The sequence below is a fragment of the Mytilus californianus genome, unplaced genomic scaffold (assembly GCF_021869535.1).
Source record: "Mytilus californianus isolate M0D057914Y unplaced genomic scaffold, xbMytCali1.0.p SCAF_11, whole genome shotgun sequence".
NCBI classification, from domain to species: domain Eukaryota; kingdom Metazoa; phylum Mollusca; class Bivalvia; order Mytilida; family Mytilidae; genus Mytilus; species Mytilus californianus.
Genome location: NW_026262593.1, coordinates 28433493 through 28505581, shown reverse-complemented (window position 1 = coordinate 28505581; position 72089 = coordinate 28433493). Strand labels below are relative to the sequence as shown.

General features: G+C 32.6%; 1 protein-coding gene across 9 annotated transcripts; it reads right to left on the bottom strand.

Moving 5' to 3' along the window:
* Positions 1-21976: 21976 nt before the first annotated feature.
* On the bottom strand, positions 21977-68407 carry LOC127719846 (phosphatidylinositol 4,5-bisphosphate 3-kinase catalytic subunit alpha isoform-like). Of its 9 annotated transcripts, none has more exons than XM_052226154.1 (20): positions 68281-68407; positions 48412-48793; positions 42442-42654; positions 40835-41085; positions 40012-40129; positions 39479-39597; positions 38684-38863; positions 38130-38265; positions 36657-36796; positions 35778-35887; positions 35023-35269; positions 34011-34114; positions 33241-33400; positions 32435-32550; positions 31715-31836; positions 30456-30534; positions 28783-28950; positions 27882-27999; positions 26837-26988; positions 21977-25950 (listed from the first exon to the last, which is right to left on the bottom strand). In XM_052226154.1, exons 2-20 carry the CDS (start codon positions 48755-48757, stop codon positions 25686-25688), a joined length of 3144 nt encoding a protein of 1047 aa, XP_052082114.1. In that variant the 5' UTR covers positions 48758-48793; positions 68281-68407; the 3' UTR covers positions 21977-25685. The 9 variants fall into 9 exon arrangements, with proteins under 9 accessions (XP_052082114.1, XP_052082117.1, XP_052082115.1 ...); XM_052226157.1 differs by lacking the exon at positions 68281-68407 and adding an exon at positions 59612-59698; XM_052226155.1 differs by lacking the exon at positions 68281-68407 and adding an exon at positions 59530-59668.
* Between the last annotated feature and the right edge of the window lie 3682 nt (positions 68408-72089).

The following is a 72089-nucleotide window of genomic DNA, read 5'->3' as shown; positions in this document are numbered from 1 at the left end:
CAGAACAGGCCAGAACAAAACCGGAAAGCACCGAATAGAACAGAACGAACAAACCAAAATAGAACAGAACAGAACAGTGAGATACTGCTCACTAGCGATACCTCCACTCTAAGTAGATGAACAGGAAGTTGAAGAGCAGTCTTTGTGAAAACGCATCACACGGTAAAGCATGTTCACATAAATGTGATAATAAATTTCAGGGTCCTCTCTACTGTAGGTCTTAGGTGAGATGCGACGGATTCTTTTTACGTGGACATTATGTGTTAGAATATATAAGTATTCGATAAACATGAAGTTGATGAGCGATGTATTTAAAAACGCATCAAATGGTATAGCATATTCTCATGAAGCCTAAAAATAAATTCAAGGAAGCTCTTTGTTATAGTTCTCTAGAAAATGTGATGAAAATTTCATACATGGCAATTATGTGTTAGAATATAAGTTTTTGGTAAACATGAAGTTGATAAGCCACATCACATGGTAAAGCATATTCACATGAAGCCTATTAACAATAGTATTCGATACACAGGAAGTTGATATGCGATGAATCTGAAACGTATAGAATGTGCAAAAATAGATAGAAAGAACTAATGCGTTTTTTTATTTAAAATAACTACTGCTGTAACGTCTTTTCATACTTTCTCAATTGATCATTAGGTGAACTCAAATAACTAATAGTGTGTGATAAGATTTTGTGAGGGAATTCGATGTCCATGTTTCATTTATACACAGTTCATGAAAATACCACTGAACTAATCAGAATGAGATTATTTTCAATCACTCTAGAAATACTTTTTTTATGTTTCTGTGTATTATTTGCTTAAATGGATTCGCACATGAAACAAATAATTTTGAAATACTGAAAGTTTTGAAAATCTATGAGTTAGAGATCTTAGAAGTAACCAAAAATAAACAGTCGGTTTTGTGATAGGTCGAATTATTGATACTGTGCGAGTTTGAGGTTTGGCAGCATGGTCATACTTAAACGTATAGACATAGAGATGTGTAAACCATATAGAAGGATACAGGAATAGAAAATATTCCTTATAGACATAGTTACCAAATATTTATAAATGCTGTCAAAAAAGATTTTAGGACTAGATTGTGAATGGGTTACCGTCAGTGATAAGAAGCGTCTTGTTGCTTTGTTGCAGCTTGCAAGACAACGTGGATAAGGTGCATTGATTCGATTGGATCGAATGGACTTTTTACCCAATTCAATGAAGGATATATTGCAGATAAAAACATGCAAGAGGACGTGTAGATTTAAGACATTTCCTTAACAGAATCAGAAGAATATACACCTGTCGTAGTAAAGGATTATACTGACAAGCTGAGGAGAGTTTATGAGGAATTATGTTAGATAAAATTTACCATATCAGATGTGGAGTATGGGAAGCTGAAGATGTATTAGAACATATAGAATACGCAGCTAATGATGCAGAAAAAAACTCAAACCAGGATTGTAATGTTGTACGCCGGACGTGCGTTATGTCTACACATGACTTATCAGTGACAATCGAATACAAAAAGTTAAAAGGCAAAATAAAGTACGAAGTTGAAAGTAAAATAACAAAAACTCCCTGGGAAATTCATATAGATGATATTTTCACAGTTGTTGATGAAACAGTTGTTTGACATTTACGATATCTTTGATTCAAGGGACAGTGAATGTGAATGATGTGGGATCATGGACTTCTAAAATACTACTTATTAAGGACCGCTACCAACACATAAGGAACAGATGTCTGCAAAAGATAAAGTAACTAGAGTCTATTTAGTAAGACAAAGACCACTGTACTACACATGCTATCTGTTATCTACTGATGGAGAATGTTTGCATATCTGTAATATTAAAAAAGAATAGCATATAGAAAGGGATTTATCAGACAAAGTAAATGATCACCCATTTACAGTACAATTAAGATTTTAACTAGGCATGAGATCGTCCAACATATAAAGATGATTGTTATCTACAAGAGAAAGAAAACTTTTATGTTGTTTGTGGGTCGAAAGATTCCTATGTTAGAAAACAAGTAGTTCCAAAAGAGAGCAAATGGTTTTCTCCATCACTAAAGGACCATACCTCCCATGACATACTACTAGTATTTGTATGTCATGTCATATATGTAGTACACAGCATGATACAATTTTGAGGTACCACTTAGCAGAGATTGAAGTGTAATGCATCAAAGTGACAATGAATTGCTAAAATTAGATCGGCTGCAAGAGCATAATTAAACCCAAAGCTTAAATCCTTGACTTTAGGAAGATGGAATTTAAGAGGACATTAGAAGATTTTTGTGGTACATCTGATTTCTCACCAGAACTCACCAGCACAATGACACCCAAGTACCTTTCACAAAATTGGTTCATACATCACAGACATGAGAGACACAACCAATTTGAGGAATTTATTGAATGACTTGGAATGTCACACAGTGTGTCGACAATTGAGATTATATTCCTCATTGGAAGCTGGTTTTAAGGCATATCAAGAAGCATGAAGAATTATATGAATTTTAAAAAAAATATGGCGTCAGCATTTTGTCATTACAATGAAACCACTGTATCTGCCAACAAACTGGTTTATTGACAATACACAGGAAATGTCTTTCCATAATTTCTATTAATTTCTTAATTAGATCATTAGTTGAACTCAATAACTAATAGTGTCATTATGTATTGTGAGGGAACTCGATGTCCATTTTTCATTTAAATACTCTTTATGACAATACCAAGATTTTTTTCCAATACTTTTAGAAATGATTTTCTTATTATCAGTGTATGTTTTGCTCACAAGTGAACGTTTTAATAGAGTGAATTAACTGTATAAAGTCAACAATTTTCCATTTCTTTAGATACGCAAATGGGAGATAGAATAACTAGGTCGTTATTGCAATAGAATATTAAGGATCTCTTCTCCCTATCCAATTTACCATTATCACTTATTATGATGAAGACTGGTCAACGTTATTGATTCATAAGAAATTCGATTGGATTATGTTATCATAGCTTCAACTCTAACCTGTTGATTTTTTTCCTGCGTGTATTATTAGAGGTGACAGTAGCTAACCGATTTTTCAATTTCGTAAATCTATTAAGATGATTAGTCAAGTTAAAAACGATAACTGAAGGAATCGTCTAAACTTTAAATTGATCGATACCGAGTGCTTCGACAGCATGAGCGGTCCATGCTTTGGATGTATTGTTCGACATGCGAATCCGCACTCAGTCAAAATGTCACAATCGGAAATTGGACACAATCGGTAAATTTACAGATAAGACGATTACTATAATTCTAAAGATAAAAAAAACCGCAAAAACACGACGCTAGTGAAGAGAGACAATTGAAAATCGTATCGGTCAACCATTACGTGATGTTGACCGTGAAACTTATGTAGTGTCAATTTCTTGACATGAATTGGGTTCGAACCCACGACCTCCCGCACTCGAAGCGAGCACGCTACCACGAGACCCTTTAGGTGGTTTTGAGAGACTGGATATCATCAATATATCTGAAACTAAAATAAAAAAAATGCCATATGTTTTTTCTTTTGTCTTTGAGAAGGGTCTATGTGAATACAGACGAATACAAGACGATAAAAAAGGGTGCATAGGTAGTTCCAATTGAAAAACCGACTGTCTAATTTGTCAGAAAGTTAATATCAAAATTAGTGTTTATTAAGGTAGAGATGGTTACTCTTAATCAAAATTCATTCAAGAAATATGAAAATTACAATTGTTGGGTCAATTATTAATTATCGTCTGTATTTGCTAGTTTTGTCTTACTTTTGTACTAAATGTTCAAGTTTAAATAAAAATAACTTGATGAAATTTTTTAATACTTTTTAATATATCATAATTTGGCATCTTTTGCTTCTCTTTAACTTTTTGGAAAATGACTAATTTGAAACATTTTAAATTTTAATGATATTCTGTAATAACTATAAATATTTGATGGTCTAAATTGCCTAGTTTGTACGTTTCATGTAATTTTTAGAAATTTCTTCCACTTTTAATGGAGAATTTCTTCTGAACATAAACGTATGTCTAATAACTTGCCAAAACTTGATCCAAACAATCAAATTTTGGCAGATATCTATTTGCGCCAAAAATGAAATCATTTGGACAACAGCTTATTTCCATATATTTATATCTACTAAATGATTGACTTTCCTTGAATCATTTACTGATGTCAGTTCCATTTTTCTTGTATTCTTTTTATTCTTTTGCAAGACCAAAATTCTGTATTTTCCTGCACATAGCCTCATCAAGATGGAATCTACAAGACTTAATGCCGACGTTTGGAAATATGTCTCTTACTGTTTTATGCTTTCGTTCTTCAAAATAAAGATAAATGGTGTTGATGTTCAAGGACAGGTTAAATTTCTTGCAACTTTTGTCAATTAAGGAAAACATTTTCTTGTAACAAGCCTCTGATTTTGACGGTAATAAACAACATACTGATGGAATATAACTTCCATTCGTAAGGCCATGCATAGTATAGAGTTGTTTAGAATATTCTGGACAACATTTATAAATACCATCAGCAAAAAATTCCTTTGAAACTGTACCCAGAAATTCTCATCCAAATAAGCTTATCCCACTAATATAATTATAGTACATGTTACAAAAATTTTGTCCGCAGTAAAAGAGCGTCTTCAGAAATACTGTGCAACTTTTTACTTGCGTAGAGGTATTAACCATATGTGGATTCTAAAAACTCCAAAGAACTAATAGATAATTTTAAATCTCGATCTTTCTATGAAATTAATTCTATCAAAACTTTTGATTGTTCAACCATGTATACCACCATTCTAGAAAAATCTTCTAAAACAAATAATCCACAATTCTTTCATATATAAAAATGGTAGCATACGCTATAAATTTATTGCTTTCTATATCATACAGCATAAAAGGTAAAACATGCTACACAGAGTAACAAGTGATCAGTATGCTAGAGTTTCTTATTGACAACATATTTGTTGAATTTCGAGGTAGACTTTTTCAACAAATTGTGGGCATTCCTATGGGAACAAACCTCTCCTTGCCGACCTCTTCTTATTTTCATATGAGTCGTAGTTCCTTCAGACACTTGTCAAAGAAAAAAACATCAAAGAAGTTAGATTATTCAATTTAACATTCAGATATATTGATGATGTTCTTTCAATTAACAATCCAAACTTTCCTGATTGGGTTCCATTAATATCCTCCAAAACTATGAATTAAATAAACAACAGACACGGCTTCCTCCGCCTCTTTTTTTTTAGACTTATATCTCGAATTTGACACAAGCGGTCATCTCAATACCAGAATCTCTGACAAACGAGATTGAAATTATAAATTTCCCCACCTTAACAGCAATATACCAACTTCACCTGCATATGGGATATACATTTTCCAAGTCATCCGGTATTTAAGAGCTTGGAGCTGCTACTCAGACTTTATAAAACGTCATCAATTTCTGAGCAGAAAGGTGACGAACCAGGGTCACGTCAAGGAACGTTTTCTAAGAAAAGTTCATTGGAAGATACAAAGACCTTGTTGATAAATATTCCGTATCAACTTCACAAATGATACTTGATGGTCTTGAAGTATAGATTCTAGGTAGTTAGTCACCCTTCGGTGTTAACATGTATATCTATTATATAGCCATTTTTATGAATTTACTGTTTGCAAAAGTATGAATTATTCTAAATACTAAGGATTTTCTTATCCCAGGCATATAAGCTTAGCCGTATTTGGCACAACATTTTGGAACTTTTGGTCCTCAATGCTCTTCAACTTTGTACTTGTTTTGGCTTTCGAACTTTTTTGATCTGAGCGTCACTGATGGGTCTTATGTAGACGAAACGCGCGTCTGGCGTATTAAATTATAAGCCTGGTACCTTTTGATAGCTATTATTTGTGTGTGTCTCTGTCCTGTATGTTCTCCTATTTGTTTGTATTGTAGTCCTGTCATGTAATCTTGTCATTTTAATGTTATATTTAATATAGCCATAAAAGCGGGAGGTTTGGCTAGCCACAAAACCAGGTTCAACCCACCATTTTTTTCTTTAAATGTCCTGTACCAAGTCAGGAAAATGGCCATTGTTATATTATAGTTCGTTTCTGTGTGTGTTGCATTTTAGTGTTGTGTTTCTGTTGTGTCGTACGTTGTTCTCCTCTTATATTTGATGTGTTTCCCTCAGTTTTAGTTTATAACCCGGATTTGTTTTTTTCTCAATCGATTTATGAATTTCGAATAGCGGTATACTACTGTTGCCTTTATTTAACAATTCAATGAAGTTGTATATAGTAAACATCTTAATTTAGACTATTTTAGCTTTCTCTGGCTAAACAACGGTCGTCTCAAATGTTTTTTCAAATGTGACCACAAAGAAATTGAAAAAGTTTGCAAGATACAGTTATCTTACAATCATTGTTATCGGTGACCTATAAACTTATGTAATGTTAAATTACTTTGACGATAATTTTACTGGATTCCTTCACGAGTAACAAAAAAAATTAAAAGTGTCCATAGTACACGGATGCCCCACTCGCACTATCATTTTCTATGTTCATTTGACCGTGAAATTGGGGTCAAAACTCTAATTTGGCATTAAAATTAGAAAGACCATATCATATGGAACATGTGCATTAAGTTTCAAGTTGATTGGACTTCAACTTCATTAAAAACTACCTTGACCAAAAACTTTAATCTGAAGCGGGACAGACGGACGAACGAACGGACGCACAGACCGAAAAACATAATTCCCCTAGGTGGGGCATAAAAATTTTAATTTAGTTTGACTATATAAGCAGGACTGACGTTAAACTGGTGTTAAAATTTTGAAAAACGTAAACGTGAATCTGCATTATCGGACTCGGCAACACAATGATTCAGTCGTGAAAAAGTAAAAAAATAGCATACGATGTACTAAATTTTCAACTTAAAAATCATGATAAACCGTATGGTTTATCAATGCAATTTTAAAACATCATTACAGAAATGTTATGTCCATACGTCGTTGGTCTCCTCTAGTGTTTTTCGAAAGTTTCGTTGAATTTAGCGTAAATTATTTCGAACAATTATGTATTCTTTAAGGTTTCCAACAGGTTCAGTAAATTGCCATTTTTCTTACTTCTCAAGAAACTTCTTCATGGAACGTCTAAGGCAAGAATGCGGTCGAAATAGTAGCATTATCTTTATGTAATGTTTGTTCCATTTCTTAAGGTAAGAAAATTTAATTCTCTTATGAGTCAGATAAAAATTATCAAACTCCGTCGTCTTCAGAACTGTTAGCTGGAAATGGCGCCGATCAAACCAAATTATGTAGTCGAACACAATGTTTTGGAATAAAAATTGTGATTCTCTGTTTCAATACGACTTGAAGAAGCTATACAGATAAGCAAGATCAGATGACACAATCAAAGATGTACAAACGAGTATCATCACTTGATCAATGAAAGTGAAAAATTATGAACTGCTGTTTAATAACAGTAATACAATTAACGGTACCAATTTCACTGCACCAGATTCTCATTTGACAATGAAATGACTACTACAATCACAATATTTCCAATACTTAACATTTTTACCTAATAATAAACACTGGCATTAAGGTTAATTTTGTCAGATATTAGTTGGATGAAACAGAATATAAATCTTAAAAGTAATCCTGATCCGTAAAATTTAAAAGGAATGTATGACATGCATGTGTATACCACATTCAAAAATGTGAAGAAATACTGATAGAAAAAGCAATTTATAGCAAGAAGTAAAATAACGAAAATACCAAACTCCAAGAAGTGTCCTTCATACTGCTAAACAGCAAATATAGATTATCTAATTTTCCTCACCCGTACCTTTTCAAGTTCGGTAAGCTTATTCAGAGGATATTATTTTCTAGATATTTTAAAATGGGTTAAAATAAAAATATCTACTAAAACACCCGTGAAAAGTTGGGTTATATCAATACAAAGCACAAAAACAACTATAATTTGCTTTGTAACAAACACACTTAAGACACAAAGTACCGATCTACTTATAAGATTATTCGCAGATACTGAAAATGAGTTCAAAGCCAATAACAACTGATAAAAAACCATGTACTAGTATCATACATATTTTCACCACACATTTGTTTCCTCACATGATCCATATTTTAATCAGATTGGCTATACCATTCTATGTGTCATAGGTCCGCTTCGAAGATATTGACAAAGATATTGCCTACACATGTAAAATGGGCATAGAGCATGAAATGAAAGAAATATTTCTTAATTATATCATAGCGTCATATAATTATACATATTGACGTGTGGAAGAACATGGTTAATTGGTTAATAAATTAGTTAAAATTGGCTTTTAACTATCTTTCAACATCTTCTCTTAGATCGGTACTTTGTGTATTTGCTTTTTGTTAGTTTTTTGTGTTCTTACCGATCTAACATGTCAAGCCTTTCCAAATGATGTTTTAAAGTTTGTTCTTATATTGTGATGTTTCCTCAGTGTCCCAGATGAAGGTAGAGGGTAAGGTGCCATGCACCTAACATTTCTAACTGCAACATTCTTTACATGACTGTCCTAAATCAGAAGCCTGTAATTCATGTATTATCATTGACAACTGTTTTGTTTCTGGTAAATTTAAAGGAACAGATACATATAGGTTACCTTGTGGTTGTCAGTATGTTTTCGCGTACAATATTTCGGGTACAACAAATAAAGCATGTATTGTGGAAAGCAAATTGAAGTAATTTTCGATCTCGTCAAACCAGCAGTTTGGTATACCTAGAATATAACGCCAATACGTAAGGTTTCTTGACGAAGATGCGGCTTTTTTTTTTTATCTTAGCTTCAAGATAACACAGTAACTCTTTCAACAAAGATTATTGCAAATGAGACAACTACTTAATATATACCCACCATAAACCAGAGGACATGGATGTTAGTAACTATCAAAAAGAGCAAAATCCCAAACCGTAAATTTATATGTATGGCGAAATTTGAAACAATTCACACGAGCAACCGTAAGGCCTAATTTATGCTATAACAAACATTATGACAGAGTCAACCTACGACAACAACTGATTTACAGGTTTCTACCTTGGGACAGACACATAAAGAATGTGACGGGGTTAAACATGTATGTGAGCGCTCAACTCTACCCTTACCTGAGTCAGTGTTGTAACAGCACAAGTTAAAAACAAATTGAAAAAAAAACAGTTGAAAAGGGCTTGATACATCAGATCGTCACAAAACATCGCAAACAAAAAGACTAAAAACACCGATCTAAAAAAACTAATTAGAGATACCAGGATAAATATTTTGTACGCCGGACGTGCGTTTCGTCTACAAAAGGCTCATCAGTGACGCTCAAATCAAAGTAGTTAACAGACCAAAAAAAGTACGAAGTTGAAGAGCATAGAAGACCCAAAACAACAAACGGATTTCCCCAAAACAGAGAAGGTAGTCTATTTCTGGTGGGAAAAAATCCTTCGTCTTTCGAACAATTAAAATTTTTGACAATAGTTAGTCTAAGAGAATTGCAGCTACTGAAAGCCAGCCATTTCAAAGCGACTAAACTATCAATGTAAAAGTTAATTTAAAAAAAATATTACCTCTGGGCTTATTAATAAAAGCATCTGGGTACATGTCATGTGTATAGTTTCAAATATCTGTCTACAAATTCCCAAAAAAATGTTTTTCGCCGACCATTTAACATGACCGGCAATGCTAAAAATATAACAGTGGGAGGTACTTTATTCATTTAAAGACAGCAAAGTATCTATGCATTATCTAAGACGCCACTAATTCGGCAATCAAATACAGAATTAGAGTCTATTTCATCAAATTAGCAAAAGGTTAAAAACAAATTAAAACAACACGTAATAAATTTCATGCATTCGAAGCGCTTTTCTGGATTTTCTGAATTGTAGTATAGAAGAAAGACCGAACACACAAATCAAAACTGTATTGGCTTAACAAGTATAATTCTATAATTAGTGTTAAAGTTAAAGATACCCTCCCTGCCTTTATAAATTATATAATAAATAAAGCTTCCCTCTATGTCTCTTACTTTCTCCTCTCTCTCACACATTGTCTCTTTCCTCTCTCATATGTTCTGTCTTCTCTCTCAAACACACTGCTCTCTCTCGTGGGGCTCTCGCTCCTTTCACACTTTCTCTCATACACACACACTCGCTTCTTCCTCTATCACAAACACTCTCGGTTCACTCTATCACACATACTGTCATTGCTGTCATACAGTCACACTCTCACTGTCTCCTCCCTGTCTCTCCCACACACTGTCTCTCTCTCTCTCTCCCTCTCCCTTTCCCTCTCTCTCTCTCTCTCACACACACACTCCTTCCCTCCCTTTTCCTCTCTCCTACACACTCTCTCTCTACCCCTCTTACACACACACTCTCTCTCTCCCACACACTCACACTCTTTCTCACATTCACTCTCTCTCTCTCTCTCTCTCTCTCTCTCTCACTGTCACACTCACACACACTCATACACACTCTCTCTGTGTCACACATACACACTCTCTCTGTGTCACACACACACACACTCCCTGTCACACACACACACACTCTCCCTGTCACACTCACTTTCTCTCTCTCCTCACCTAGCACCCTCCACCCTACGATTAACCCTTACCCTTGTCATTTACCCCTATACTACAACAACCACCCCTACCCCTATACTACAACAACCACCCCTACCCCTATACAACAAAAACCCCTACCATCCACCTGAGAAATATGACAGAGAATCCAAAAAGGCTACAGTACAGGAGTTCTACTCCGTCAGGGCTGTGGACGCCACTGTCTACCATTGCCTGGGAAAGATTGGTACTCGTCCCTTCAGATTACCTTCATTAGGTAAGAGTACAACGATGTAACAGAATATAAATGCTTTTTATTGCAATTAAAATGTTATATTTTGCGATCTTTAACATTTTTACAATTTGCAATATATACGTGTAATGAAGAACCAACTTTTCTTTTGTTTTCATTTCCATATCAGTTGTTTAATGTTTTCATACTTCTTAAGTTCAGTTAGCTATAAAATTTCTTCTATTTTTTATCTACAAAAAATATTTAACGAGATGAAATAAAGGGTGCTAACTCTGATGATCCTTTATGTTTCATTATTAATATATAACATAACAAATATACGGCTAATTTAAAGATTATCTCAAAATCAGTTCACTGGTAATCATAGTAATTTCTGATGTGTAAAACTATCAACATTATCTTAAATTTTAATTTGTATAATAAGGATTTTTCTAATGAATTTAAGGAGGCAATCATCCATTTGTTTCTTTATTTGACCCTCAACAACTCTGTAGAATAATATCAGCCCTTTTGTTTCCTATTATCTTTGGGTGATAAGTTCATTTTTTTTCATCATATGTGTGATGCTTCCATCATCTCTTGGTTTGCGTTCTTTATTGTTGAATTTTACTGCCCTTCGTTGTATTCTTTCTATTTGTTCGGTCTTTTATTTTAGCATTTGTTTCATATGAAGGTTCCATTATAGATCTTACAATGAGACACATGCCTTTTCCTGCATTTTTTGGGGCAGTGCTGAAGGTCACGTCTGATGAATCCTAGGGTTGAACTGTCTTTTTACTGATGTTTGCTTTGTGTGTGTCAACATTTTTTATTTTTCAAAAACTTTTGATTTTTCAACACTGTATGTCACCATTCCCCATGTGAAATTGAAAAATCGTCTAAAAGAAATAATCCAAAATGCTTTTCAATATAAAAATTCGTAAGGGTTCCGCGGAACCCAGTGTCTCGCCTACTTTTTCTGTTAATCGCTGGCTCAACAAAAATGAGGAAGTAAATCAATAAAAATATTCCTCTTGATACTACCTTTTATTTGTAAGAAGCTTCTGTCCACGTTTGGTAAAAATCCAGGATAGTTTATGAATCTTATAAATGTTTAAAAACTTTAACTGTAGACTGAATGTAATGTTAACTGGAAAAAAACTAAATTTCCTTCTAGATACTAGCATTTGATCATAAACAAGATTCTGTCCAAGTTTGGTACAAATCCAAAATAGTATAAGAGAGTTATTAAAATTTTAAAAACTTTAACCACAGAGTGAATATGTTGTTTCCTGGCAGAAAATCTAAGTCCATTTAAAAGTAAAATACGGAAAAATCGGATTTATTTTTTTTACAAAATTTCCTTCTAGATACTAGCTTTTGATCATAAACAAGCTTCTGTCCAAGTTTGGTACAAATCCAAAATAGTATAAGAAAGTTATTAAAATTTTAAAAACTTTAACCACAGAGTGAATGTGTTGTTTCCCCAGCAGAAAATCTAAGTCCATTTAAAAGTAAAATAAGAAAAAATGGATTAATTGTTTTACAAAATTTACTTCTAGATACTATCTTATGATCATAAACAAGCTTCTGTCCAAGTTTGGTACAAACCCAGGATAGTTTAAGAAAGTTATTAAAATTTCAAAAACTTTAACCACAGAGTGAATATTTGTGGACGCCGCCGCCGCCGACGACGACGACGGAATGAAGGATTGCTATGTCTCGCTTTTTCGACTAAAGCTTGACAAAAATGGTAACATACGCTACAAATTTATTGCTTTGTGATACCAAACGGCATATTTTGTTAATAGTGAACAAAGAGGAAAAACATATACTACACAGAGGAACAAGTGATCAATATGCTGGAGTTTCTTATTGACAACATATTTGTTGAACTTGGGGATAGCATTTTTCAACATATTGTTCGACATTTTAATTGCTTCTCCTTGTCGACCTCTTCTTATTTTCGTATGAGTCGGAGTTCCTTCAGACACTTATCAAAAACAAGAAGATCAAAGAAGTCAGATCATTTAATTTCACTTTCAGATATATTGATGATGTTCTTTCCATTATCAATCCAAACTTCTTATTGGCTTCCATTGATATAATTATCCTCCAGAACTAGAAAGTAAAGAAACAACAGACAAGGATTCCTCCGCCTCATTTTTAGACTTATACCTCGAATTTGACATAAGCGGTCATCTCAGTACCAGAATATATGACAAATGAGACGATTTTGATTTTGAATTTAAATGTCCCCCACCTTAGCAGCAATAAACCAACTTCACCTGCATATGGGATATACATTTCTCAACTCATTCGGTATTCAAGAACTTGCAGCTGCTACTCCGACTTTATAAAACGTCACCAGTGTGTGAGCAGAAAGTTGATGAACCAGGGTTATGTCAAAGAACGTGTCATCCTTATTCTAAAAAAGTTCATCGGAAGGTACCAAGAACTTGTTGATAAATATTCCGTATCAACTTCACAAATAATACATGATGGTCTTGAAGTATAGATTCTAGGTACTGACGTTGTTTATCATCCTAATTACGTGTTATAGTGTTATTAGGTCTTTCCACCTTTCCGTGGAAAGACCTATTGGTTTTCTTCTGATTATTATTTTTTTTCTTCCGCCTAATTTTTTTCTTGCGGTGTATTTTTGTTTCAAAAGATGTCGCTTAGTTTTTTGGTATATGATATCATACAGTCTATACGCTTTTGAAACTGACCCTGTTTAACCGAACACTTTTCTTTGTAAGAGTTATCTCCCCAAACACTGTTTTTCTTGTTATGAGATCTCCTCCGCAACCGTAAAAGAAAGCGACAAATTTATTTTTCCAAATTGCTCGTTATATCCTCAAGATGTTAGGTTTTATTTTGACCGAAGCCGTATAGAGATTCCATATGAGAGTTATTTCCCCTTTTGTATTTGATATAAGTGAAATGTATTTTTAACTGGAAAACCATAAGTGATAGAGGCCTAGGGTCTTTTGATATGAGGTCCTTGGTCCAAAAAAATGAAAATGAGGTCAAGGTCAAAGGTCAAGGTCATGTTCAAAATTTTGATTTTGGTTTGTTATCTCTTATTTTTGGAAATCATATAAGATATCGACAAAATATTTTCACACAATTGTTAGTTGCGACATGTCGTAACACGTAAATTTTAGTTGAAAGGGAACGTAGACATTTGATGCCAGTTTTCCCCCTTTTATATCTAATATTAGTCGTATGGTAATAGAATTCATTAACAATATAAAGTAGAGGCCTAGAGTCTTTTGATTTGTGGTCCTTGGTTTATGACCTTGAAATTGAGCTCAAGGTCATAGGTAAATTTAACGTTCTAGATTTTGACCTTTGCTTTTACCTCATATGTATACATGATAAAGCCAAGGGACTTTTTGCATTAGGTTGCAAGCAATGTGACATTGAAAAAGTCAACCGGAAGTGACCTTTTGTAAACCGGAAGTAGCTATTTTTTGTACTAAGTTAATGTAAAAGTATATAGAACCATATATTTTTGGAATCAGTGTCAAGTAAACTATCAAACAATACCGGAAGTAACATCTTTTAAACCGGAAGTAAAAAATTATCTCCCTTATTTATATCTTTTTGTATAAAAAACATATATTTTTGGAATCAGCGTACAATAAGCTGTCATTTGACGCGGAAATTGACATTTAAAACAAAATTTTAATATTTTCATATCAAAATAGATCCTTACTGGTGGAAAGACCTTCAATTGTTCTCTGAACAATTGGTTTTTAATTTTTATTTGTCTTTGTATATTTTTAACCTTTACCGTTTAATCCATTTTTGGTAATATAATTTTGGCGTGTGTCGGTATTTATACATCCCGCCATTGTGTTATTGTGCTATGGTAATTTTTGTATTCTTGTCTTTCATTTTTGCTTATGTACTTTGTCAGTAGATTGTATATATGCCATTTTTTTCTCTGTTGAAATAGTTATCTGTTTTATAGTCATTAAGATTATAACATAACTGCTGTACCCCAATTTTTGACATTTTTACCTACTAGTATTATGTCTGTTTGTTTTGCTCACACATTGTTGTCAATATAAAGGAATTCTATGCGACTTTCATACAAGTGAGAAGTTTAGCTAGCTATAAAACCAGGTTTAATCCACCATTTTCTTCATAAAGAAATGCCTGTAACAAGTCAGGAATATGACAGTTGTTTTCTTTGAGCTTTTGATTTTGCCATTTGATAAAGGATTTTTCGTTTTGAATTTTCATTGGAGTTCGTTATTTTTGTTATTTTACTTTTCATTTTAAGTCATCAGACATTTGGACTTCAAGCTACTGGCTATTGCTTAACTCTTCAACTATGCGTCAGCTGTGTTGCTATAATTTGCTGGATATGATGTTCAATGACATGATATGACATTAATTGGCTTTGAAATTCCTTCCTCGTTTTGTAACCCGTTTATATACTTGAAATCCTTTAATTTGTTGAAAAGTGTTGGAGATTCATTTCTCTGCATAGTCGTCTGCGAATAGCCGGGTTTGTGATTTTTAGCTGGTAGGTCGTTGATTTTCCCTTAATTTATTTCACACATTGGTCATTTTCAAAAAAGTCTTTCAATCTTTAATTAAAATCATAGTAACGTAATTTCATGAGTGTAATTCTTGGTTCTAGCAATATTATGATTTAAAGTTTTACCATTTTCATAACTAGATTGAAACTCCGCGAACGTCATTTTTTGAGAATGTCCATTTTAACTGTATAGCTGAAAATTTGGCAAAACAATAATATAACAAAACCTTTGTAAACATGCTTTTGTAAAACAGCGCTAATAGCCTACATTACGAATTTCAAATATGTGTATTATAATGTTTGATTGAACATTGTTATAGTTTGGACGTCACATGAATAAAAAAAACTTTACAGGCGATATGTATGTGGTCAAGATTTCACACCAAAGATAACTATAACTGGCGGACTAATTCATGTCAAGTCTATATCCCTATACGACAGCTCTTAGTTAGTTCGGCTGTTCAATTTACAAATTTGATACATATTAACCAAATCCGATCTGATGGATTACTTGAAGATTCAGTTAGTTGAAACTAGAACGACTGTCATGAAAAAGTGGTGAGGCGGGTCTGGCTTCGCCCCAATAAAACCTCATTGGTTCAATCCAGCGATAGTAAACAACTCCCTTAAATATCATTAAAACAATATTAGTGGTACAAACAAATGTAAATGTAAATGTTAAAGTCTTATTTAAAAGTGCTTATAAATCGCCAGAATACAGACGTTAACACCGATTATCATAGAGCTTGGTCCATCAGACAAACAGTCACCACCGTATGTTGATTAATAACAAATTATTATCATGTGAATCTTTTGAATCCCCATGTATTCGTGTAACTTTTCATTAATTTCTCCTCGGATTTCGGATTCCTCCGCGGATTTCGTATCGGGATACCCAGTGTGCTATTTTCCATCATAGACTTCAAAAATGATGATTTAATCTATGTCCTTAATGCTCTTCAACTTCGTACTTTATTTGGCCTTTTTAACTTTGTTTTTATTCGAGCGTCACTGATGAGTCTTTAGTAGACGAAACGCGCGTCTGGCGCAAATACAAAATTTCAATCCTGGTATCTATGATGAGTTTATTCTTTTCTCGAACCTTTTTACAAAGTCGTGTCCCGTCTTGTATTGTGTCACAAACTTTACCGTTTTAGTCACATCCTTTATTGCAATCTGTATGCTGTATGCTGTATGCTGTATGATGTATGCTGTATGCTGTATGCTGTATGAAATTATCAACATTGGAACCAATGTTTGTATTTTACCTTAGTAGTAATTATTAAGGTGGTACCCAACACCTTGACTAATATTAATTTGGCTCGTTTAATTTTCATAAAATTTTGACAAAATGTTTACTTTGACCCTTTGACAAAAATATAAAAATTTCAAATAATTGGAACCAATCACTTTATCAGAAAAATTTCACTGGTTATATAGCAGTTTGACAAACACTAATTTTGATCATTGAGAAGCTTAATATTTCCTTAACAATACAACGTAATTAAAACGTTTAGCTGATTTTTACAGAGTTATCTCCCTGTACTGTTAGGTACCACCTTAAGTGGTTGACTGGGATATAGAAATATAGTCACCCCTTGGACTTCTCCCGTCCATCAGTAACATTCTTGCTAAAGTGAATCCACATTAAACCTGATGCATCGTGTGGAGAAATCGCCAGACGCTCTGCACTTTAAAAAACTTTTGAAAAGTTTAATTTCGGTCTCTTATCCTACATACCCTAATTTTCCTGTGGCGCAGTTGAAATCTAGTCCTCATTCCGGTCAATCATCTGTACAGAATTTACCTATTGTATGAATCGATTATTTGTTCTCAGTCTTAGAATTGCATGAACTATTTGCCATTGGAACTGTTAAGCAAACAACAATCAATCTATAATAGAAAGCTCCACCTTTATAGTTTTTATATCTTAATTGCATATCCGCCTATCCAGCTTTCATATTCTATCATCCATTTGGGTGAGGGAAGAATTGACTTTTACCTTTTGATGTACATTGTATAAATCTGCTTTTATCGATGCTTTTTTCTTCGATTATCAATTTTATCCTGAGTAATGCAATAGTTGCTTCTGGCGACGGAACTGCTTACTCCCACTAGAGTAACTCTTGGAATAGTTTTATTGGGATTGGCATAACTCAATCATATGTTTATAGATGTGATGTTTGATGCTTTGTAGTTTGTTGTTTGTCTTTTCGTCCTTTTTATTTTGGCCACAGTGTTGTTTTCGACTTGAACATTTTGATTGTTCTCATTCATTTGAGTTTTATGCTCCCTGATAATGAATTTCTGGAGAATACAGTCTACGCTTTGTTCGTGCGTCCGGAATATTTTGAATTTCAAATACAAATGTCTTTCTTCTCTGACTAGTGCTGTTAGAACTGTCAAGTATCTCGTAATCATTTTATGTTAAAAGTGTATGAACTATATCGGAGGTATTTCAAATACCTTGGAAGTCTTGAACAAGCTACGTTTCTTTGAGAATCTATTTGACTTCGTTGACAGATTATGATTGTAATTTCTCTCTACTCGGTATACTACATTGCATCAAAATCTATCAAACAGAAATCCTCAAATTTTTCAACTTATGAGTTTGAATGTCCCTTTGGTAACTTTTCGTCTCTCTTTTATATAGTGATGTTATCTATACATTTCAATTTTTGATAAAAATTGAGAAATTACATTAATTCTATGATGTAAGCTTTTTAGCTCACCTGGCCCAGAGGTCCAAGTGAGCTTTTCTCATCACTTGGCATCCGTCGTCCGTCGTCGTTAACTTTTACAAAAATGTTCTCCTCCTCATGACCGACATGGCTAGAAATTGAACATAGGAGTAAAATGAAAATTTCGTCTATTATCTTGAAAACCACTATGAATAGAGTAATCTGACGGGGCAGAATTGTTCAGAATGATGAGATTTACCAATTATCCTTTACAAATTCAAAACTGTCAGACGACTTTTTATAGGAGTTATTGCTCTTAATCAAAGAATTTTACCAATATTTTTCATTTTTTGCCTAATATTTTGAAAATAATAATAGATAGAGAGAAACTTTAAACAGCAAAAATGATCAGCAAGACAAGATCTAAAATATGTCAACATGGTCTTAATCGTCAGACGACACCTTATTGGAGTTATTGCCCTTTAATGACGATTTTAATATTTTTTTGCGTATTTGCCTAATATCTCAAAAATTGTAATAGATAGATGGAAACTTAAATAAACGAAAATGATCAGCAAGACAAGATCTATAAATCAGTTCACTTTGTTGAAATCGTCTGACGACCCTTTATTGCTCTTAAATCGCAATTTTTTTTACACTTTTTTTGTTTTGGGCAAAAGAAGAAAGAGAAAAACTTTCAACAGAAAAGAAATAGCAGCAATACAAGATCAACAAAAAAGAGATTTTTGTCATGAACTCTATTCTTGTCCACAATGTTGGGGAGTGTCCATTGTTGAAGATGCACATAGACCTAGGTGCACGACACAGGCTCTTCAGCGCCTCTAGTTGTTGTCTCGTCTGCGACGAAAGCCGCAAAATGTGATACATTTCCGGTTTAATAAAAGCTTTATATTTCAGAAGGTAAAAGACCTGGATGCTTCATACCTTGTATGTAGATGTCTTATTTTACGAAGTTTCGTCTGTCATATGTCAATCGTTTTTAACCTAATATTTGGTTTAGCGACTGCTTGACATTGTTTTAGTTTTTGTTGTGAAATACTCTTTTATTATGAGTAATATCATAACTATATTTGGTAAATGGGTTCCTTGCAAGGTCTACATGTCTGTCAGACAAGGGTGACCTGACCTCCGACCTTATTTCTTTTTTAGCCATGGCATGGTCAGTTTATTTTCGACTTGTAAGCTTGAATGTCCCTTTGATATCTTTTTAATGGATCAGTGATAAAGGTGTACATGTCTGACTGGCAGGATTCATATGACCTTGACCTCATTTCCATGGTCCATTGGCCAATGTAGTTTTAATGGTTTTGTCCGTTTATCAGATTCTATGGTTAACTTTTGTTTTGGTGTATAGCATGATTGTAAGGTATACTGGCAGGTTCATCTGACCTTGACTACATGTACATTGATCATTGATAATGTTAGGTTTATGTCTTATCTGTAGTAAAACCTTCATATTACAGACTTTCAACATAAATTCAATCATGATAAGTAAAGCAAGCAAGACATTTTAGCATGTGCACTCTTGTAATTACTTTATATTTGTTCCTTTTTGAAGATTAAGTATTCAATTTAGGATTTCTCATGGTAATCTTCTGTATCATACACAAACTTATTACAAACTAGATAACGTTTCCTTTCAAATTGTTAATTTCCTCTAATTGGTGGTATTCTGTTGTATTGTTTGCTATAAATGTACATTTCTTAGTTGGTTCTATGTTTAAATAATTGCAGGGATGTCTCATATTTCAATGAAGGCAAGAATTTCAAAAATAAAAAGTTTAACAACAGGAATATACTTATCAGAAATAAGTAAAACCATTTCTAAATATCGTAAATATTGGGATTTATTGAGTAAGTAGTAGTCCACCTGAAGGAATCTAATGAGAAGCATTTCACATCAGAGTTAACACAGTGACTCAAAGTAATAAAGAGTTTAATAAAGGTTAGGGATTTATTAAGTAAGTAGTAGTCCACCTGCAGGAATCTAATGAGAAGCCTTTCACATCAGGGTTAACACTCAAAGTCATAAAGAGTTGAACAAAGGTTAGGGATTTATTGAGTAAGTAGTAGTCCACCTGCAGGAATCTAATGAGAAGCCTTTCACATCAGGGTTAACACTCAAAGTAATAAAGAGTTGAACAAGGGTTAGGGATTTATTGAGGAAGTAGTAGTCCACCTGTAGGAATCTAATGAGAAGCCTTTCACATCAGGGTTAACACTCAAAGTAATAAAGAGTTGAACAAAGGTTAGGGATTTATTGAGGAAGTAGTAGTCCACCTGTAGGAATCTAATGAGAATCATTTCACATTAGGGTTAACACTCAAAGTAATTAAGTGTTGAACAAATGTTAGGGATTTATTGAGGAAGCAGTAGTCCACATGTAGGAATCTAATGAGAAGTCTTTCACATCAGGGTTAACACTCAAAGTAATAAAGAGTTGAACAAAGGTTAGGGATTTATTGAAGAAGCAGTAGTCCACCTGTAGGAATCTAATGAGAAGCCTTTCACATCAGGGTTAACACTCAAAGTAATAAAGAGTTGAACAAAGGTTAGGGATTTATTGAGGAAGTAGAAGTCCACCTGTAGGAATCTAATGAGAAGCCTTTCACATCAGGGTTAACACTCAAAGTAATAAAGAGTTGAACAAAGGTTAGGGAATTATTGAGGAAGTAGTAGTGCACCTGTAGGAATCTAATGAGAAGCCTTTCACATCGAGTTAACACTCAAAGTAATAAAGAGTTGAAAGAAGGTTAGGGATTTGTTGAGGAAGTAGTAGTCCACCTGCAGGAATCTAATGAGAAGCATTTCACATCAGGGTTAACACTCAAAGTAATAAAGAGTTGAACGAAGGTTAGGGATTTGTTGATTAAGCAGTAGTCCACCTGTAGGAATCTTATGAGAAGCCTTTCACATCAGGATTTACACTCAAAGTAATAAAGAGTTGAACGAAGGTTAGGGATTTGTTGATTAAGCAGTAGTCCACCTGTAGGAATCTAATGAGAAGCATTTCACATCAGGGTTAACACTCAAAGTAATAAAGAGTAAAACAAAGGTTAGGGATTTGTTGATTAAGCAGTAGTCCATCTGTAGGAATCTAATGAGAAGCCTTACACATCAGAGTTAACACAGTGACTCAAAGTAATAAAGATTTTTTTTACAGTATATTATACTGGTCCACAATATTTTTGGATTTAAACAGTTACAGCAATTGTAAAATGAATGTGATACCTCACAAGATAATAGACTGCAGGAAAATACAATCAAACCTGCTATAAAGGTCACCTCTTTTAATCGAAAACCTGTCTTAGTCACCTCCTTCTTTTCCTGCTGTAGCAATATTTGGGCAGTTTGAACCTCAAATAAAGGTCACCTCTCTTGTGAGGTCGGGTTTCTCAGGTTTGATTGTATGTCATTCTATGAGACAATCAGTTTTAACTTACTCTTAAAAGTCTCAGGCTTGGTAAGGAATACTAACTGTAAGCAAAGCAAGCATAGGCAGATCCAGGGGGGCCCTGGGGGGCCCGGGCCCCCCCTTTTGTGGGAAAAATTTGGTTGATTATATAGGGAATCACTGAAGCATGACTGGAGCTGGCCCCCCTTTATCAAAAGTTCTGGATCCGCCACTGGCAAGAGAGGAAGAGATCATTGGCATGAATATGGACACAAATTATGAAAATAATGTTAGGGTGATTTATAAGATTAAAGGTACCAATTTTACTGCACCAGTTGTACATTTTGACAATTGTAGTCTCTTAAGTGATGCTCAAGGGCAAAATATTTGAAAGTCCAAAACATAATATAAACATTGAAAAAGTAAAAACTCCCCAAAAAACCAAATTTAAATCCAAACCTGGACTTAAAATGGCAAAAGAAAATAATTACAGAAATGTTTGTATTTTTTATGTATAAAATGTGTGGTTATCATACAAATCTATGAGAAATATAAATACATGTATATCAACAATAATATTCTTAACATTCATTTTACAATAACAATGAAGATGTATTTCATTACTTATTTGAATGTCAGAAATGTAACACAAATTAAACAACCTGAGAATACAACAGTAGAAAATCTGCAGTGGAGATGAATGTCTTAATGTTATGACAGGTTATTCTGACACTTAGAGAGAGCCATATTAATGTGTTGCAAAAATGTATCAAATTCTACAAAACTTTGCTGCATAAATGAACCAGCATTTACATTAAGTGACTATATTAGAAATATGGTAGAGTATCTGATTTTGAAAATGGTTCTCTTGTACCTATATACATAGCTGAGTATAAATTTTGAATTCAATTTTTAAAAAAGCTAACATTTACCAAGAATACCCATGAAACTATTCTGGGAAAACAAATTTGCATGGGATATCCCATAATTTGCAAGTTACAACAAAGTACACTAACACTATGATTTCAGATACTGTAAAACAATTTACCTCTGTAGATACTTGTTTCCGTGTTAAAGGGTCTCCTTTTCTGCAACTTATTTTTGCAATTTTCTAGCTATGATGATGTATTCAAATAAAAGAAGATCTAAGTCTGACACAATCTTTCCTTTAAAAAAGTTGCAGGTCAAAAAGGTTTTGAACAATTTGTTATAGAAAGTTTTCATAACCTATAAACAAATATAATCATCATTTGATATCTTGACCAAAGGATTTATCATATTTATGTGAAACTTTCAAAGTCACTGAAGAATGTGTGAATGGATGGATTGGTGTTTTACATCCAGTGGCAAATATTACATACATATCAGGACAAAAAAGTGAAGTATAAAAAGGGGGTAGAGAGCATCACATAATCCTAAAAGGAAATGCAGGGATGCTAATGCAAAAACATATTAAACATCTATAAAAGGTTACATGGACGACAATCTTGATCATAGGTGAGACAAACATAAAATGCCCGATTTCCACAGGTAGGACATTTAAATAGAAATTTAGAATTTCTAAAACATTAATTGAAGCCAAGAATATAAAAACATTCAGAAATTTAACAACATTACTTTAAAAAATATTAAATTTGTGTATATTTATATCAAACATTTAACAATAGTATATATATTTGTTTCAAAAAGCACCAAAATGCCTCAAATATCTGTTCACCAGAAGACAACCTTTCAAAATTCCATTAATTTTTACACATGATTCTTAAAACAGTGTTTTTCACAATTGTATGTTATAGCAGCTATTTATATTCCAATATTTCATCACATTTATAATGCTAAACAAGGGACATGCTGTAATTAGTTATGATACAAAAAGTCTTTTTCGTATTGCTCAATATGGCTTAAATTTGTTCATCAATTCACTAAAAGACTGGTTATGATTTTATTTCTTCAAAAAGCATATTGTTCAACAAAATTTAAGCGACACTGTTTTTATACTTTACTATCACTGAATCATAATAATGGTAGCTGGCTTGAAAAAAAACTTTAATAAATTAATTTCTATTCTTTTTTCTTAAAAATATTTGATTTATGGCAACATAAGATTATCCAAATTTCAGTTGTAAAGCAAGCTTATAACCTTAGCAAAAAGTGTTGGAGATAATGCTGAAAAATAGCACAAACCATTAAAATGTACTTGAGAATACCTTTTCTGATATAGATAAACAATTTCATCTTCGCTAGCTAAGAGATACGATCCAGTCCCGTCCTCTCCACCCTTGGCAGATTATAGAATTTTGGATCCAAGAGGTAATGATTTCCATTTATAACTGGCTGCATCCAATAAAAAAGTGCCTTTAAGATGATCACGTGTAAATGTAGAAAATGTAAATAAACATGTGCTGATTGTGCAACAAGTCTTTACCCCCAAAACATAGGACGATATTTTGTGACAATTTTAGAGTTCTTAATCAACAATCTGGGTATGTTTCTAGTGGAAATGTTGGAATGTCAATGTATATTTTCGGTTCCTGCTTCACGAAACACTAGACACAACCATTTTTACACCTCCACACTGAAGAGAGTTGCTGCCATTAGTCAAGAACGACGTAGTCGGAATGGGTGTGACTTTTATCTATCGTTAGATGGTACAGCATTGTAATCACAAATGTTGGCTTAATCTGCCAAGGGTGGAGAGGCGGGGACTGGATTGTAACCCTTGGCTAGTGAAGATGGGACAATTTGAAAATTCAAAAGAGCCAACCTTTTACTGACTAATGCCAAAATATTTAATTCATATTGACATACAGGACACGATTTAAATATTTTCTCAAAATCTAAATCTTTTTTAATTGGTAAATACATTTAAAGCCTACCTCGGATTTTTAAGCATAGTTTTCAGGAGAGATGATTCATTAAATATTTTGGACCATTTTTTGGTCTAAGAAACTGTTCTCCCTTTTATCATATAAAAGAAACAAAGTACATGTATGCATTGAATTCATTTAGAATCCATTAGTTTTAAAGAGAATGATACTAGCAATTATATATATTAATTGAGTACATATTTTTGAGGGAAGGAGAAATAATCATTTGGTGAATTATTCTCACATTTCCTGAAACTGGGCTACACATCTTTTCAGTATATTTGCAATATCTCAAACAACAGTCTATTCATTATTAAAAAAAAAAACAAGAGAAAACATTCTTCAGTGAAAATTCACCACATTTCTCCCCGAAGTTTATAACATCCATGTGGTCCTATTTTGAGTATTTAGTGTTTTAAATTGTTAACTCTATTTATAATTCTTTTCTTGGTTATTATAAAAGTTTTAAAAAGTGAATCAGAAAGAACTCCACACACTTGTAGATGGAATTTGGAAAAAAGTACTGTACCAGAAATGATCTTACCTCCTATACATTTCTAGGAAAATCATTGGTTAAGAACAACCGCATGGGGACCCTGTATATTTCACATGGGGTTAGTAGGCATGGTTTATTTTAGTACACATTTAGTAGTGGTGTTAAGTCCCTTTATAAAACTTCTTCGCTCGAACCCCATATGGAATTTACTGACCCCATATATATCGTATTAGGTCACTAGCACACTGTGTAACTAATAATATCCCACTGAGGTAGAAGAAAAAAGCACTGTGGAACAAAAATACTTAATAAAAAGGCCTGGAAGGAACAATGATAAAATGTAATAATATCACTTAAGCAGCTTGTTTTTATCTAAGACAAATTGACATAAAACATACTTTTTTCTGTTTTTACGACTTGCTCTTGTGCTTCCCCTTATTGTTTAATTTTTCACTGAAAATTTTCACATAACAGAAATTGACAACTTAAATGGGCAAAAATATGATTTCATCAAACTTGATTAAAAAAGAATAATAATTAAGGATTTTAGACAATATGGAAACATAGGCAAATATCCTTTCTGTCAAAAAAGGAGCACTTTTTCTCATGAAAAACATCTTAAACAAAAGTATAATCATATCAACATTTATGGTCCCTTGTATGTATGCACAGTATTTTCTATTTGAGTACAACCATCAGCTGAGAAATCGTTGTTATAGAAATGTGAAGAATTCTAACTCCAACAGCAGTTTCTACGCTCAACAAAGTTCCTTGGTGTGGTGTCTATTTATAGACTCTTTTCTATTGCACGTTTCCTCTAAACTCTTCTGTCATTGGCTCATCTGTTTTTCATATAATGGAACAACCAATCAGTTTTGACCGTCCAGGCATCGGAATAAGCACTATTGAACTTTGCTATGAAATATTTTAAGGCTTTTTCATCATCTTTCTCTTCCACCGCTAATGTTTTTCGTAGGTAACTAATATCATCCAGAGATTGTAACTCTGGAATACCACACGACAACATCATTGTCATAAGATTTATGAATAAATATGCATTTTTACGGATAATTAAATAGGCTTCACAGCACAGCTGCTGAAATCTGAAAAAAAAGAAATAAATATTTACAATTAAACAAGACCTATAGGACACCATGACCTTTCCACACTATCATATTTCGATGTTAATGGAATTGCAAACCTTAATTTGGCATGTACTTTGAACATTTCCCATTAAAATGAATATGCATACTAGGTTTAAATTTGATGAAGCAAGTACATTTTGACCATGCATTTTAAATTATATGCAATCTTTTATTTCCTAGCTCAAGTTAGTGGTCATCCTTTTGGTAGCTGGAGGTGCAAGTTTTTATTGTATGTTTTACTTTTTACGACAAATGGTCTATATATCCAAAGTGGGAGATTTGTGTGCATGTAAAACTGGTTTAACCTAATCACTTTGTGTGTCTGTACAGATTCTGGCTATCTGGACCATGTATTGATCGTTGTAGTTAGTCTGTTAGTGGGTTTTTTGGAGGAGTTAGGTGTTTATGTAGTCTATTGTACTGTTGTTGATTCCCGATATCTTTTTAATGTATTAGGATTTTCTAACATTGGTAGCTAGTGGTTAATTCTTTTGCACATACAACGAAACTGACAGAAATAAATTAAAAAAAAAAGTGAATACGAAAACGTCAACAAATAGAATCAAAAATTCATATTTCTTCTTTCTTCTTGTAACAATTAAATAATTTTCCTTGGGTGTGCAAGAGTAGCTTTTTCACATCCTCATCCCTACAACTTAATGTTTCAATACCCTACAACTTATTTGTGTGACACCTATCTTGTCTCCATTTTGCAATAGTAAAAAAAATGGCAAAATTTCTGAATTTACAGTAACCACAATTATGACTTCTGTAGACAGAAAAGATCAAAAAGTAAGTTCAAAGATAATACAGGCCAATCATTTAAATATTAACTTAAACTTACTTTTTAAATTCTTTGTGCTTGAGTGGTTGGTCTGATCCTCTAGCGATCACTCTTATAAAGTCCATTGTCAACACAAATGGTACTCTTTCTCGAGTTATTCCAAATTTCTTTTTCCTATGATCCAAAAAGTGTCCAAAATCTATATGGAATACCTGTTAAGTTAAACAAGCTATTTTGTATAAAAACATTCATTTTGAGGCTGATGTACGATTGAGACAAGCATCAAGACCTAATATATTTTATATTGTCATACCAAATCTTTTTTTCATTCCTCAGGTTTTACTGCATAGTTTTTTTTAAAGAAGTTTTTTTTTTATAAAAACAAAACATTTCTCTCTATATCTGTTCGAAAATACAGGGAATATTATGCCCTGCCTATGCAATTTTTTTTAGGTGGACCCTTCCAGAAAGGCCAAGAAGCATGGTATATTCACCCTTCTATCCATGCAAAGTTCTACAACTTATTCCATATTTGCTACTTTTGAAAAAATAAGACAACATTAATGTTAAAACTATAACTTATAAGATTTCATTACCAGAAAACAATAAGTATCTTACAAAATGATGAAAGCGGAACTCTGCATCAAATTTCAGCATCAGCACACTTATAGATTAAGGGGAGACCAAACAAAATGAGAAGTTAAAAATAGGAGAACTCATACTTATTTTTCTTTTGGCAAAATCAAAACAATGAAAAGGTATCACCTTAACACAATTTTTTTTCCTTTTCTTAATATGCAAAATGAAATATATATATGTTCAGTTTCAAAAATTTTAGCTTTAAATTAAGTTCAAAAGTGAACATTATAAACTATTCTATAAATTGATTTATTTAGTTGGTAACAACTTTCATGGTTGGAGCGAATTGCTATTTTAGGGAAATTAATTTTGTGGTTCTGCCATTTACTCTTATCAATGTAACTGATTTTCATTTTGCTTTCCACAAAGTATTTAAATTATGGTTTCCCTCAATCATAAAGATACACAAAAACCTGGTATTCCAAGTATATTAATGAATCCAAATTGTATGTGCTTTTATATGTACCTGTCCATTTTTCCTGACCATTATATTTCCACTATGTCTGTCTTTAATACCCAATATAAAGGTTGCAACACAGTAACCAGCACATGATCTTGTGAAGTTTGATATAGCTTGTTCTTCTCTGAAAAATAATCATGGAGTTAGATATAGCTTGTTCTTCTCTGAAGAAATAATCATGGAGTTAGATATAGCTTGTTCTTATCTGAAAAGATAATCATGGAGTTAGATATAGCTTGTTCTTTTCTGAAAAAATAATGGTGAAGTTAGATATAGCTTATTCTTCTCTGAAAAAATAATCGTGAAGTAAAATATAGCTTGTTCTCCTTTGAAAAAATAATTGTGAGGTTTATAGATATAGCTTGTTCTTCTCTGAAAAGATAATTGTGAAGTTTATAGATACAGCTTGTTCTTCTCGGAAATAATAATTGCATGAAGTTAGATATAGCTTGCTCTTCTCTGAAGAAATAATGAAATTGACCCACTGAAATTGATATTAGACACATTTACTCACAAAGTTATCATTCCAGGACTTATCACTTTAATTCTGAGTGGACCAGTCCTAGTTTTTACTTCTAAATAACATGTAATTAATGGAGTTATTTTTTTTATGGTCTTTGGTTTGATGTGACAAAGCACTGAACTCATGACCTTCCACAAAGGAAATGAATAAACTAGCAGGAGAAAACCAAGGTGATTGTAAAAGTGCACAACGGTGTAAAACCTTTAACAAACCTACACAAAATTTACGGCACTTTCTACACTCCACACTTTCCAATTTGTACAGAAAATGATGTTTGGCTCTAGATGAATCTATACACAATCTACCGAGTCTTTCGTAGATGAACGTACATTTGGCATACAAAATTTTAAGCCTGGTATCTATGAGTTTATCTATAGTACCTACCTATCTTTGTTATGGTACATTATCCAGTTGTATAATCCTAGAGAATCCATCTGTACTGCTGCACGTATACCATTCTTCTGTTGTATACTCATAATAGTGGAGGAATCTCGTACTATTTCTATTACACCTACATCTTTACCAGTAGATACCACACTGTATGGTATCAACCTGAAATATTCAAATTCTCCTAGCGTTAAATCAAGTCTTATAATCAAGTACTATTTCTTTTACACCTACACCTTTCCAGTAGATACCACACTGTATGGTATATATATTTAATCCTATTTTCAACTTAAGATTTAAAAGTTTACATTTAAAACAAGAGTGCACACGCTGAAATGTCTCGCCTTCTTTACTAATCATTGATATTATGTTGATAATCCTAAATATAAAGCTTTATTACAACTGTCACATAAACTTAACATTAACCAAGTAAACTAAACATTGACCAATGAACCATGAAAATGAGGTCAAGGTCAGATGAACCATGCTAGGCAGGCATGTACAGCTAACAATTCTTCCATACAACAAATAGAGTTGACCTATTGCTTATAGTATAAGAAAAACAGACCAAAACACAAAAACTTAAAACTGAGCAATGAACCTTGAAAATGAGGTCAAGGTCAAATAAAACCTGCGTGACTGCCAAATAGATCATAAAATATTTCCATACACAAAATATAGTTGAACTATTGCATATAATATAAGAAAAACAGACCACAACACAAAAACTTATCTATAACCACTGAACCATGAAAATGAGGTCAAGGTCAGATGACACCTGCCAGTTGGACATGTACACCTTACAGTCCTTCCATACACCAAATATACTAGACCTATTGCTTATAGTATCTGAGATATGGACTTGACCACCAAAACTTAACCTTGTTCATTGATCCATGAAATGAGGTCGAGGTCAAGTGAAAACTGTCTGACGGGCATGAGGACCTTGCAAGGTACGCACATACCAAATATAGTTGAACTATTGCACATAGTATTAGAAAAAAAGACCAAAACTCAAAAACTTAACTTTGACCACTGAACCATGAAAATGAGGTCAAGGTCAGATGACACCTGCCCGCTAGACATGTACACCTTACAATCATTCCATACACCAAATATAGTAGACCTATGGCATACAGTATAAGAAAAACAGACCAATACACAAAAACTTAACTATAACCACTGAACCATGAAAATGAGGTCAAGGTCAGATGACACCTGCCAGTTGGACATGTACACCTTACAGTCCTTCCATACACCGAATATACTAGACCTATTGCTTATAGTATCTGAGATATGGACTTGACCACCAAAACTTAACCTTGTTCACTGATCTATGAAATGAGGTCGAGGTACGCACATACCAAATATAGTTATCCTATTACTTATAATAAGAGAGAATCTAACATTACAAAAAATCTTAACTTTTTTTTCAAGTAGTCACTGAACCATGAAAATGAGGTCAAGGACATTGGACATGTGACTGACGGAAACTTCGTAACATGAGGCATCCATATACAAAGTATGAAGCATCCAGACCTTCCACCTTCTAAAATATAAAGCTTTTAAGAAGTTAGCTAACGCCGCCGGATCACTATCCCTATGTCGAGCTTTCTGCGACAAAAGTCGCAGGCTCGACAAAAATTAACATTATTGCTTATAAAATTTACCTCAGATCTAATCCTTCATTTTTCCATAAAGTGTCCATAATTTTAAATAACTGTACAGTAAGCATGTCCTGCCTTAAATCTGAAAAATATATTTGACAAGGTTAATAACAGGATATTTTATAAAGAAAATAAAAAAAACATGGAACAGGAGAAAACAATATTTCCTGATTAATTACGATTTCAAAGACAATAATGAGAAACTGTTGGATGTTTATCTGGAACTTTTATATATTCCTTAGAAATATACTTGCCCCCATTCAGGCATTGTTGAGGGCCACATAATAACTTGAAGATGTTGAAATATTCATCTATTTTTGAGTTCTTGGACTTAGTTAATTTAATTCTGATATTTCAGTCATTTAACAGTCCCAGCTTCAATATCCAAATCCACTGCTTCTAATTACCAGATCAATCATACCAGATATCTTCTCATTATCTCCATGGGGGATTTCAAGCACAAGAGGACTACGTGCATCTCTTATGCTTGTCACTATTGTTTATAGTCTAATATACATCAGTTAGTATGAGTATTTATGTCCTTAAATGTAATTTTCCTTTCTTTGAATGCAGGTTATAAAGTATTCAGTTAATACAACAAATAAAGTCAGAACAATATCTCTCATGGGGATCAGTACACAAAGATAGCTGGTCTGGATTTTCTATCTATTTTATCCATCTTGATGGACTACAAAATTAGGTAAGTAATTAAATGTAAGTAAAACTTCATTTATCACTTTGCACTTGATTGAATGAGGGGTAAATATTTTATCTGAACTTTTTACCCATTGAGAATGAACAAGGTTAAATTATGATATTACGATGACTAAAACATTTACGTTTATTGTTAAATCTTTACTAACAATGATTCAAAGTGTTAATTTACTATTGCTTTGGATTTCAAGTTAGTAATACTGAATATTTTTCAATAATATACAAATCTGCTTAATAAAAGATAAAAGCCATATTTAAAGGGAAATAATTGTGTTTAAACGTTTTGGCATATTTATATTTTTTGGTTTATCTCCCTTTCACCTGAAGTCATTCTTTTAAATAGGTAAGTTATGATTGAAAAGACAGTAAAATTCTTAGATGTCCAGGAGCCTTCATTGTTTACTAGACAGTTATTTTGTATCATTGAGTTTTCATCTGATTATTATATGTGCAGTTCTTTTCATCACCACCCATTCTTTCATCAGATGGCAAAATCATTAACCTTGTTTACGAGTGATGAATTATAAAAATTAAACTCTTGAACATACCATCTCCATTTTTAAATATAAGTTTGTAGTCTGTGAACCATATATCAGCCATTACATCTGGGTTGCTGAAGACTAGCCACAATGGTTTCTTTTTAGATGTCATTACTGAACAATGGGAAATACTGAAAAAGTGAGAAAAACATAATTGCACTTAGTACATGAGCTCAAATGAGAATTTTAATGATAAATTGAATGCATAACAGATTGTGGAGTGAATGTGTTTGTACAGTTAAAAAGTGTCACATATTTGCATGTAGTCAATTTGAGTTTTGACCTGCCACAATTCTACTTTCTAAAAAAATAATTTATTATTCTATGTCTGTTCAGCAAATCTTTTCCCATAATTTCAGAAAGGGACTATACAGATGTTTTTACATAACTCTAAAAATCTTTGTGTAATAGAATCTGAACTCTTCCAAGACTATAGAATTTTCTTTGATTAATGGAGGATTCCTTTTTACTCTTAGAATTATTGGGATGTGCATAGGAACCTATTTTATGTAAATATTGCCTTTTCAAAAGAATATACTCTGTAATAAAGAATGAGCATCCTCACAGCAGTAAGTCATATGTTGTCATCCTCTAATTTTTGTTATTATTGTGTATTGTTGAGTTGCTGTCTAATTTAAGTATACTGATATCTCTTTTGTTGTTTCATGCAGCTGAAATCAATGAAAGATATTACAATGCATACAAATTCGGCTATAGTTCATGACTTACTCTAGATCCCCTAGTATATGACTGTTATCAAGGGGAGATAAGAAATTTTTCAGTCCATCTTGGTAGTCTGGTTGCTGTAACTGGTTTGCAAGAAACTTCATAATTTCATTAATGTCCTGTAAAGTATGATTAAATAGATTTTAATTAAAAAGTTTATATTGATTATTAGAAACAAACTCAGCCACTATTAGCATGAAACAAAAGCATTATACATAAATTTACATGTACCTTATAAATTTTGCATACTATAATAATCATTTCATACATTCTTGCTATTATTCATTACTTGATCAGCTATCTGAATTATACTTGATAAAATAAAATCTTTAGGAAACAAGACTGCCACTCTTTTCACAAAAAAAATCTTATGATTAAAATTGATCGTAAGTTATACTGAAATGTGTATGACTTACAAGTATTTTTACTCAAGATTTATTGTGAAAAGAGCCGCTGTTTAATTTGTGTAGTTTCATGTAATTTTGAGAGATTCTAAGATATATGGTACAACATGTTGTTATCAAATTTGTCTTGCCTGCTATAGCATTTAAAATAACATTTCCAAACAAATTAGTTTATCTGGTCTTCAAACCTGTTCATTTACATAAATATTCTGAGACTTGTTCCATACTTCTTATATATGGACTTTAATTCTAGAAATATTTGGAATTTATAACTTTTAAATGTAAAAATCTACTGAGAAAATTTTGTTATTCATGTTTTGCTTCATTCTTTTTTAATTCCCTTACACCAAAATGAATTTAATTTTACATATTCCAAATATTTCTATTCTCTCTTTTAACACTCACATCTTTGACTTCATTTTTGATCATATTTGTAAGTTTGGTGAGTTTATCTAGAGCCTCCACTTGTCTGAGTAACATCTTGAGGTTTGATCCACATCCTCGACAAAATGCTTCTAAAACCAACCCAAATCTTAACTGGATTGATGTATTATGAATTTCTGACCTGGTAAAATAAATAAAATATATTTGCATTAGCAAAAAATAATGTGTGGAAATAGTGCTCCTACTGAGGATTCATTATTTATACATGGATTTCCTGGGTATAGGCATACCATAAATTTAAATGTTCAATGAAGCACTATTTATCTATGGACTTGTGCGCAGACTTCGGCAAAACCACAAAATCAAATATCCACAAAAATACAATTTTTCCTCAATCAAAGAAAATTGGTATTTACTAAAATAAACGAATCCCAAGTATCCAGCAATAAAGTGCTATTAGTTCTAGCATAATGTCTGTCCACTCAAGGCAGATAATTTCAAAAGATATTTAATGTCATTTTTCTAGTGGTACAGTTACATTTCAAAAAATTAAAATCTGTTGTATAGTATTGTTTATTATTTATTCGCAACTGTTCTCAGGACTCAGGATGATTGAGAACTTGAAATGTTGTATAGACGTCTGTATACTGTTGAAGACTGAATATTGCCCTCTAAATGTCCTTTTGATTACTTTTGTAGTTGGGTTGTTGTCTTATTGACATTAACTTCACATCTCCTTTCATTCATATCATAAAAATAATTTTCCAAGGATCCAAGTTTCTGAGACTTACTTTAGGTGCCAGAAGAACAGTTGCCCTGTCTTCTGATTTTGCAGAGCTCTCTTCAGGAGAAATCTTGTGATGGGACTGTCCAAATATGGCTCAAATTTCAGGGCCTAAAATAAAAGCGAGGCACATACAGTTATCAAAGACATTTATCTTCAAGTACTAACAAGACTAGGTAACACAAAAAAAATGATTTTCAGAAAAAAAATATGATCCTTGACTCCTTGAAGGATAGCTGACATTAGTTTTAGCATCATCATTCCAGGTCAATACTGATAAAAATCCAAGTTTATTGTTTATATAATCTTTTCTCAAAATTTGATGAGAAAACATATTTCTATGTATCTAAAATAAACTTGTTTTCTGCAATCTAGTCTAGATGCTTTATTGTGAAGTTTTTGTATAACTTCTAAAATGTTGTCTATCTTTTTTTTTTAAAGAAACTAGATTTATTGGATGTTGGTGCAAACATTGTAAAGGCCACCACAATATTTAATGGCAATAATTATTTTTGTATTTTTGTACTTTGTCCAACAATTTCAATAATAAACGCACTAAAAAATGAAATTACAGAACTTATTGACATGAAAGAATGTTTTCATGTAAACAAAAATTGCCAGTAGGTTAGATGACATAGCATAATGCAGCTAAATGATGGACTATGGGATAAAAGCCAAGTACACTGTGCTTGAAGCAAACTGAACTAATTATCTGGAGTGACTTTATGGTAAACAATTAGTTCAACTACCTTGCAGGCCTGTTCTCAGGATGTCTCTGAGGTGGGTTATTTGTGGTCAAGACACTCTGACTACCCCTGAATATGGGTATGCCTTGGTTCAATTAAATAAACATTATATGTTCACTTGATTGTACTGAGATGAATCAAAAATCACACGATGAAACCGTAGTAGTTAATACACTTAAATAATAATATCTATCATGCAATTGGTCATTTTAGTGTATAAATAGTATCCCTCTTGAGAAAATGCAAATAAAGTATGAAAAATTAACAACCAACCTGCACTAACTGTAACATATACTGTTGTAATTTATCATCAGAAAATCCATGGTCCAGACAGGTAACAGCATACTGTCGAACACATAGATCTGGGTAAGAACAATCGAGTAATTCCATGGCAAACTCGGGCATCAATCTAGGCCAACGCCGTAACAACATGTATAGCTGAGCTACATACTCCCGCTCATTCCATTTTACTGACTGCAGTAGTTTAGGTAAAGATTGAGGAACTTGGATACAGTATTCTCTGTTTAAATCAAAATTTTAAATTTATAGTTAGTTTTATTTAGCATGAAAATTATATGTTACTTTTTTTTCAATATCTATATTAAATAGACTATTTTCATATTATTGACTTTTGACTCTGAAGTATATAATTTTTTGACAAGTTATCTACTCTCTGGTAGGACATTCTGGAACTCTGTCAAGTAAGAGCAACTAAAAGAAGTAAAATCAAGCTTACAATCAGTGCAATTTGTAGAGAAATTCAATGTTTCCGATGATTTTGTATAGAAAACCTAATACAGTTAATTTGTTCCTCTTATAATGAGTGTTGGTAGGTAGGCTGGGAAGTTTCTATTTTTGGACATGGATTGTATTGTAACAATCATGAAAAATTTATTACTGTTTTATTTCTTTGTATGAAAATACTTTAAAATTATTTCAGTTCTGTCTAGTTACTTATTTTTTTTTCAAACATGTTAATTAATTAACTATAGATAAATTTCAATTACGTAGGGTTTTTAAGCTTCTACCTTAATTTCCATAGAATATCTTTTTCTTGTTCTGATATTTCAGATAATGGATCTCTACTAGTAATGTCATCCACCATGGCTCGCTCTTTTGTTTGTATTTGTGGTGTGTCCTAAAAAAAGTATAACTAATTCATCACTGCATAATGATAAGGTCACCTTTCAATGTTAAATTTCATTGATTTTATTCTAAAAAATAAACAAGTTACAATGATCACAAAAATGAAGTGTACTAAAAAACTACAATATTTTCAAAATACAAAATTGTGTGTACATGTATATATAGATTCAAACCACTGCATAGAGTGTGATAAGATAAGTTTTTCCCTGAGACATATTTCAAATTTTCAAATTTAACAGACCGTAGTCTAGAAATATTGTATTGTATGATTGATTATTTGTTGATGTTTAATGCTACTTTCAGCACTATTGCCTTGGCTATATCATGGGGGTCAGTTTTTATTGGTGGAGGAAGCCTAATTGCCTGGAGAGAACCACTGACCTTCAGCAGGAAGACTGACAGTCCTTGTAAAATAAGAATGGAGTTGAACCCACCTGCAACATGTAGGGGTTCAAACTCACAACCTCAGTGTTGATAGGCTAGTGATACAGCAGACCACTCAGCCACCATAAATATTATTTTGTAGGAGATAAGGTGGTGGAATCTGTTTCTCTAATAAAACGATGTGTCAGCAACATTTATCTTTCTTTCCCAATGATCTGCAAACTTATCATGTTGTATCTATTCAACTTCATCAGGCATGGTCATTGAGGATAGTCAAATCACAGGAAAGCAAGAAAACAAATATGTGGTCATAATCAAATTTTGGCCAATGAAAAACTGATGAATCAACTGTTAGGGGAAATTTTAAATCAACTAACCAGATAAATGAGGGGTGATTCTTTGCCGATGGCATATTGAGCTAAATCTTCTATCTGTTTCTCTGGAGGATATGATACAGGATGACTTAGTCTGTCAAACTCTATCTCTAAACATGGGGTTTCTTGGTCTGGATTGGAACCTAAAAGTAAACAAATCATTTATGGAAATGTACAATTTTGAATGAAATGACCAGTAAGAAAACCAGGAAGCAATTAAAAAATGTATATATTAATTATGAATGACTTCCAATAAAAACATAAACTGTAGATTCCTTTTTTTTTTTGGTTGATACTAATTTTATAAATTGATGAAAAACTGTTTGACCTTGATACCTCATTTCATGGTTTGGACATATCTGTAAATAAACCTATTAGAAATATGTATTTTGATGAACACTTCAATTCATTGTCCACCTAAATCCATGAAAATGTAAACCTTGCAAATAATAATGACTCCACAGTATTTAGGTAGAATGTAAACATATAAATCTCTATGATCCATATTGTTAGCGATGTCAAAGATTGTAAGTCTTTTCTATTACCACCATTTTCAATATTGTACAGATTTCATTCAACATAAAAAAATTATCCTGGAGCTTTAGATTCAGCAGCAACAGTCATGAAATGAAACAAATGAAACATATTTTTAATTATAAATAAAACTGAGATACATACATAAGTGAATCTACTTGTATGGTAGATTAATTTATAACAAAAAGGTCCATGTAAATATGCCTTGCATGACACTTTTATTGTTTATTTATATGTGCTGTACATATGTTGGAAATAGAACATTTTTGTTTTATCCTTTTAAATTTTAAAGTTAAGGCAAAACTCCATATATATTTGGAGGTGCTCCTAATTAAAGGAGGCTGATACTAAGAAGAAGTTATTGACCCAACTATCTCATTAGCAGTAATTTGAAGGATACTATTCCACTGTACACTGCTGGAATATGATTAGGATATTTAAGTATTCAATTTAGCTTCAGGAGCATATTCATGGGCTGGCTAAGCGGACCCAATCTTACGGTAAATGTTTTGTTCTTTCAGTAGAATATTCCGATATTTGACTGCCCTTCAACCTTTTTTGTCAATGGGCTCATCTGGCCTTCCCTTCCGTTCTTCCATATTTATAATCCTGGATCTAACAATAAGCTTGAAAAATCCAATGTGACTTAATGTAAATTGTTGTAAAGATAAATTACTGACAAGAGGTGGCATTCAAAATATTCTGCTTTTCTTTATTTACTATCCTATGAACTGATATAATGTTAATCTATGAATGTCCACATATGTATGAATATACTCACTGGATGTTTAACAACCAAACATCAATCAATCTATCATCCCAAATATCAATCTATCAAATTTTCTTATTACAGAGTTAACAAAGAAAGCTATAAATTTCTTAATGAATATGATATACAAAATACAACAGTGGTTTCGTATCAATTTCTTATAGTTTCTTTACCTGGTAGACCAACATAGTTCAACAGGTCATCCATTCCCTGAGGTAACGGCCATAGATTCAAGCTAACTTTTTCATTCATAAGTCTATCATTGAAATCAAATAGCTGCAGATTTGCCCATCCTAAAGATAAGGGTTCCTGAAAAGTTAAATACATATATTACTTTATTAGGCTTCGCCAATGTTGCGAATTTTAATTTCATCTTGCAACAAAATATGGCTGCTGGTGATAGTTCTGGCACCACTATTTTCCCTATCAAAATTTTCATATTTCACTGTGACAGTAATAAAATTGATATCAGAGACAATTTCATGAAACTAAACAATCAGTAGACAGGAAATAGATTGAAAATTTACATATTAGCATTCATTTCATTACAAACAGTACTAATTTTGATTTTCCTGGAATTCAATAAAATCAGGTGAATCTCTATTTAGTTTTTCAAACCCAGTGTTATATGTTTCTTAGGCCTAAATGTGGTTGAAATCCAGAACTCTAAATTTTTATCGTATTTAGGATGCAAATGTGAACACTAAACAAGAGAAAGGAAACCTACCCTCCTTTTCTTGGATGTATAGCATATAGATAAACAGAGTTTAGCACTTCTAGGTAAATCCTGTATGTACAAAAACTCTAACCATTCATGCCACTGGGGATTGTTTGAGTCAACCAATTTTGTATCTTGGAATTCACACAAAGCTTCTGTTCCATGGTAAATTCCTGCTTTAACATATATCTAAAACCAAGATATAAGAAGTTAATAGTGAGAAAATTATGTTAAAACCTTTTTTCAAAACTTGACTTAATTGGTAAGCTTCATGTTAAAGTTGTATGCTAATTAATAAAGAATATGTTTTTTTATTCAAATTATAAATGCAGGAATTTTTTTTTGAGTATTCCTAAAAATAAACTTTTCAGAATACTGTAAATTTATAATGTTTGCAAAGTTTTTATTGTTGCAAAAATTGAGACATGATGGGTTTTGCACAAATAAACACTGGCATTTTAAATTTAAACACATTAGTTGCTTGTAGTGCGTCCTGAATTTACAATAAATAAGCTCACATTTTTATCCATAGTTCAACAATTGCGATACATGTAATAAATACAAGCAAAGATGTCTGAATTCACAGTATAAAATAATCATAAATAAAAGGTGAAATCTTCCTACAGTGTGATTAAATGACTTGCAACAAGTAGAAGTTGATTGGACTTCAACTTCATCAAAAACTACCTTGACCAAATACTTTCTGAAGCGGGACAAACGGACAAACGTACAGACCAGAAAACATAATGTCCCTACTACTATCGTAGGTGGGGCATAAAAAATCTTCTATTAAATGTAATCTACCTTTCCAAGTTCTTTTACATTGACATAAGTGGCACATAATATTTTTATTCTCAGTTTGGCATGAATTTCCCACAGGGATAGTGTCTTTTGTTGGTTGATTTCTGTCAATAACTGCATACCTGTAAACAAAATAAAATTAAATGTTAATAGTTGAATTTGGTATTGGTTAAAGTTTCTAGAGAAATAAAACCCACAAAATTACAATTTGTTTTTTAGTGATAGAGAAATAGAATATTTTTGTAAGTTGAGATTGGCCATTAAATGATTTTGTTCTTGAGAAAAAGAAAATTTCTGAAGTAAAAACAAGAAAAGACGAACCAAAATTGATGCAATGAAATTAATCCAAAGTATTCATGATATATTGTTTGAAAGAAGGACCAGTAAATCTAATTACAGGTCAACATGTCATGCTGCAAGAGACTTCCATCTTGGTCCATATTATCTGTATACAAAAATGCCCACACATAAAAGTTTATGAATCAAAATCTTATTGGCTGTTTATAGCAAACTTCATACGTTAAATTGGTACTTACCTTTCTGTGTATATGATGGTGTTATAAATACATTAGGTGATATCGCTGCATATAAACTTTCCTTTGTTAATAACATAAACTGTGGTATATTATCTCTTGCTATACATTCTCTCACATACTGAAATATATCATATAAATGTTTGAATTACAGTTTGATTAGGCAAAACAAAAATATAGTTCTGTTTCCTGGCTTCCTTCCTGCCCTAATTTTTCATGCCAAATCTTACACATTTTATGAAATTTTTTGGTTATGCATCTTTAAAATCCAGAAAATTTCCCTAGATAGTCTATAATATACAGTGCATTTAAAAATTCTGTATCATATTTCATATTTTTTCATCCATTATTATTGCATGAAGTGACATTTTCCATTTTTTTATCTTGTCAAAAATTCACTTCAAATTTAAGAATATGTCCATTATAATACATGACACTAACCTTATACTGACTTACTGGATGCTCCTCTAATAAGAACTGATCACATTACACTAACCTTATGCTGACTTAGCGGAAGCTCTTCTCATAAGAACTGATCACATGACACTTACCTTATACTGACTTAACGGATTCTCCTCTAATAAGAACTGATCACATGACACTAACCTTATACTGACTTAACGGATTCTCCTCTAATAAGAACTGATCACATGACACTAACCTTATACTGACTTAATGGATGCTCCTCTAATAAGAACTGATCACATGACACTAACCTTATACTGACTTAATGGATGCTCCTCTAATTAGAACTGATCACATGACACTAACCTTATACTGACTTAATGGATGCTCCTCTAATAAGAACTGATCACATGACACTAACCTTATACTGACTTAATGGATGCTCCTCTAATAAGAACTGATCACAACCACACACTTTAAGTGCATAAGTGTCACTATATTCTTCTATACAACGTTCAGCGTGTTCCTTAGAAATTCCCATCATTCTGCTTCTCCGCCGTATTGTTCCCGCAATAACATCAATTGGATAAGAGTCATGTGAAACTTTTACACTAAATTTACTACGACTATTGTCTTCTGATACAACCCAAACACACGCTACTACATCATTTTCTGAAATTTATGTAAGTGCATACATGTTTAATGAGAACATGCATAGATGATCATACATTTATTCAAATTAGACTCAAAAGTAAGAACTGTATGTAAAGTCGTTACATGAACCTCATTTTACGAGATCATTTAAGTTTTGTAAATAAATTTACTAATTTTTGCATAAGTAATTTTTTGCCTTAAGATGTAACAAACAACAAATAAGCAAGACATACAAAATGCATGCCACTGATAAACATGAAAGTCTTGTTTGGTTCATACCATGTTAAAGTACAGTACATGCTAGTTACCATCAATAACAATTTTTGTTTCCTCTTTTATATTTGACTCATTCCGATATGCCTGTTGTATACCTGAGGTACAAAAATAAACTGTTGACACAGAGATATGTCTCGCCAGATAGTTATTTTGATAGTATAAATTGTAAATGTTGAAATTAAAATGGCAATACTTTAACATGCACACTATACAAAACATTCAAGTCAATGAACCATGATTGAGTTGCACAGCCCACTAATCTCCCTGGAAAAGAGAATTCAAATGCTCAAACAACTGCATAACAAATATTGACTTACCATAAGTCGTTCCTTTATACCAACCTTTTCAGTAAACTTTGCAAAAGATCAGTCAATAGACCCATGACCGAGGGGGCAAGGCCAAATAATCCCCATGGAAATGAGTTGTGCCAAATGCTAATACAACTAAATGCCAAATATCATTGGCCTACAACTAGTCATGCTAGTGGTTCCCTTAAACTGACCAATTCACAAATTTATTACATTGTTGACTCCTCTGCATACAGCAAGCCTAAGTCTTGCCTTCTTTACCTCATAGAGGCGAGACAACAATGTATTTGTTTTGAATTAAAAAGGTTAACGGTAGACAGGAAACCTTAGACAATTCTTGCAAAAATCAAATTTGGTTACGGCTCTTCAATAGAAAAAGTTTGTGTATAACAATTGTGTATTAGCATTCTAAATGTATTTATTTCTTAAATATTAAACCGAATGTCATACAGATACTTTCTTATTTTGGTGCAAATTTTTGTTCTTCTTCATTTATTAATGATTATAACAAGGCTTGTGTTATTCGTCTTAAGGAATGTTTTTTGGGTTTCAGGGGTTTTAGAGTTTCACCATACAGCTTAGATTTGTTGAAGACCACCAGGTGACTTTCAGACTTTGACTTTATTCTACTCTTATTTTCTTACATCTTGTCACTCCACCTACAAATATGCTTCATCTTTCTATTGTCCCACTGACAATTACTGAACTTCTTTTTTATAATATGCTTTCAAAATATAAACACAAAATTTTTTTAAAAAATGCTTAGAAAGTGAAATACCTAAATACTTACTCATTTCTTTAATTTTTGTCTGTAAATGTGATGGTAAAATGGGTGATGATTCTATATCTGGTGGGTAGGCATATAAGGCCTCGCTTGCCTTACCCCGTCGCTGACGCTCTTCTATTGCATTCTTACAAATATCTAAAATATTCCTCCGGAATGTCATCACTTCTAAGTCTTTCATTTCATTAAATTCATTTATAGAAACACCTATGGTTACACCTGTTGGTAAATAAACTAAAGCGGTTAGCAATTTACTCTGAATATAAAAGAAAGATACATGTACAACACCTCAAATAACTTATTAAAACATATTTTTGCAGAACATTTGAAAATTTAATGACAAAAGTGACTTGTGTATTGTATTTGTCAGTGTTCTGTTCCTATGACAACACAGAGGTTGTGTGTTTGAAACCGCGATCATGGCAAGGTGGATTCCACTCCGTCTCAATGGACTAGTATGGTAATTTTTCTGCCAAAGTTTGATGGTTCACTTCAGGGACTCCAGCATCCTCCACCAATATAATAAAATAGACAAGAGTGCTGAAAATGGTGTTAAACATCAACAATCAATCAAAGATAGAACGAAATTACCGGTAGTCCTTTAGAATCTGAATTAGCTAATTATAGATTATATGGCTGTGTATTGCCATTAATTTAACCTTTGACATTCAAATGTCACCTCTTTAAACAGGTCGGGAACGCTTCCGTGTATGGGTATGCATAAATTAGTATACTATAATGTCCTCGCAAATTATATAATTGTTTATTTAAGTATGACGCGTTTTTCTTTACCTGGGTTTTTGACCAATCCAATAAATGGGTAACAATGCATGATGGACTACTACGTGTTTACCATCAACTGAGAACATGTGTTAGTTACTGTATTACACCACATTTTTTTCATGCATTGCAGGATAAACAATTTTGTTTTGTTTTTCAACTTTTTATCCACATTTATAGTTCGTGATATAAAGTATTCTTTCCATGCTCAGATTCGAATAGTTGTTTCTATGTGAAGAAATGAGTGCTTGAATTACCCAAAATATAGCCATTAATATTACTGATGATTAAACGAAGATTTCAGATATTCGTCCACAAGCTTAAGACAGCAACAAAACAACAGTGAAAAACTCAATTACCCATAAGATGAACTTTGAATTCACTGAGTTAGTTAAAAAACAATAAAATGCTTCGCTGGGCGCAGCTTGATACGACCGCAGAGGTCGAACCCTGAACAGTTGGGGCAAGTATGGACACAACATTCAAGCTTGATACAGCTCTGAATTTGGATTGTGATTAAATATTTGACACAGCATAGGTTTCTGACACAGAAAGAATGTGGTCTTAGAACTTCAATTTTTTTAATTTACCTATTATGGTCCAATGTCCAAAATCAAAATACATGGTTAGATTCAGCATATCAAAGAACCCCATATATTCAATTTTTGTTGAAATCAAACAAAGTTTAATTTTGGACCCCAACTTGGACAAACTTGAAAACTGGTCCCATAATCAAAAATCTAAACATGTGTTAGATTCAGCATATCAAAGTACCCGAAGAATTCAATTTTTGTTAAAATCAAACTAAGTTTAATTTTGGACCCTTTGGACCTTAATGTAGACAAATTTAAAAAACGGGACCCTAAATTAAAAATCTAAAAACACAGTTAGATTTGGCATATCAAAGAACCCCAATAATTCAATTTTTGATGAAATCAAACAAAGTTTAATTTTGGACCCTTTTGACCTCAATATGAACCAATCTGATAGCGGGCCCACAAATAAAAAATCTAAATACATGGTAAGATTCAGCATATCAAAGAACCCCATATATTCAATTTTTGTTGAAATCAAACAAAGTTTAATTTTGGACCCCAATTTGGACCATCTTGAAAACTGGGCCAAAAATCTAAAATCTAAATACATGTTTAGATTCAGCATATCAAAGAACCCCATATATTCAATTTTTGTTGAAATCAAACAAAGTTTAATTTTGGACCCCAACTTGGACCAACTTGAAAACTGGTCCCATAATCAAAAATCTAAACACATGTTTAGATTCAGCATATCAAAGAACCCCAAAAATTCAATTTTTGTTAAAATCAAACTAAGTTTAATTTTGGACCCTTTGGACCTTAATGTAGAGCAATTTAAAAAACAGGACCCAAAATTAAAAATCTAAATACACGGTTAGATTTGGCATATCAAAGAACCCCAATAATTCAATTTTTGATGAAATCAAACAAAGTTTAATTTTGGACCCTTTTGACCTCAATATGAACCAATTTGATAGCGGGCCCACAAATAAAAAATCTAAATACATGGTAAGATTCAGCATATCAAAGAACCCCATATATTCAATTTTTGTTGAAATCAAACAAAGTTTAATTTTGGACCCCAATTTGGACCAACTTGAAAACTGGGCCAAAAATCTAAAATCTAAATACATGGTAAGATTCAGCATATCAAAGAACCCCATATATTCAATTTTTGTTGAAATCAAACAAAGTTTAATTTTGGACCCCAACTTGGACCAACTTGAAAACTGGGCCCATAATCAAAAATCTAAACACATGTTTAGATTCAGCATATCAAAGAACCCTAAGAATTCAATTTTTGTTAAAATCAAACTAAGTTTAATTTTGGACCCTTTAGACCTTAATGTAGACAAATTTAAAAAACGGGACCCAAAATTAAAAATCTAAATACACGGTTAGATTCGGCATATCAAAGAACCCCAATAATTCAATTTTTGATGAAATCAAACAAAGTTTAATTTTGGACCCTTTGGACCTCAATGTGGACCAATTTAAAAACGGGGCCCAAAATCCAAAAACTTAATACACGGTTAGATTCAGCATATTAAAGAACCCCAAGAATTCAAGAATAAAACCCCATTGAAATTGATCAAGAAATAAGCAATTTATACGAAGTATCTTCTTTTGCACAATACTGTGCAATTGAATATTTCTTGCTATTGCGCAATACTGTACAATTGACAATTTCTTGCTATTGCGCAATATTGTGCTATTGGATATTTCTTGCTATTGCGCAATACTGTTAAATTGAAGATTTCTTGCTATTGCGCAATACTGTGCAATTGAAGATTTCTTGCTATTGTGCAATACTGTGCAATTGAAAATTTCTTGCTATTTCACAATACTTATTATATAATAATTTACACATCCTGTTTGGTGTGTATCTCCTACCATATCATTATTATTTGCTTTTAAATATAAATCAGAAATAACCAACTTAAAATGGAAAATTTTAAAAGAAAAAAAAAAGGAAAAAAAGAAAAAAAAAAAAAAAAAAAATCCCCCCCCCCAAATTTTTTGAACCCCCTTATGATTCATCACCCCCAAACTCAATCCCAGCCTTCCCTTTGTGGTATGGTACCTTGCAGTACAATTTCAGAGAGATCCATACACTTGAACACAAGTTATTGTCTGTAAACTAGAAAAATGCTTATTTTTGGCCCCTTTTTGGCCCCCAATTCCTAAACGTTTCGGGCAATTACCCCCAAACTCAATTCCAGCTTTCCCTTTGTGATATGGAACCTTGTAGTACAATTTCAGAAATATCCAAACACTTACACACAAGTTATTGTCATGAAACTAGAAAAATGCTTGTTTTTTGCCCCTTTTTTGGCCCCTAATTCCTAAAATTTTGAGGCAATTACCCCCAAAATCAATTACAGCCTTCCCTTTGTGATATGGAACCTTGTGGTACAATGTCAGAGAGATCCATACACTTACACACAAGTTATTGTCTGAAAGTTACAAAAATGCTTATTTTTGGCCCCTTTTTGGCCCCTAATTCCTTAACCTTTGGTACCATAACCCCCAAAATCAATCCCAACCTTCCTTTTGTGGTATTGAACCTTATGGTGAAATTTCATGGAGATCCATTCACTTAAACTAAAGTTAGAGTGCGAAAACCAATGTGTCTTCGGACGACGCCGGACGACGCCGGACGACGACGACGACGACGACGACAACGACGACGACGACGACGACGCCAACGTCATACCAATATGCGACCAAAAAATTTTTAATTTTTGCGGTCGTATAAAAATAAGAGATCCTGGAATTTTGAGTGGGTTCGCAAAAAAGGGGAAGAATTAATGTGTGTCAAATATCGGTTGGGGTCACTAAAATGTCCCAGCTTTTCACATAATTGATGTAATGATATTGTACCTACTTTTATGATTACAAAAGTCATTTAAATCGAGGAAGTGTATGTATTTATTACTTTGTCTCTAAGAGACAGACACAAATACCTTTCAGAAAGATTGGTTTTCCATTATCTTGAAAAGAGATATTTACTATAGAATTCCATGAAATATTTTAACCCTAAACCAAATATGAGTTACACAATGGCCTTATTTGATAACAATTCTAAGAAAGATTCATCAAATCATGATAAGTGGTTTAGGAGGAGTTGTGGATACAATATGGGTACCCCATATGAAGCAATTGCAAAGTTCATGTTTAAGAAATAGAAACTCCAAAAAAATTTTTGACCAAAAACAAAATATGAAGTGCAAAATGGCATTGTATGGTAAGGAATATGAGGTTTAATTTCCTTATGATAAGTGATTAAGGAGGTTGGAGTTGTGGATACAAAAGTGAAACATATCGTACAGGAAGAACGAACTGACAGACAAACGGACTATAAGACGGATGGACAGCCGGACATACGGACTCCCATCACTACATACCTCCGCTTTACCATGAATGTGGGGGTAGAAATATAAATAGATGATCTAGTGATCAAAGATACACCCGCTTGCAAAACTATTTTATGGAACAAAAATTAAAGTTGAATGAATTTTGGCTTGTAATCTATTTTTCATCTTAATTTATTCTAAAAAGATTTTTATTAAAAGACATTATTTTTTCCTATGGGTCAAATAAGATATTTATTCTTTAGAATTCTTAATTTCATAATACTTTATTTTCCCATAATATGTATTTAAATTGATAACAACTCAAAATCCATAATGGCTCATTTCGTTCAGAATGGCGCAGCTCATTCATAACGGCCAGGTGTAAGTCTGTAATGGACTGGTTCCGCTTTTATTGATAAAGGTATTTTGGGATAAAATTGGCAACAGACGACTTCATCAACGGATGAAAGTGTACAAAATATGTTAAGCTATTTAACGTCACCACTTTTAATAACACAATTTTTTTGTGTTTTTCCAAGCAGCAGTGTTTTTTAATGGCATTATACAGGATACAAAAAAAATCCAAGAGCATATATATATTGTATAGAGAGGCATGTAACCCATTCCTTCAAATGGCTTTGACAGGTTTCAAAGAGCTCAAATGATTTTTATACTGGACATTGGTCATTTCATTGGAAATTTCATTATTTCACGTTAAATTAATGCACAGGTACAATGCATAACAATGGACAAAACCTGTTCAACAACTTTTACAAGGCGAAAAAGAAAGTCAATTTGTGTAACCAATAAACAATATTCTTTTAATCTGAGCATGCAAATTGAAGGTTATGTTATATATTTTACATTTAATTTATTGGCTGAACAAAAATATTTATCATGAGAGTCCAAGACACTATATAAGTTGACAGTTTTCCCACTAATTCCACTTGTTTTAAGTGGTAGTAAACTCGTAGTAGCCCACAATGCATTGCTGTTCATTGAGTCGATTGGTCAGTTTTTCAAAGCCACATGTACCTTCTATTTGGGAAATTACTATGCAAATACATACTGACGTGAGGAAATCTAGAGTTCCTGACCTGTTAAAGGTACACATTGACGTGAGGAAATCTAGAGTTCCTGACCTGTTAAAGGAACACATAACTGTTCTTTATATAAGTTTACATGTTTCTTTTACACTGCAATACTTATTTCATTGTTTCATTGTTTTTCTTGTAATTAGACCATAGCCATACTTATCAAGTTCTTAAGGATGTTTTTAAGTTAAAAAAAAAAAAAATTCATACCTATTTCAAAATTTAACATTTTCTCCTCTCTGTTTCCCACTGGTTCAACAATTTTCAGAATAGGTTGAAACAAGCGTAAATCACAAAATCGTCTTGTTTCGTCATAAAACTCCTCTTTCCGTGCATCTTGGGTAATGCTCACAAATATGTATGATGCAGGTTCTAATAGTCTTTCATAAAGAGGATAAAGTTTTGCCTTTACCCAAAGATCTGCTTTAATCCTTTCAAGTGTTTCATCACGGCTCACATCCACCTGAATGATGATCCCCGTTGGCAATAAACAGTCCACCTGAATAGTTGAGGGCATCAAATGATGACCCCATAGTTCTCCCGAACTGGGAGGCATCTTTATATCTTTATTTCTTTATATGTAGTTGTTAAACTGAAAAACAAAACAGTTTAATATCACAGTCTTTTATTACTTTTACAAGTTTATAATTGATGTTCCTATCTCCTGTTTAATACAAATATCTCAAGGTAACGAATACAATTTTCTGTTTTTTTCCCCATTGAGTGAATTCTTAACAGACCAAGTTTCTGCTTCCTGGTTAAGTTTTGAAAAACTCCTTCAACTCCTCAAGGGTAAAGCTTGTGTAAATAATATTTCTTAAAATAATTTGAAAACCAAGGACAACTATCTATAAATATACGTGTAATTATAACAAAAATAAATAAACATTAATGAATCAAGAGAAAAGACTTGATTTAAAAGATTCAATGAAAAAAAAAAACATTCAAATATATATGTCAACAATGTTGTAATTATAGCATGATATCTTTGAATCAAAATATATTAGAAGTAAAAATATTACTTAATAAACAATTTCTAAGACAAGGACGATAATCATTGTTACATAAAAGTGTTTCAATGTTACAGACTAATTAACAGTAGCAATCAATGCACTTGTCATAAAAATAATACTCACATATTCAATATAAATAGATATTTTATTATGAAGACTTAGCTTTTGAAAACCGCTAAGTAATGAATGAAAAACTTGTATTGTTTACATTCAAAAGAATAACAACAGACTGAGTTTAAATTATGTGCTACCTGCATTTAAGATGTATACTACATAATTTATGTGAAATAATTATCTAAGTCTGAGAATTTAATCACTAAAACATGCCCAAGGGGCAAGGTAAACTATAGACTTAAAAATATTCCATAAGTTCTGCCAAAACTAGGACACTTCTTCCAAATTTCCAACAGTAAGAGTACAGATATTTGTTTGTCCACATTTTAAGAATGACAAACACTTTAAGAGGAGTTACACTTCATTTAATATTAACCCAGACAGCCTTGTGGTTAAAACTAAAGGCCATCTGGTACAATCAGAATAAATAAACAACATGTTTTCAAATTGACAAATATAAATGTGGTCAAAGATTGCAGATATGAAGGAAAGGTAAATGTCCTCCTGACTTCACACGAACTTTTTAAGTCAAATAATTTCACCACTAACAGATATTTTCCAAATCATGTTTTCTGTTTATATCACTCCTTTTTCCTGAAAATGGGGTAAATCAAAATTGAAAAGAATTTTATTAACTAGATCACAGCAATATATATATATATCCTGTTCTTTTAAAAGTACAAAATGGAGAATAAAAGTTTCCATTTTTAAAATTAAGGTAAAATAATTGTCACTTTCTCATAAAGTTAAAACACTTTTCAACTCACATATTAGTTTTCAAAGTTCTGATCTGTTTAGCAGTTTTCCCTTAACTTTACCCATGGCCACCATCCGCTGGATAATACCATTTCACAACAAATTTAATTGTACTACCATGCTTTTATTTCAAAGAACACTCCTGAAACCATTCCAATAATCAATTAAACATTTCTGAGAAATAAGACTGGTTTAATTTACTGTTCATTTTAAATCTTACAGGAAAACATCTGATTTATCATGTTTATTTCAACATTTTTTAATGGGAGTGTCAATAGTGAAGCAGGAAGTGCTGATCCTTGCCGAGCACATTACTTTAACCCCCTCCCCCCAAAACAGCTCCAGCAATTTTAAATCATTGTATAAAAGTGTGCACATTGAAGCCATATTCAAAATATCTAAAGAAATTTCAATCTTTAGTTATGAATTTTATTTCAGGAGAACTTAAAATCAATTTGATCTCTAATTGGTCAGATATTTTATGAAAAGCTACAGATTCTTCCAGGATATATGTCAAATGTATGTTCGGCTTACCAGTTTTTATTTACACTACTGTGGATTCATTTATTTTCATGAATAGCAATTTTCGTGGATTGAGGAAAAATCGAATTTTCATGAATATATATATAATTTTTTGTCAAATAGATATAAGAAGATGTGGTATGAGTGCCAATGAGACAACTCTCCATAAATTTCCAAACAATTTATAAAAGTCAACCATTATAGGTCAAAGTACGGTCTTCAACATGGAGCCTTGGCTCACACCGAACAGCAAGCTATAAAAGGCCCCAAAAATGACTAGTGTAAAACCATTCAAAGTCTGCAATCACACCTATAGAAAATGTGTACTTTGTTCAACATTTAAATGTGTGGTTCACCTTTACCTATGAAGACCATGAAATTTTGTATCCCACGAATAATAATGAATCCACAATATTTTTCTCTCTTGACCCTCAATAGTACAGGTCAAACCACATTTTTTGTGTCAGCACGAATCTGACAATAAAGCACTTTTCTAAAGTTATTTTTGTTTGTCTTCATTTACCAGGTGTAAAGTGGTTTGTCCTAGGTACACAAAAGCCACATTCTGACATTAAAATGACACATTGAAACCTACAGCAATTCTTCAAATTTAATATATTTGAATTTTTCTGATAAATCACATCTTGTATACACATAAAGCATTTCTATAATGACCTTTCTTGTTTATTTAACCTTGCATGCCACGAAAGTGTTTGATATGTATCTCTATGAAATATGAGAATGAACTAAACTAAAAAGAATATTATTTTTACTCCTTTTAAATTGTTTGGATCTCATAAAGACTAATGATATCACTTCTGGTTATTACTGCATGTAGATTTATGCAAAGAATAATAATTAATGAATTTACCATTTTTGACAAACAAGAGTGCACACGCTGAAATGTCTCGCCTTCTTTACTGACCATTGATTTTATGTTGATAGTCCTAAATATAAAGCTTTACTAAAAGTATCACATAAACTTAACCGGAAATACATGTACACCTTACAATCATTCAATACACCAAATATAGTTGACCTATTGCTTATAGCTTCTAAGAAACAGACTTAAACAGGAAAACTAAACATTGACCAATGAACAATGAAAATAAGGTCAAGGTCAGATGAACCATGCCAGAAAAACATGTATACCTTACAATCAATCTATGCATTAAATATAGTTGAACTATTGCTTATAGTATCTAAGAAACAAACTTAACCATGAAAACTTTACATTGACCAATGAACCATGAAAATGAGGTCAAGGTCAGATGATACCTGCCAGACAGACATATACACCTTACAATCATTCCATACAACAAATATAGTTGACCTATTGGTTATAGTTTAAGAAAAACAGACCAAAACACAATAAAATGCTCCGCTGGGGCGCAGCTTGATACGACCTCAGAGGTCAAACCCTGAACAGTTGGGGCAAGTATGGACACAACATTCAAGCTTGATACAGCACTGAATTTGGATTGTAATTAAATATTTGACACAGCATAGGTTTCTGACACAGAATGAAAGTGGTCTAAGAACTTATAATTTTTTAATTTACCTATTCATACATGTGATGGACTGTGAAACTCAGATCAGGAGATTAGGACTCAGATCAGGAGGTTTTTAATCGACATAAATTTGTCGTAAATGTAACCGTGTGCTGTAAAAATGGTCTTTTAAAGTGTGTTTTCTTCAACTTTCCATCCAATTTATTATGTTTATAGTACCCTTGTACTTATAAAGTTTCTCCATCTTTATATTTTACATGTTCAATCTAACATTTTTTTTTTTCAGTATGTTCTTTAAATTTTTTACTTCATATTCTATAAAACATTTATTGCAACCAGAACATTTGTTTAACCATCTGCAAATAGCTTTTGTTTGCATACTCAGAAAATCATTCTAACTGTAAAACAAGGGTCATAGTTAATATATAAATTTCAATTTAAGCCTTGAAAGGAAGTATAGAATCCTCAAATAATTTTCAAATTATTATTTTTTTATTTGTCCTAAGACATTTAAAATCATTTATTTACCATCCTTTTATGATTATTTGTTCAATTTATATTTTATTTATATTCTTTTAAAAATTTTCATTATTAAAAGGAAAGTAACTTAAAACAGGATAAATCAAGGGAAGTAACCCAATAAATACAGTTTTTGTTACACAACGGCAGTTAGCCTGAGGTAAAAAATCATTGATTACCAGTATGTTTGACACCCAAGCTGACAAGTGAAGCCATATAATTATGCATGTTAATTGATTTACAGGTAAAATATAACTTCAGGTAATGTGAGTTACACCAGATGCCTGAGATGATATGTTGGGCAGAAATTTTTCATTCATGAAAAATTTCATACACGGGATTATAATTTTCCTCTTCAACCGGAGGTCGGGAGGAGACTCCTGAAAACAGGATTATTGTACTCCTGTCGGGAGGTTCACATGTATGCTATTCAAACCATATCATTATTATTTGCTTTTATATATAAATCAGAAATAACCAATTTAAAATGGAAAATTTTAAAGAAAAAAAAGGAAAAAAAAATCCCCCCCCCCAAATTTTTTGAACCCCCTTATGATTCATCGCCCCCACACTCAATCCCAGCTTTCCCTTTGTGGTATGGTACCTTGCAGTACAATTTTAGAGAGATCCATTCACTTGAACACAAGTTATTGTCTGGAAACTAGAAAAATGCTTGTTTTTTTGTCCCTTTTTGGCCCCTAATTCCTAAACGTTTAGGGCAATTACCCCCAAACTCCAACCCAGCTTTCCCTTTGTGATATGGAACCTTGCAGTACAATTTCATAAAGATCCATACACTTACAAACAAGTTATTGTCCTGAAACTAGAAAAATGCTTGTTTTTTGCCCCTTTTTGGCCCCTAATTCCCAAAATTTGGAGGAAATTACCCCCAAAAATCAATCCCAGTATTCCCTTTGTGATATGGAACCTTGTGATACAATGTCAGAGAGATCCATACACTTACACACAAGTTATTGTCATGAAACTAGAAAAATGCTTGTTTTTTGCCCCTTTTTGGCCCCTAATTCCTAAAATTTGGAGGCAATTACCCCCAAAATCAATCCCAGCATTCCCTTTGTGATATGGAACCTTGTGGTACAATGTCAGAGAGATCCATATACTTACACACAAGTTATGTCTGGAAGTTACAAAAATGCTTATTTTTGGCCCCTTTTTGGCCCCTAATTCCTTAACTGTTAGTACCATAACCCCCAAAATCAATCCCCACCTTCCTTTTGTGGTATTGAACCTTATGGTAAAATTTCATTGAGATCCATTCACTTAAACTAAAGTTAGAGTGCGAAAACTAATGTGTATTCGGACGACGACGCCGGACGACGACGACGACGCCGACGCCAACGTCATACCAATATACGACCACAAAAATTTTTTTGCGGTCGTATAAAAACTTAACGCTGAGCAATGAACCGTGAAAATGAGGTCAAGGTCAAATAAAACCTGCCAGACTGACATGACCATTGTAAAATATTTCCATACACCAAATATAGTTGACCTATTGCATATAGTATTAGAAAAAAAGACCAAAACACAAAAACTTAACTTTAACCACTGAACCATGAAAATGAGGTCAAGGTCAGATGACACCTGCCAGTTGGACATGTACACCTTACAATCATTCCATACACCAAATATAGAAGACCTATAGCTTATAGTATCTGATATATGGACTTGACCACTAAAATTTAACCTTGCTCACTGATCCATGAAATGAGGTCAAGGTCAGATGAAAACTGTATGATGGGCATGAGGACCTTGCGAGGTATGCACATATTAAATATATTTATTCTATTACTCATAATAAGAGAGAAATTAACATTACAAAAAATCTAAACTTTTTTTTCAAGTAATCACTGAACCATGAAAATGAGGTCAAGGACAATAGACATATGACAGATAGAAACTTCATAGCATAAGGCATCTATATACAAAGTATGAAGCATCCAGGTCTTCCACCTTGGAAAATATAAAGCTTTTAAGAAGTTAGCTAATGCCGCCGCCGCTGCCGGATCACTATCTCTATGTCGAGCTTTCTGCGACAAAAGTCGCAGGCTAGACAAAAAATTGGTATGACTTAAGACCAGTAAAACACTTATTATTGTAAAAGGATTCTTGAGTATTTTCATGTTCTTCAAATTTTTGTAAAATACACTGATCAAAAACCAAAAGTGTGAGTATAAATCTTATTGAATATTCTGATAAATTCTACAATTTTTCATATATGAATTCCTTATTTAAATTAGAACACTTGTTATTATGGTGCAATAGTTCTTTCAACTTATTACATCGGATGACCATGAGGTCATTCTGGTGTATTGTTGCCACAGACATTTCTACCCACATGACTTTCGTTTTTGACTGATAACCGAACGCAAAATAACATTCCTTATCGCTTGCTATATATCAATTTTATCAATAAATATTCATGAAAATAAATTTGAAGAACATAGATAAATGATATGAAAATGTTTTGTCATGAGAAATATATATATCAATAACAAATCAAGAATACCGAAAATTTGTGTAAATGCATGCGGAAGAATATCTCAAGAATGTTTTGTGGGAAAATAAGAATGCCTACTCAAATCCAATCTATTAGAAAAATCAAATTATTACAGAAGAGTGTCCACCATGCACTTGCACTGCACTATTATTAGAATAGTAGAATAGAGTGATATACAAATGGATGAAAATTATATATGCATATAACTGTTATATACAAATAGTAATATAATATATATCAACAAACCAGAGCATACTGATTTGAATCACTACAATATAATAGTTATTATGGTGAGGTTGAATTCCCTGTCATTTATTCATCATCCACACACGAAATTGTCTCGGAAAAAAATATATTTATGTACCTTAACCTCACTTTAAGGTATAGAGATGTGATTTTTTTTTCTGAGACAAGTGCTTGTGACCATCCACAAGAACTTGCGGTCATCCGATGTTCAGTACTTTAGTACTTTGATTTATACTTTTGTGACAGGTTAAAATTTATTTATATAAGCATATGGTTTTCTTTTCCGTCATATTGTTTACAACAAATTACATGTACTTATAGATTAACGGTAAACGGAAACAAAACAAGTCCGTATTTAGCAATAGGTACACTATACTTAGATGCTGTGGTTTCACCTTTATAAACTTTAAGTGTAAATTTGTCAAAAAGACCTTCATTATGTCTATTTCTTATTCTATTACCATACCATTTTATTATTTTAGTAAAAAGCCTAAGGACAATGTGAAAAATCTTATATTCTAATCCTAATTTATTTAAGTTTGCATGATATAAAGTCATTTTCAACTTTTTTTTATAAATGAGTATATCTTAAATAAACATGGCATTTCTATATTTAGTAACCAGCTGCAGTTTTGAGACTGAAATGTATGCAGACAAACAGTTAATGAATAGACAAAGTACAAACTATAGGCGGTTGGCACGAAAAATCACTCTCATAAAATTTCTGTGAATATAAAATTGAGAATGGAAATGGGGAATGTGTCAAAGAGACAACAACCCGACCATAGAACAGACAACAGCAGAAGGTCACCAACAGGTCTTCAATGCAGCGAGAAATTCCCGCACCCTGGGGCGTCCTTCAGCTGGCCCCTAAACAAATATATATACTAGTTCAGTGATAATGAACGCCATACTAAACTCCAAATTGTACACAAGAAACTAAAATTAAAAATAATACAAGACTGACAAAGGCTAGAGGCTCCTGACTTGGGACAGGCGCAAAAATGCGGCGGGGTTAAACATGTTTATGAGATCTCAACCCTCCCAATGGCTCTTTTCAGGAAAATTTTCCTGACCCAATAATAATTTTCCTGGCCTGTGCCATTGGGTTTGTGGTTAATTGTGAAGACTGTACTAGGGCTCCATATCTTTGCCATAAAGGCCCAACTATTGATTCAGACCATACTGTATGTTGGAGTGTCAGCCTCTCATTATATTAGTGGTAATGGTCTAGTAATGGGTCTTAACAAAGTTTTAAACAATATCTATGATTAAACAATGTAATTTATTAGAAGAAATCTCAAAAGATACAATAATAAACCATCAAAAAAGATATTATTTGTATTGTTTTTAACCAATAATAAACACTCAGAAAAGATATTATTTGTAATGTTTTTAACAAATGTAAAAAAAAAATTATTACACAATTACATTTTTACATTTATATTACTCAACCTTAGGTTATCTTTGTTAGTGCCATTTTTCACATTTAGTGAAATAAAGGTGTGGCAAAAAAAAAAAATCATTTGCTAAGAAAATTAGTGATAACAAAATTCAATGACATTGAAAAAACCATGTACCGGTAAGTAAAAGACATTAAAAAAGTACAAGAAGATCAATCAGAGTAAATAAAATGCATTTCAAGGGGAGATCAAGTTCAAAGTTCTTTGGGACCAGTCAGTTAAGTAAACAGCCCCTAGGCCTTGTGTGGTTTCACCCTTATAGCCAGTGCTGTGGTTATCTCAAGTGTATCTACATTTATCTAGTACACTTTTATGTCTATTCACCATATAAACAAAAAGTCAGAACCAAAACAATATTAAACAACCAAACAATCTTGAGGACTTATCAGATATATATACTTATATATTATTTCATTACTGGAATAAAAAAAACTTTAAATGACCTTACAAAAAAAATATTATTGTAAAACTTCACATGGGGTACAATTATTTATATAGAACTGATTTTTAAACAGTAAATATGCATTTGAAAAATAATTTTTACCTTGATGATTGCTGATCTTTTTATAAAATACAAGGAAATGCACAAGGTTTTCCTGTAACTTTTAAATTGATTTATTACATTGGTAGCATTGAATTACATTGATTTCCCAGTCAAATAAAAACCGATAATTTCACATGTGAAATAAACGTGGTTATTTCACTCTCTGACGTCATACAACAATAGGCGTTGTCAAGACGTCGATAACGTCGGATCAAAACAAATTGTGAATGCGTAGAAAAAAGATATAGTTCCTTACATTTTCTACATTAATTTCATTAAAAAAAGCCATTTGCCAATGTAATAAAAAGAATAACTAATCAAAGAATTCAAATATCGAAAAATATTCAACTCGTGACCGAACAACACTGATAATTAACTCATGCGCTACGCGCATTCGTGAATTATTGTGTTGTTTGGTCACTCGTTGAATATTTTTCTCTATTTGAATTCTTCAATTAGTTATTCTATAATTAATTTCATTTAACTGAAATAAAACAGATAATAACTTTAAGCCACCTCAGAAAAACACTAGACTGTCATTGGGTACAATTTCACTTCCTTTTATACAGCAACTCTATACAATAGAAGTAACAATGGTCTGCCATAGTGGTGAAAAATGTAAATTCCCAAGAAAGTTTTTAATGAAATATGGAAATGAATTCACAAGTAGTATTCTTTAAATTAACAATGAAATATATATAAAAGCATGTTTGTATAGATAATTCTCAAAGAAGTAAAATAGATACTAGTTATATAACACTTCCATGATTTTACATAGAACAAAAAGAAAACCTATTACTTTAGGTACAGTGGATAAAAGTTGATTATGCATGATGGTTCCATACATAATGTTTTAGGAATACATTGACTGAGATTAAACAGAGAATGACTGAATAGGACTGCATTTTATGGAACTTTCTCGGATGGACTGCTGAATTCAATTGTCTACTAATTTTCAGAGAAAAGCTAAGTGACATTGTCACTATTTTCACCGTACGGTTGTCTATAATTGCTTACATCCACTTCATTTAAACTTTGGTGGATAGTTGTCTCACTGGCAATCATACCACATCTCCTTATTTTTATATACTATAGTCCACACATTTGATCAATAAATTACTGTAAATTCAGAAATTATTGTTAGGTTTTCATTAATGCGAATAATGTGACTCCGTAATTATCACAATAATAAGAACTCACATTCTGATGTCTGATACATATATCTGATGTCTGATACATATATCTGCATGCAACTTTTTATCATATTGCAATAATTAATCTTGAATTTTGGTTGGCAATGTAAAAGTCGCAATAACAAATGTTCGCAACAATTTCTGAATATACAGTACCGGTACTTCAAAATTGTTGCTTGCTGTTTCTCCACTATAAAGCACATGACATTGAGGAGTATGAGCAAAGATTGATCTACTCATATTTTGAATAATGTGGCCAGGTAAGATATGAAGCCCTCCTGTTGACTATAACCTTGTAAACTACCAAGTTAAAAATAAGGTTCAGCAAGTTCAACGGGTCTTGTTCAAAGTTGAGGGTTCATATGTAAATAAAACATTACATGTAACATGTTCATAACCTGATATGCATCTAATATTTTCCACTGGATGTTTAAAACTGATGTATCCATACATCTATATGTAAGTGAACTTTTCAGTTATATGACAGATATTGTGGCTTTCCAAACCAAACAAGCAAAATGATCATCTACATGTATGAGATGAAAACAAACAGTTATCTTATTCTTTAGTTAACCATTTCAGAAATGGTGTACACTGTGGAAAATTATAAACCTTCTGATTGGTCCAAATGTCATATATCAGGACTCTGAGACTGTACAATGTAAAATATATTTTTGTATACATTTAAAATACACATTGTATTATTTTATATCAAGGAGATTCATTCGAACCACCAGATCCCCTTAGCCACTGGTATGGTCATTGTTAAATGATACATGATTTTACAAAGAGCTACTGCCAGATTAAAATTTTTTTTAAAAAGCTAGTTTACGTTTTGTACACTTTCCATGTTTGTCCTGAAAATAAGACAAAGGTTATGATCACAAGGTTAAAACTAATTATTAAGGGACATAAAATAAAATTACCTTGTTCCAGTAAATTAATTTCCAACACTCACAATATCAAATTAAAAGGCTGAAATAACTTTCCATATGAAGATTACCCTACCTTGAAATTAAATTTTATGGTTGATATTTTCTACAAGACATATTGCATGATGATACAATTGTTATATATGATATATAAGGAGTGTAAAAACACATCCTGTGCATTTATGTAAATTTTTGTTCCTAGTTGGTAAACATGTTTATTAAGAATGTGTTTACTGTAACTATCGGTATTCTGTATTGAATGTAATGTAGCATCTTTTGATGACTTTCATATTGATTTGTGCGATTAGTGTTTTTGTTTATCATTAAAATCAGTCATAGGAGAAAAGCCTACACAAACAAATCAACATTTTACTGTGTGTCTGATCCCGCACCCAATTACACACAATGATAAGGTCCATTTAATAGCAACAGTATTTAAATTAATTTCTCTTTCAGGTTATAAAAAGATTTGATATTTCTCAAGAGTTTTCTAACTAAATTGGTTTTTGAATGACCTTGATAGGGACCCTCAAGCTCTGTCAAGGTCTTTACTGGATGAGAAAAACATTACGAATATTTGAAGAAAATAGTTACAAGTATATTCTCGTTACAACAAAGTTCAAAATATATACAACCATGTTTCTATAGTGAACAATACTGTGGAATCATTATTATTTATAGGATACTAATTTTTCTTTGATTTCGTGGGTACAAAACAATGTATATGTAAACCACAAAGGAGTAGGCCCGGTTGGACCCCTTTTTGGCCCCACGAATGCGGCCACTTACATTTAAGACAAAAACCATCTGAAAAGTGACTTTTTATGGCATATTTGATCAATTTTTCATATCAAAGCTTGAATTTGAGTGCCTTTAATGACCAAATCAGTTCAAATCTTTGACAGAAACTAATTGAATCAACTGAATTAGACACTTAAGTGTTTAAAAAATGTCAAAAATCTTTTATCAGATGTACTTCGAATTTTAGGCCAAAATAAGCCAATACTGGACCTTCTCCTTTAAATCTTCAACAAAGTACACATTTTATATAGGCTTATATGCCGACTTTTGAGAAACCAAGAAATTAAATATCCAAGAAACATTTTCTCAATCCTCAAAAATTGATATCCAGGAAAAATAAATGAATGCACAGTTCTTTTTGAACCTGAAGCACATGCATGTTACTCTCATTATAAAGTCTCACTTTGTCATGCACTTGGTACCAAATCTCAGGTCTGGCAAGTCTCATGCAATTAGCACGAGACTCACACATTTTCATGCTTATTTGGCCGCATTTTTCTTTGATCTATTGTATTTCTCTTTGATCTTTACAATTTTGGCCAAATCTCATGCATTTGCTTCATGAAAACTTGGCAGTACTGAAATCTGGAACATGATAGATGTATCTTATGGCACATAAAAGATCTAGGTGACTTATCTGGTTACAAGTGAGTATAGGGACTGAAATGGCTTCTACTAAAGTAATAAATAACAAGTATTCTGAGAGTATTGCATAGCAATACATACTGGGTAGTCCCCTACCGGTTAAAAATTCATTGTATTGGAACAAAATGCTATCCTGATCTACAACTTGTCATGGAGTAAACTATATACCAATTATCAAATCAATATCTTCAAGCATGACAAAATAAAATGCTTCGCTGAGCGCAGCCTGATACGACCGCAGTGGTCGAACCCTGAACAGTTGGGGCAAATTTGGACACAATATTCAAGCTTGATACTATCTGAATTTGGATTGTGATAAAATTTTTGACATAATATAGGTTTCTGACACAAAATAAATGTGGTCAAAGATCTTACAAATCTAATGTGCAATACTGTGCAATTGAAGATTTCTTCTTGAAACTTTTCAAAAATTTCAAGGTTTTATTCATTGATAAAATGCTTCACTGAGCGCAGCCTGATACGACTGCAGAGGTCGAAACCCTGAACAGTTGGGGCAAATTTGGACACAATATTCAAGCTTGATACTGTCTGAATTTGGATTGTGATCAAATTTTTGACATAATATAGGTTTCTGACACAAAATAAATGTGGTCAAAGATCTTATAAATCCATTGTGCAATACTGTGCAATTGAAGATTTCTTCTTGAAACTTTTCAAAAATTCGAAATTTTAAAAATTTTGAAAAAAAAATATGAATCCCTTAAAAAAATCCCCTCCCAATTTTTTGAAACCCCCCTTGGAGCATTAACCCCAAAACTCAATCCCAGCCTTTCCTTTGTAGTATGGAACCTTGTAGTACAATTTCAGAGAGATCCATACACTTACACAAGTTAGTGTCTGAAAAATAGAAAAATGCTTGTTTTTGGCCCTTTTTGGCCCCTAATTCCTACATGTTTGGGGCAAATAACCCCAAACTCAATCCCAGCCTTTCCTTTGTTATATGGAACCTAGTGGTACGATGTCAGAGAGATCCATACACTTACACACAATTTATTGTCTGGAAACTAGAAAAATGCTTGTTTTTGGCCCTTTTTTTGGCCCTTAATTCCTGAACTGTTGGCCCTGTAACCCCTAAAATGAATCCCAACCTTCTACTTAAGGTATAAACATTGTGGTACAATTTCAGAGCAATCGAAATACTTATACACAAGTTATTATCCTGAAACTAGAAAAATGCTTGTTTTGGGCCCCTAATTCCTAAACGGTTGGGACCATCATCCCCAAAATCAATCCCAACCTTCCTTTTGTGGAATTGAACCTTCTTTAAAAATTTCATAGAGATCCATTCACTTAAACTAAAGTTATTGTCCGGAAACCAATGTGTCTTCGGATGCAGACGCAGACGACGACGGCCACATCATACCATTATACGATGCAATTTTTGCGGTCGTATAAAAATGCATGTTTTATACCCTTTTTTGTCCCCAATTCCTCAACGGTTTGGGCAATTACCCCCAAAATGAATCCCAACCTTCTACTAGTGGTATTGAACCTTGTGGTACAATTTCAGAGCAATCAAAATACTTATACACAAGTTATTGTCCTGAAACTAGAAAAATGCTTTTTTTGGGCCCCTTTTTGGCCCCTAATTCCTAAACAGTTGGGACCATCACCCCCAAAAACTATCCCAACCTTCCTTTTGAGGTATTGAACCTTTTACTTAAATTTCATAGAGATCCATACACTTAAACTAAAGTTATTGTCCAGAAACCAAATGTCTTCAGACAAAGACCCCAAAATTTGTTTGCGATCGTATAAAAACTGCAAAATTTCCTTAAAATTATCAATTCAGGGGCAGCAACCCAACAATGGGTTGTCTGATTCGTCTGAAAATTTCAGGGCAGACAGATCTCAACCTGATAAACATTTTTAACCCGTGTCAGATTTTCTCTAAATGCTTTAGTTTCAGAGATATATGCCAAATAAATGTGGATAGTGTCCACATGTGGACACAGATGATCATCATCCCCGCTTGCATATCATATAGTTATAAAGGGACATAACTGAAGAACGGTAAAAGTGATGCTACCCAAATTTGAACTTGATCTGAGTCTTGTGGTAATAAGCATTGTGTGTAAGTCTCATAACATTTGGTTGAGGCTAACTTAAGTAGACAACATGTACAGAAACTAAAAATTCTGCAATTTTTCTATTTGTAAACACGCATAACTCTAGAACAGTTGTGTATAAGTTTTATAACATTTGGTTGAGACAAACTAAAGTTAGAGAACGGAAACGAAAAATTCAGCAATTTTTATGTTTGTAAAGGGACATAACTCAAGAATGGTAAAAGTGTCGCCACCAAATTTCGTACTTAATCTGAATTATGTAGTAATAAGCATTGTGTATAAGTTTCATAACATTTGGTTGAGGCAAACTAAAGTTAGAAAACAGAAACAAAAAATTTGTACGTGATCTTAGTTTTGTGGTAATGAATATTGTGTATAGGTTTCATAATGTTTGGTTGGGGCAAACTTAAGTTACAGAATGGAAACTAAAAATTTTGCATTCTTTCGATTTATAAAAGTGCATAACTCAATAATGGTTAAAGTGACACTACCCAAATTCAACTTGATCCGTGTTTTATCAGTGGAAGTCAAAATTAAACATAGCATTGCATAAAGCATTGATTGTAGTTGATTCAACTATAATCATGGACAAAGGAAGATAACTCCAATTTTGAAAATTACTTGATATTTAGAAGAAAATATAAATTTAGCAATTTTTCCATTTATAAAGGGGCGTAACTCTAGAATAGTTAAAGTGATGCCACCAAAATTCAAACTTGAACTGTGTTTTGTGGTTATAAGCATTGTGTATAAGTTTCATAACATTTGGTTGAGGCAAACTCAAGTTAGAGAACGGAAACCAATTACGTATGGACAGACGGACAAGGGTAAAACTTAATGCCCCCACTGCTACGGAGGGGGCAAAAAAATGCATTTTACCCTTATGTTCTATTTTTAGCCATGTCGGCCATGTTGGTTGGCAGGCAGAGTCATCGGACACATTTTTTAAACTAGATACCCTAATGATGATTGTGGCCAAGTTTGGTTAAATTTGGCCCAGTAGTTTCAGAGGAGAAGATTTTTGTACAAGTTAACGGATGACAGACGATGAATGTCAAGTGATTGGGCCAGGTGAGCTAAAAAGTTAACAGAACAAGGGAGATAACTCAAATTGCACAGATATCTGTAATTTTTGTTATAAAACATTTACACTGTATTACAATCATTTTCATTAATGTGACACATCTGCAAATGTCTCAAGGTGGTTTTATTTGATCAAAAATGAAACATCTAATTTGGTGAAAATGAGATAGGTAGCGATTGTCTGTGCTGTTTCCAGTGTTACTCTCAATGATAGAGTTTGCAACTTCAAAACTAGAGGCTCTAAAGAGCCTGTGTCGCTCACCTTGGTCTATGTGCATATTAAACAAAGGACACAGATGGATTCATGACAAAATTGTGTTTTGGTGATGGTGATGTGTTTGTAGATCTTACTTTACTGAACATTCTTGCTCCTTACTATTATCTCTATCTATAATGAACTTGGCCCGGTAGATACAGTGGAAAATACTTGGTAAAAATTTACAAAAATTTACAAAATTTATGAAAATTGTAAAAAATTTACTATAAAGGGCAATAACTCCTTAAGGGGTCAATTGACAATTTTGGTCATGTTGCCTTATTTGTAGATCTAACTTTGCTGTACATTATTGCTGTTTACAGTTTATCTCTATCTATAATAATATTCAAGATAATAACCAAAAACGGCAAAATTCCCTTAAAATTACCAATTCAGGGGCAGCAACCCAACAACGGGTTGCCTGATTGGTAAGAAAATTTCAGGGCAGATAGATCTTGACCTAATGAACAATTTTATACTCATCAGATTTGCTCTAAATGCTTTGGTTTCAGAGATATGAGCCAAAAACTGCATTTTACCCTATGTACTATTTTTTAGCCATGTCGGCCATCTTGGTTCACGGGCGGGGTCATCGGACACCTTTTTTAAACAAGATACCCTAATGATGATTGTGGACAAGTTTGGTTAAATTTGTCATAGTAGTTTCAGAGGAGAAGATTTTTGTAAAAGATTACAAAAATTTACGAAAAATGGTAAAAAATTGACTATAAAGGGCAATAACTCCTTAAGGGGTCAACTGACCATTTTGGTCAAGTTGACTTATTTGTAGATCTTACTTTGCTGAACATTATTGCTGTTTACAGTTTATCTCTATCTATAATAATATTCAAGATGAAAACCAAAAACGGCAAAATTTCCTTAAAATTACCAATTTAGGGGCTGCAACCCAACAACAGGTTGTCCGATTCATCTGAAAATTTCAGGGCAGATAGATCTTGACCAAATAAACAATTTTACCCCATGTCAGATTTGCTCTAAATGCTTTGGTTTCAGAGATATAAGCCAAAATCTACATTTTACCCCTATGTTCTATTTTTAGCCATGGCGGCCATCTTGGTTGGTTGGCCGGGTCACCGGACACATTTTTTAAACTAGATACCCCAATGATGATTGTGGCCAAGTTTGGTCAAATCGGACGACGGACGCAAAGTGATGAGAAAAGCTCACTTGACCTTTCAGGTCAGGTGAGCTAAAAAAGAAAGTCAGTACATGCATTTTTAATGGTTTATCAATGCATGTAATTACACAGTTTTTGTAGCTTATCAACAACATTGATAAATCATTGTGTTATATTACCATAAGGATGTTAGACTGATTCACCTTACGTGTTTGCGACGTGATGTAACATTTGTAAGCATGTTAAGACAGTCAAAGTTTTGGCAATGATGCCATTTAGATATTTCATTGAACTGGCCCCTCCGATATTTGGACATTGTTTGATAACATGAACTATCTCGGGCAAAACATCCAGACCATCAAGTGATCAAAATTGTAAAGAAGGGAATTGAAAATTGTAAATCACTTGCGGTGTGTGTTGTGATTGGATACCGCTGCAGTCTGTCCCAATACCACAGCGCTCAAAACGGCCTAGGGAGAACACTGATACAACTTTTCAGAAACAGGTTACCATCTTGTACAATTTTTTTAATTTTGGGATTATCATTTGGGAAAAGGTACCAATTTTGTAACATTCACCATGATTTATCCTGCTTTAACCCTGACATTAGGAGTCTAGTTATTAGCATGCACTATTTCTCCGTTCTTTAACTCTTGCAGGTGTGCCACGTAAAACCTAATAGATAAAAATGCTAACAACTGGAACAGTTTAAAAACACATTGAGTGGCACATAAGCATGAAGGTAACACATGATTTTTTCTTTGAAATGGGGAAAATTTGAAGGTTCTCGGCAGGCTAAACGGAATAAAATGGCAGAAAATTGTATTTATCATTATTTCTGTAAAGGAATATTTAGGCCTTTTAAAATTACCTTCAACAATCAATACAATCTTATTAATATTTGTTTCATGCTTAACAACAAAATATATTTTAGAAAATTACCTAAATGCATGCCAGAAGAATGGAAAGCGATACTTGATTATAATTAAGTTATAGAAATTTCTTTCAGAGTGCCACCCACCATTTACTGGAAATGCCTATGATGTTCATCAGCAAAAAAAAAATTAAAGTGTGACATCTTTATTTTTAGTTATACAGTTGACCATGACAGTAGTGACAATTAATTACTGTTGCATGTATGACTTTTTACTTTTATCGGTAGTCACACTGTCTGTATCACTCTGCTCAGCTCTTAATAAAATTGCATATCACGGCTTTGTGACGTCAAATACATTGAACCGTCCTTAATAACTTTGACCTGCACATATTACCAACGTTGATAAGTTTGATCCAAACTTATCAAGTCATCTTCTAGTTTGCTGGTAAAACAAAGAAAAATTCTATCATGCAAACTATGCAAATGCAACCCGATAAATGGATTATGTGGTTATCTGGCTGCATATTGATATTGTAAAATATCAGCTGCTGAAAACAATATGAAGCCTTTTTGAACGTGCGCTCACTCGACAAAAAGCTTCTTATTGTGACTCGCAGCTGATATTTTACAATATCAATATGCAGACAACCTGATAATCGGTACTTATCAACCAAATAAAAGTAAAATATGTAAATGTGCATTTAGAAGAACAAATGAAGTGGTTAAAACTACAAATGTATGTATAAAAGATTTAGTGTTCAAATAAGAGTATAGAAGCAGACGTGGAGTGCTGTTCACTATAGATATTGGCAGACCTGGGAACAGTATATCTAACGGGAAATGAATCTGATAGGCTTTTCAGTATAAAACTAATAAAATCTCGGACTCCCGGAGACTTTGCGAGATTTATGGATTTTGGTAGCATCTGACTGAAAAACTGTTGGAACTGATGAATAATTCTAATCGTAAATAAATACAAGTTTTATCATAAAGTAGATATATTTTGTCATATAAAATGACCAAAATAAGTTTGATTTATTTAATGTGAAGTCTTTTAAATGGTTTGTGAATTTGGGAATGCAATTGGCGCCATTATTTTATTACCCTGTTTGCATTCTGTACCATTCTGTGATGAAATGAATGTGATTTTAACAAATTTGAAGTGACAGAATACAAGTTTGATACACTGGCATCACTATAAAACTAGTTTGAATGACATTTTATTGATATTATCAGTGATTATAAGAAATTATTAGGATAATTTAGCGAGTACATTTTTAATACATGTCCTTCTCTGTAACATATCTTTATTAACTATGACCCGATGATAAAATCGGCTACAATTAGGTAGTGTCAAGTCCTGTCAATATATATGTTCCTGGACAGACTGAAACTAAATTATTGGAGAGGGAATTTTGTCCCATTTCAGTGCATGTAATGTGAACAGAAAAGATAAATGCTGTATGAATCTTTGATGTAATATAAGTGCCTGAAAGTGGGCTTAAGGAAGTTTCCTAGTGTTTTTATCTGCAGGTACATGGATTAGAATTACATCTGATGGGGCTGAGATTAGTTGCGATCTGATCTTGTACAGTCTAGATCTGATAGTGATGGCTAATTTAGTGTGTTCTGCAGTCACTGAGATACACTGTAGTATTGTTCACATATTTCTCGTTTGAATTGTTTTACATTTTGTCCAACCCGTGTAACAACTGATCTTCATTTGAAGCTTTTGTCCTACATGTAAAAGGACTTATGGGGCACACCAAAGTCTTGGTGACGGTCCATATAACAGTGCAATAGTACTGTTCATGGTGATAGCATGTTAGTTGTATTGAAAGTTAAAAGTACTTACGTTGAAGGACCATCTGCTGGGAAACTTCTTCTGTGACAACAACTTAGAGGCCCAATAAAGAAATAATTTAACTATGGTCAAACTAGCACCTTCTCCTTGTTGTTGTTTTACTGCATTTTGGGGTCAATTCAGCAGTAAATATTTGTCTACAAATAATATGAAATTTTTTCGTAAGTATTGAATTGGGTATCTGACTTTCACATAACGTATTTTTGTGGTTTGAAAATATGCATCTTTTTCAATATTTTTAAGTACTTTGATTTATAATAGATATTTTTCGACTAATATAACTTAATACCAAAATATTATTTCAAATGATATAATACACACTTTTCCCTCGTATATAAATATTATAAAAGTATTATAATTATACACCAAATAAACAGCAAAATCTTAAAAATTGAGTTTCGTTCAATTTTACTTTTTTAAAATAAAAAATCACGCTATTTACGATGAATGCGGGACAACTCGACCTGGGGACAAGTCGGACCGAGTCCACTCGGACCGTCAATAAGACAACTCGGACCATCAATAAGTCAACTCGGATCGTCTATAAGGACAACTCAGACAAAGTATTAAAAGAGGATTTGAACTATATAAATTATTATAAAAATATTATTAAATGATATATTTTACATGGCAACATCATTTCGGCATGTTACTGAATTTGCAAAATCCGCTTGGCAAAACATAAGAAAATAAATATTGTATTACGTGAATACAAATTTTTACTTATCTTTATTAATTTATTATAAAACTTAATTGATGCAAAAAAAAAAATCTAGGTTGAATTTACTTTTTTTTTTTTTTAATTCTTGTCTATGTCAACATCGCTTGGTTGCAGAGCTCTGTATGGTCCGTTCAGTCCTGGAGTGTGTTTGGCAGAAGTGTCCGTACCAACAATGATGTAGAAGGATGGCATCACCGACTTAACCGAAAGGCAAAGAAAGGCAACCTTCAATTCAACGTCCTGATACATCTTATGTACAAGGAAACCAAGAAAACACCAATGGATTGCAAACTCGTCAGCGAAGGAAAGCTCCGCAGAAACAAAAGGAAACAGACAACACAGACACAATGGATGCTACTAAGTATTTCGGCCGTACTGCATGCAGTATGTATGCCACCAAAGACATGACAGTCAATCACCTCCTGAAGAAGTGTGCAAGTATTTATGGACCGTCCGTTTAAGTACATTGTATGATGGACTAAGTACATTGTATGATGGACTAAGTAAGAACTTTAGTGCTTTATGAACTATTAATTAAATCGTACGTATACTGTTTGACATAAGAACGTTTTCCTTATTATATTATAATATATGATAAGTTTTACTTAGTGCTTAAATTATATGTTTTTTATGTAAATGACCTACCTGTTATACTTGACTTGAAATTATTTCTTTGATGAAATAAAGATATGTATGTATATATATATTGCAGTTATAGTTTTATTTTGAAATTGGAGTATGCTTGGACTAATACGACAGTACTTTAAAATACTTCGTTCAACATATATCAAACAGAACAAAAAACAAACATGAGACTCCATCAAATCATTACAAACATTATTTTCTCATACAGCTTTCAAACAACAGAAATAATCAAAGTACTGAAGTACTGAACATCGGATGACCGCAAGTTCTTGTGAATGGTCACAAGCACTTGTCTCAGAAAGAAAAATCACATCTCTATACCTGAAAGTGAGGTTAAAGTACATAGATATATTTTTTTCTGAGCCAAGTTCGTGTGTGGATGATGAATAAATGACAGGGAATTCAACCTCACCGTTGTAACTATTATATTGTAGTGATACAAATCAGTATACTTTGGTTTGTTGTTATATATTATATTAATATTTGTATATAGCAGTTACATGTATATATAATTTTCATCCATTTGTATATCATTCTATTCTACTATTATTAATAGCGCAGCTCAAGTGCATGGTGGACACTCTTCTGTAATAATTCGATGTTTCTAATAGATCGGATTTGAATAGGCATTCATATTTTCTCGCAAAACGTTCTTGAGATATTCTTCCGCATGCGTTAACACAAATTTTTCGGCATCCTTGATTTGTTATTGGTATATATATATTTCTCACGACAAAACATTTTCATTTATCTATGTTCTTAAAAAATATGTTCTTTAATATTTATTGATGAAATTGATATATAACAAGCGATAAGGAATGTTATTTTGCGTTCGGTTATCAGTCAAAAACGAAAGTCACGTGGGTAGAAATGTCTGTGGCAACAATACACCGGAATGCCCTCACGGTCATCCGATGTAAAAATGCTTGGGAGCAACACTCAATTGACACATTCTTTTTCCTTAAATCATTTATTTCGTCAACAGTCTAATTTTATACCGGTCTCTAAAAACACCGCAAAGGACCTCCTTTGTGCACAAAGGAGCACAATGTAGCACACAGTAGTTTTATAAGAGCACAAAGGACTTTTAATTGTGTATATAATGGGGGAAAAAGTCATTTCATACGGAAAAAATGTTTATTTTTATCAAAAACTAGCGTTAAATCGCTAAATTGAAAATTTACGAAACCGTGTTCAAAAATCGGTACGGATATACATAAGATTACGGCATTTTTTAGATTATCAATTATCGAAGATTTTATTATACATATATATTTTAAAATATTGCAAAACATGAACTTAAAAATAAATGCTTGACATTAAACAGAAAAAAAATAAGGAAACGTTGTTTGTCAAAATTTCAATTCCACAAATAACTAATTGTATAATGAGGACTTCATTGCGCTTGGCATTAACAAAGAGGAATTCTTTAAAAAAATTATCAGTGTTAATGAAGCAGTCTTTTAAAACAAGGGAACTATTTCAAATACAATTATTTGTACTTAATATTTGAAAATAAAACAAAAGGAAACTTCAGACGTAACAAAATTAATATAGATCTCACAAGGGATGATCAAGGACATCGTTTATTGAGGTAAAAAGGGGAAAGTAATAACCAATGTACTCAAAGTTTTATAAGAGATATAGAATGAGAAAGTTCTTTTATAGAACAAAAATACATTTTTAATTGCGACGGTTAAAATTTATTACTTTGTTATTTATGTGTGAAATATGTTAAAACACAAATAGCAGAATGCAAATTTCATAAACTACTCGTTAAAATAACCATATTTTTTTTTTACCCAATTTTCATTTCAAATTGTAATTTTTCATTTATCAGGCTAATAAAATAACCAAATTTAAATGATGGTTGTATGTCAACAACAAACAACCATGAATGCCAACGCCACAAATAATCAAAAAGACAGTATGAACAGTCCATTTTTTATTGCGTCGCGTGTATACTTTTCGTTTCTCATAGCAATTTAAGATTCGTCAAGTAAGAAAATTTCGGTAGATACTTTTTTTTGTCAAGAATAAAACAAATTACACATTGGCGTTTCTGAAATACGGATTATAAAATTCATGTCATTTTCATAGCCTAAGAATTGCCATACTGATCCTTTTTGCGTCTTGTCAAACATTTTCCTCGTAAACCTAATAGATTCATAAAGAAGGAGAAATTTGATAGATACTTTGTTTTTGTCCAGAATAAATGTTGATAAAAAAGTGTATATTGATATTTCTGAACTACTGGTTATTTAATTACTATAACATATGCTATGATACAAACCGATATAAAGTCGGTTCCGATCCGGTACCGGTGATTAAACCAAGTCGTACATAATAGAAATCGCAATTTTCATGATTTTCAAAATATTTTGTTTACATTTTTCTTCAGAAATAACATTATTTCCTTGCAAAAAATCTAATT

Bases quoted from the DNA above. Each gene is read 5' to 3' on its own strand.
- LOC127719846 (XM_052226154.1), bottom strand. From the start codon at position 48,757: ATGCCTCCCAGTTCGGGAGAACTATGGGGTCATCATTTGATGCCCTCA. The intron at 38,864-39,478 runs GTAGATTACATT...TCTTGGTTTTAG, and splicing joins ATGTAAAAGAACTTGGAAAG to ATATATGTTAAAGCAGGAAT. The intron at 38,266-38,683 runs GTAGGTTTCCTT...TTAACTTTTCAG, and splicing joins ATACATCCAAGAAAAGGAGG to GAACCCTTATCTTTAGGATG.